Here is a 72089-nt window from a genome sequence, read left to right as displayed (position 1 = left end):
ACGAGCACTCATACAAAAAACACTCCAAGCTAATAATTTCAGCTGAGATTTATATGCTTACTGCATCTCCAAATATGATTTAAAACAACCCCCAGCTTTTACGATGCCTTTTTTGGTTTTCCAGTTGTAGGAGTCGGCATGCTAAAACTGAAATCCTGATCTAACTGCTGTTCTAACTTGCATGACTATAAATCAGAAGCAGCGCTCTGGTACACATGAACTCACAGCCAGAATACTTAATTTTTAGGAGGGTAGATTAACAAAAGCACAGGCAGAACCCAAGAAAACAGAAAAGGGACCATAAAGAAGAAAAGTGATGGAGCCAGACACACACAGGATACTCTGTCCCCAAATAGTTCAGCGTCAAATAACAAAAATAGCTATAACTTCATTGCTTTAAGAGCTCGATTAACCATAGAGTTACAAAGTAGCAAGGAAACACATCTAAGAATAAAAGATTATATCAAGTCAATATACCTATTAGTCCGACTAAGCCCCCTCTTTAGCTCATGCCCGAACCTGTCTGTTTCTCGGTAACCTGAAAGTTAATCTTTTGTGAATTCAACAGCCTAAACGTAATCCTCTGTGAAATTAATATATAATCAACCCTCCATTATCAGAAAAACAGGGGTTTGAAAAAACTGAAAGAAAGCCTAGATAATACAAGTGCTTCTGGGCCAGGGTTGGCTGGTTCACCAGCATTGTGCCCTCCTGTAAACGTCCTGCTTGGTTAAGCTGCAAAGTTCAGAACCGGTTTAGGTACCACTGCATGTGTCACATGGCTTATTCCCAAACTGGGTAAGGCACCCAGAAATAATGCAAAATAAACTCCTGTGTTTTTACTATTCCACAGCACACAGGAATTTTAATTCATATTTATAAAGCGTGATCTAGATAGTGTTGTGATGGTTCTGCAAGTAGCAATAAAACAGTCATTAAAATACAAAAATTATTTCACAAAGAGTAAGATGTCAGCTCTTAAATAGGATTGAAGTAACATAAGTATCCAGTTGCAGGAATAAAAGACTTCATCTAGGAAGAATGGCAACATCGTACTCCTTAACACTGTGGACAGTGGCAGGAAAGCACTCGCTTATTCGACTTCCAAAACTAATGAAGAAAAATACCTACAAATTCCAGAAAAAGGATGAAAAACACTCCAGGCCTGGCAGATTATGATTATTAACACATTAGCTTTTCCCAGGCCAGGCTGAACCCTGTTTCTGGAGCTGGCTGTGCTTGCTTGCTTGTTGTTCTCTCCCATCGTTGTTTGGATAGAGAAACTGAAGACTGAAGCAGAAATTTCCAGTGCCTGGCTATATGAAATCTGCCTTCTGGGTAAGTCTCTGTTCGCTTCTATGAGCTTTTGCTATCAGCTTCTCCTGAAAAGTATTTCAGTCAGCACCACTTTTCACCTTGTTCCTTTTTGGTGATTTTCTTTCCACTGGGTGTGAATGGAAGCAGCTGGCCACAACTGGCAGGTTCTTTTGCAGTTACTCTTGCTTTGCTTTTTCCTGCACCTGCGCGGGCTGCGCTGCCCATGACTGCGCGTCAGTGGAATGGTAATGTTAAGAATACTTGGGATACATTTAAAAAGGACCAGGTAAAATTTAGCTCAGGGCCACAGGTTGTTTTATAAGCAGTGAAAAAAAAAAACCAAACAAACCAACTGTCTGACATTTGAAAGCACCTAGAAGTTTCCTAATGGTGAGAAAGGAAAATACAGGGGAGATCTAGTGCTTTAAAAGTATTTGGCTACAGACCTGATGTGTTTATGGGGAAACAGCATCACATGAAGAATTTGACTAAATGCATTAGGTTAGAAGCAGAATAATCACCCCACAATCATAAAATGAAGCTTATGAATGACGCACTGAGAAAGACAGCCTGGTTCCAGATCTGAGAAAGGAGAAGGACAAAACTCAGGCGCTGGACTGACGGCTACAGTGATGACCGTGTGCCTGCAAGATTCAAGCAGATCAAGATGCAGAAGGATAACCTTTGGGTACAGACTAGCAGACATTCAACCATGGATAGCTGAGACTTTCAAACATTCTGGGCCATCCAGCTAATGGAAGGCAAAGGCTGCAGAATTTTAGTCCCGATGCAGAACAATGTGGAATAAATTAATGTCGTCCTTTTGCATTTACTGTGAAAAGCTGTACACCCCTCAGCACCTCAAGCCGGTGACAGTGTAATCCTCAATTCACATATTGTAAATTTAGAAAAGATTGGAATGTGCAACTGATCATACCTAGGATGTTTACACATACTGTTTGATCCCAAAATACTGGCTTATGTCATCAATGGCTTGTGTCATGCTCCTTTCTAGCTTCAGAAATGGCAAATGTTTACCATTTTAACTACATTAGCCAACTGGTTAAAGAAAAGCAAAAAGGAAGCAAAGAAAGCATAATGGGCACAGCCAAAAAAGAACGTTAAATTACTCAGAGGAGCAACTATGCTTTAAAAAAAAAAAAAAAAAAAAAAATCTTTGATTATACTTTCAGCTCTTGAGATAACCAAAACATGCATGGTAATAACCCAACTTATCTTTCCATGCCTTCACTATTACATACTTCAATCGGTATCATGGCATAACTGGTCTGTTTCCAGTCATCCTCACTTCTGGTTCTCAACCTTCATGACCCCAGGAGCACAAAAGAATTTACAATAATTGCTTGCTTATTTGTTTACTCCACCACTTTCTAACGCATGAGTACTTATATTGGGGACTTCTCCCTCTCATCCTCAAAGTTGTGGATAATAACTAGTACCCTTTTGCTACTAGTAAATATAGCCATAATTAATATATTTAGTACAGATTTTATTTCAGTCATTTATAATTTTTAAGCATATTAGATTTGAAATAATATCCAGCTCTTAAAAAGCTTAACATTCAAGCCTTTAAATACTAATTCTTCTTTATGTACATGCAAGTTCTATGGATATACACATAGTTGGAGGCAAAGTCTAAACCTTAATGGTTTATTTCCCCACGGAAAAACACTGATTTTTGCAAAACCGTGGAGTACCATTTGACAGGGATGAACACTACTGATGCTCAGGACAAACTGAACATAATTTAGAATGCAAAGAAGGGCCTTTTTACATTTTATGTGAAGACAATCGATTTATAAAAGTATGCTTAAGTAGTTTGGTACCAAGCACTGAACATCTTACATGCCTATAACTGATTTTTGGCCATGGCAATTCTATCTTGTGGAGTTGGGCCCTTATTAACCAAGCAAAATATTAATTTCAGCATAAAAATCCTGCATGAATTTTGCTACAAGTCATTTGAGTATTCAAACCAAACCCCTCTTCACTTTGAGACACACTTGATCGTTGATAGTTCTCGTACACTGCTACTGATGCTGAGCATGAGCAGGGACTGAGCTGAGCATTTAAAGCATCTGGGTTTTATAACAAAAAAGAAGGGTGGGCAGCTATTAAGAAAATCTTGTATTTCCTTATGAAGTATGCTCCATGTGGGTTTTGTGCTTGGCATGCTGTTTCCAACACAAAATCAGATTTATTTATTATTTGATGAAATTTTATTGATGAAATTTGATTAGAATTTTCTCAGATCTACATATTGGAAACATCTGGTGACCGATGGATTTATCATACCTAAGTTCTGCTTTGGTGTCCTTAGAGCCCAGCATGCAATGGGAAAAGATAAATATCACTGAAAGTAGCCAGGGGTGAGAGACCTACCCCTGCCAGGAAGGCTGGTCTGGACTAAAATGACTGACACACACTGACCTGGTCTATGAGCAAACAGATCTATTCCTGGGACCTCTCACTTGCAAAAGATGTTCTGCAGGACCGAGTTTTTGACAGGCCACTTGTCTGAGGCCCGTGTTCTGGCGTGTCCTGCCCTAGGTGCCGTGACTCCGGGAAGGTGCGGAGCTGGCGCGGCGGGAAGGCCAGGGCTGCACTGCCTCCCCACGGGCTCGGGGAGAGCTCCTTCCCCCTTGTCCGCTGACAAATGGCACAGCTGTGGTGTGACATGTCAGCACTTGCATTGCGGATCTCCAGAGACAAACCAGGAATGTTCTGCATGCCAGAGAGTGGCGCTGAGCCATTACATTGAGACAACCTTCTTGAGGGAGCCGTGGGCCCCGGGTGAACAAGAAGAGTGGGGAATCCATTGACATTCTGACCCGCAGGCGTTAACACAGAAGCAGCCCACTGCGGCAAGGCCAGCTCTACAGCTGAAAGAGAAGATGTCTTGCAAAAATGTGCTAAATCCATGCATCATTTGCTGCATAGACGCTACCCCGATTTGAAACAACTCGCATGGCATTTAGATAAGGTAGCTGAGACTATATGTCCCTGCAGTCTGAGGTATGCTTTCATCAACATTCGTGGTGAGCCTGAAATTATTTGATGATGTTTACCATCATCTGGAACGCTTCCAGTGGAAAACATGATCTTGCTGACCTGGAATCTAACTCAGATCCTGCGACCTATATATTTGGAGTGAGAGTCAACAAATTCACATTGATATTTAATGCAGAGAAGCAAAGGACTCTGGAGTCACCTGAAATGACCTGCTCACCTGTTGAGGTCATCTTCTAAAATTAGCCTTTCAGTTCAGAACCTACAGTTCCTGCTTATTTCACTGAGCTACCACAGCTGCAAATAAAAAAAGGAAAAGCTAAAAGGGCTTTTAAAGTCATATTCCTACTGGGAATCTGAAGAATCTCCACTGGATTGTAGAAACAGATTTTATAAATAATTATCACAGGGACTGACAAATGACAAGGCAGTCTTGAGAGACAGACAACTACGGAGGGGAAAAAAAACCCACTATTGTAACCATGGAGGAAAAAAGTAACCATTATTATCTGTGACAACACATTAGTTTATTGAAACATATGACATCTAGAATAGGGAAATAATGAGAATAATAAAGAAACCAACTTTGACTTGAACTCTGGAGGGCTTCTCCTTTGCTACTTCCCACTTTAGCAGTAAGTTAACCTCTTTCTTTACCAGCATCTTGTGAGAAAGGGCATAGAACAGGAACAGCAAGGACAAATATTGGGATAAACAGAAACATGAATTGAAGAGCAATAACTCATGGTCACAGTTAACACAGCAAAAGCTTCACTGTCTCAGAAAACATTCTTAAAAGAAAACTAGTGACACGGTGTAGATGACACTACAAGAAGATGGATGCCCAGCTTTTTGGAAGACTTCACTCACAGCTGGTATGAGTAGTTTGCTGTTAAACTGGAAAGATGTGTTATTTGGGAATCTGTAAGAGTTAAGTCTTTCCTGTATTGTTAATCGGCAGTCTGGGTAACAGCACAGATCACACATCTGAAATCTGCATGTGGGGTAAGGTGCTGTAGGCAAAATGGAGCAGAGAAAGAGTTTTCGGAATGATTTGGAGAGATCAGAGAAACTGTCTGAAAAACCACAGGATTCAGCTGAGCAGGGACAGGTGCTAAGTCCTGTACTTAGGAAGGGAAAATATCGCCTGGGAAAGTGAGAGATGGGGAATGACTAGACGGATAACAGTTGTTCTGAATAGGACTTGGGGAGTATTACAGAGGATCAGAGCTGAACATGAGTCAACAATGTCGTGCTGTTGCAAAGGCTGCATCCATCAACCTGAGCTGTACAAACAGGAGTTTTGTCTGACATTAATTCCCTTATTTTTCTTGGTGGTGATAAGGCCTCAGCAAGAACACTACATTCAGTCTTGCAGTTGCACTTTAAGTAGGAGGTAAATTGAGCAATTCAGAAGAAAGGATAGGACTAATCAAAAGCCTACAAAAGGAGAGCCACAAAGATAGGATGATGGAAAGGGCATTTTTCAGTCTAGAAAGGAATGGAATAAATTGGTTTTTGATACCCAGGGTGCTGAAGAAGGAAAAAAGGAGACTTAAATTACAGCAACAGAAGTTCAAATTAAACTTCCTCATGGCAAATGAGAGAGTATGCCAAATTTTGAAACCTCTGACACTAGCCGTTTTAAAAACAGTTTGCACAAAACATCTGTCAGGAATGATTTAAACACAATCCACCTTTGGGGCAGGAGGAGGGATTAGATCACTCCTAGGTGTCACATTTTGCATAATTACAGGAGCAAGCAGATTCTGGGGTGGCAATGAAATGCACAAAATCCCTTGGAAAGCAAAAAATACAAAAGTTAATATAACCTGTGTAGTTTGCAGGCTCCAGCAATTCTTCACAGCCCTTACTAGTCCACGGTTCAGGAAATTTAAGATGGCCAACAGTTTATGTTAATAAACAGCAAGACCACGCACCCGGAGAGGGTCTTGAAGGTGGTGAATAGATACAGTTAAATAGGGAAGAAGAAAAGGCCATTTTATTAGGGAGAGAGACAGACACAGAGATCACACAAACATTTGAAATACTTGTATTTCTACCTAGCAAGAAGGTAAGCCATGGACTATTTCTAATAAATGCATCCCTCTCCCAGACGCAGAAGCCATTGCAGACACAGGCCCTTAACAGACAGCAAGATTTCACACATGGAATATGTCTTAAATTCAGTTCTGTCCAGGAAGCTCTAAACCAGAACCTAAGGAAAGCTTAGTTTAACTGACATTTGTTTAAGTTCAAATTATTAAATATTTTTATAATCTTTAATAATCTTTAATAATAAATAAGAATAACTAAATTAAATATTATTTAAATAATAATATTTAATAGTCAGTATCTGTTTAAGCAATAGCCCTGAAGTAGCCATGTCTCCATGTACAAAATATAACATAAATACTGTCATATCATGCACTTAAAAAGAATCCTGAGTGAACAGAGTTAGATGCTTTAATCCACTCATAAACCCAGCTTCTTTTCCGTCTACTGTTAAAAAAAGATGTGTGATGAGAATGTAGCCAGTAATCCCGGGGTGAAAGAAGTGGCATAAAACCCACCCATCAGTCACAGTCCACAAAGCTTTTACTCGGACTGCCCTTGGCTGTGACAACACATCATTACTAATCTCCCAAACATTACGCACATACAATCTGGAATGCAAGAACTACCATACAGTCCATAAACAGAGCAAAGCAAAGCCATTGGATCAGTTCATCTCAAGATTCAAGGAAAAACAAACATACCCGTCAGTCAGGGAAAGTCCTTACCTGAAATCATTTATGAAATTCTGATTTCCAGAAATGTTCAGTTATAAAACTGAGAAAACTCACATTAGTCTCCTTGAACCAAACAATACACAATCCATTTTAGGCACTGAAAGCTCCCTTTAGTAGTTTACAAGGAAATTAACTAGGCTGTAGTTACAATATACAGACTTTTCCTTTTTTTTTTTTCTTTGCTCTTTAATTGAGCACCTGCAGGATGAAAAGCTATAAAAAAAGAAAAAGCAACTTTTTAAATTGTTCCTTTCCTCTTCTTTTTTTTCCCCTTTCCTCTTTTTTTTTTTTGTAGAGACATTTCATATTTTTTCTAGTAAGCAGATTAATTGCCAAAAAAATGCAGCCTCAGCCAAACTTATCAATCGGCTCATGTTGAACGCAGCCAATGAGAAAGGTAACACTCCTGAAGGATTGATATTTTTCATTTTTCTCACAGTCACAGTTGTGACCTTACCCCTCTCAGTTTCAAAAAAGACACTAAAACTTCAAGCAGCATCACAGACAGTACAAGTGAGGTCAAGAGAAGCAAGGAGATTTCCCAGGACCCCTGTGATATAAACAAAAGCCCAGTGATAAGGACAGACAGAGGGAAGGTAACACAGACCCTGAAGGAAAAATGTAAACCTGAACAGTTCAAGTTTGTTAAAACTTTAAGTAACCAAAAATAGGTTCTCAGTAAAGAGAAATGTCAGGGAAGTTCAAACTCCTCTGCCCTTTCAGAGCATTAGTTTGAACTGCAGGTTCCCATCCTTCCAAAGACACCTTAATTACCAGTCTGCTAGGTTTCTAGGATTGGTCTCTTTATTTTTGTAGTGAAGCTGCTTTAGCTAATATAAACATGCAAAAGGAAAAGCAGCAGGAATTCAATTCATATGCATGTCACCTCTCCCTAGGTCTGACTTCTGGTGATCAGAGGTTATTTTTCTTTCTCTGTTTTGGAATAAATATCTAAGGGCAAAACAACTTCCTTCAGTTCTCAAAATATTCTCATAAAAGTTGTTTTTTGGGTCAAGCTGAAACAAAATGAAGTTTTGCCAATGACTAGCAGCAATTCTTTGGCTGCAGTGTTTGCTTCCAGCTGATGGTCTTCAGCTAAAATGTCTGTCCTTTCCTAGGACACGATTACAGGACAATATATTGTTTGGTTCACACTATGAAAAACAGCTTTCTGAACTTTGCATCAAGAAATTTGTCAGCTCCACACTGTGGAGAAGAGACATGAAGAAGGAAGGAGATACATCTGCTCTTCTTATATTCACTTTTCCAGGGCACATTAGGAAGTAAGAGAAGCAATGGGGGAAAAAAATGTTTTTCAGTATGGAACCAAGCATGCAGCCCTCTCCATACAAATGGGTGGCAGGAGTTTGCTCAGCATGGCTTATATTATACACCCCATCTGCCTCGGCATCGTCAGCCACAGACCCTTCCTAGAAGGCTTTAAGTGCAAAAGGTATATGGGATTTGTAGACAGCAGGAACTAAGGCTGCTCATCTCATGCTGGCTGCAGCACACAAAGCTGCAGGCATCTTGTATCCCAGGGAGCTGGGGATGAGGTAAGGAGATACAATCACAGTCTTTTTCCTGGCCCAGATACCTGAGGTTCAGTGGAGTCATCACCGGAGGCATGTCAGAGTTCGGCAGTGAGCTCCCTCGAAATCCTGCTTCACTGGAACAGATCATGAGGCTCAAACTGTCTATTAAACATTGCAGTCTGATAGCACACATTTATCCCCTCCTCCCCAACTGTATTTTCCAAGAAATCTCTTCTGCTCTGTTCTTGGTGTAGGCAGGAAAAGCCAAAAGCCCTAATTAACTTTGGATTGAACTTTGATTAACTTAAATATGTAGGGCTTGCAGCCATTATCACAGCCTGGAAGACAACAGATGTTAGATATGTTAAAGTAAGCTGGCACCAGCCTCACTAGGTAGCCTCAGGCAACCCAGAAAAATGTCAGTAAACTTTTATCTAGCAACAAAATCCTCTCTAAAGAGGAGATACAGAAAATTTCAGAAATTGGTGATTCCCTCTCCCCGTCTTCTGTGACTAAAAGCTTGGAAAAAATTGCAATCTCTGTGTTGCATATCCTAAAATTCCATCTTTTTTTCCTAGTAATTCTTCTGCCTTATTAGTACTACGTAAAAAAGCTTTTTCTGAGTCATCTGAGCAATCTCCTGCTTTCTTCACATAGGACTTGGCTGAGCCATCAGCAATTTAGCTGATAGTGATCCATACTCGGCCTGTGCTGAGTGTGCTGAGCTGAGAGCTGCTAATGCTCGCCCTGGCTTCCCAAACCACAACTGCTGCTGCTGGTTAACATGCAAAGTTTCTTCACAGCACCAAAACCACTGCTAGAGCTTATGAGAGATTAGGACAGCCAGAAGGACCCAGCCCAGTGATTCTGAGGGTGCAGCGCTCACCAGGAGCCTCCATCACCTCATGGAAATGGCCCCAGTTACACAAGTTACAGACAGCTCTGCCATTCCCCAGGCAATGAGAACAGACACCCTTTTCCAGGGGAGCATCCACATAAAGGTATGGCCGGATGACAGCATGTAGTAAACAATACCATAAATTGCTTAACAGTAACATATTGCTCCACTGAGGTATCTGCTTCATTATTCCAGCTGGTGGTGAGTTTATGCTCTGAAGCACGAGGATTTGTGGCCATTGACATTTTACCCAAGCTAGTCTGACTACAGATGCTGTTCCTATAATCACAAGTGCCTAATCCTCATTTTCAAAATGTTTTTAAATTCTCTTGACAGCATCCTACAACTGTAAGCACCACAGGGTAAATAGAAATTATTAGTTGTTTTCTATTTGTAGCTCATAATCCACTTCTGAAGAGCCCTAAAGCGTGAGCCTTGCACAATCCCATTACAGTATCTGGTGCCCATTCTGGATATGGCCCTGAGTGACTTGCCCTGAGCCATTCAAGAAATTTGTGGTAAACCTGGGTATTGAAAGTAGCTCTCCCAAGGGCTCATCCAGAGCTTACTTAAGTCAACAGAAGTCTTTCCAATTGATTTCAATTAACTTTTGAGCAGGTTCCGAGTCTCGGGGCACTGCCCTTGCTGTGACAGCATGCTTTTTATACTGCTCATTTTATACACCTATCAGATTTCTTCCAACAATTCTCTCCAAATTAAATTGCCTTAGGGTGTAAGGGAACATTTCAGAGAGATGAGGGACTGCAAGCTATCCTATTCTCATGGAAAATCAGTGTGACTTGGATACCTACCTCCAATTCGTGCCATTTTAAATTTTCCCCTTAATCAAGCCAGACCTGCCTGCGATGCCTTTCCCCATTTTTATCTATTTCTCTGGATCACTTTTGCTGTTTTTTCTAATGCATGATGGGAAGATGACAGGAGATCCTAGCACAGCTGGACACTAGACATCACTGAGAGACTGACGCACAAGAAATCTATCTCAAAGAGTACAGTCCCAGAAAAAGGATTTATTAAAAATAGATTAAATTGAGTACTAGTTTAGTTGAGATGTGCTCTTCCAGTTTTATCCTGATTCCAGTAGTACACGCACACAAAAAAAGCTGGAGTGCTGCCATGACAAACTAGGCCTATCATTTTCCAGTGGCTTTAATCGGGGTCAAAACATTTAATCAGCAAATATTAATTTATTTTAGTATTCCCTGAGGAAACCCAGGGTGACTTTAACATACAGCTCCTTCTAGCTATTTAAACAAAGAAGAAATGGAAGGACATCCGCTGTGATTTATTTTCTCTGGATGATCAGTGGAGAAATTAGATACGCATGACACACATTCATTTAGTCCTCACTTCCCTTTGATGATTAGGGCTGAATTTTCGTTCTGGTGTATGGGGATTTGTGTGTGTCACTCCAAACAACAAGTGTCATACATCTAAGTCCAAATGTAACTTTTCAAGAGTGAAGTTCAGAGACACAAAACTCCAGCGTACGTGGCAAAAATAGAATATTATAATTGCATGCAAGCAATATTTATGTTCTAAGTTGAAGCCTGAGCCTCACAGAGGCTTGACTGAGTTTGTAGTTAAGATCCTTTCCTCAGCTTTAGTAAAAAAAGCACATTGGAAAGACGTGCAGGCATCAACTTAATTAAATCTATAACAATTGATTAGTCAAAACATCTGTTACTTGGTCCTTTGTACACTATTGCAAATAACCTCAATAATGAGGTGTGACCAATTGTGTTATTGCGTGAGCGCTGCAGCTTCAGCAGAGGAAGGCTGAAGAGACACAGCTATAGCTCAAACTGATCACAGTGAAACACTAGGTCTGTGTAGCCAAGTGATGAAATTTCATGTGTTTATAACAATAATTTGTTTATTAATATAACCTTTTTTAGAGACCATGAGAATCAGACAGAACCGCGAACAACTGTTTTTGGAAATGGTCCCTTTACCCTTCAGGACTACCTGACACTCATTAGAAGAAAGAAGTTCTCCAAACAAAAGCTAATGGAAGGATATAAAAAAAGCTTTATAATGGACTATAAAGCTTTGTAATCGCTGCTGGCAAACCCAGTGGTGATCTGAAAGGCTATTACTATGGCGTAATATTTTCCAGTTTTCATGCAGTCCCAATGTCAAGTGATACAAGCAATAAAGCACTCTCTTCCCTTCCCCTGTAAGACTATTCCATACATCACATTGTGAGCAAGTTTTATTTTTGGACTGTGATGAACACCTCACAGGATCAGGCCAGTAGCAGGGCACCGAGCACGTGGTAATGATACATCACATGCATTCAAAAACAACTGCCTTCTACCACTGCAGCACTGGGTGCACTCATTGAAATGACCACAGAATTAAAACTATAGCACAATCACACTCCTGTATAAAACCTGAAGAAATATAATCTTGGCTAAATAATCACACTGCACTCAGATACTAAACATCTTGTGGATCTATGTTAATAATAGATGTGTGCCAACCCCTGGACAGGTCTCAGCACTGGAGCGGGGATTCGGCCCCAGGGAATCAGACGAGAGCCTCACAACCACACACGGGCACTGCGAGAAGGAGGAAGACTGACCTTGAATGCGTCGAGCTGTATCCAGCAGGAGACAGGCGGCAACAGCAATTGAAGCTCTGCTTCCAGGGGGCAGCAGCCGAGAAGCTGCCTCTGCTTCATCTGCAGATAACCATCCTTGGCCCAGCTCAGGAGAGTGTGCTAATACACTCAGTTTCTGAAACACCTCAGTCTTCTGCGTACATATATTTCATACGTAAGTCTGGAGAAGGGGGAAAAAAAAAAAAAAAAAAGCAATGGAAATATAAGTGTTTGGTATCCAAGGTTTATGTCTGGCCTTTTAAGAAAACTGAGCAATTCTACTAAGCTGGAACAGCTCTGTTTCAGCTGGGAAGCTTAAAACAAACTGCTTGAGGGGAGAGAAGCAAAGGTTTTTTAAATAGGCATTGTCATGCAGGAGGAGTGAAACAGAGAAAACATTCTCTTCTGTGGTTCCTCAGCAGAGTTCAGATTTCCTAATTTCAGGCATTAGGGTTTCAAAAGCTTTGCAGTGGAAGGAGCAGAGGACTCCTGTGCCAGCAGAAGGCCTGGGCTGCAATGCACTGAGAAAACTTAAGTCCGATAATCCTCACACAAAATTTCCATGCTGGAGCATTTAATATTGTAATTTCCAGCACACATGGATAAACCCCTGCTGGAAGGATAACATAAAACAAACACATTCCCACTGGACAGGCTGGTTCAGCTCTGATTCCACACAACAGATTGCATAATACAATCGGGGAAGCTGTTTTTTCAGCATCTTCACTGAACATTCCAGAAGAATTTCAGTGGAAACTGTGGTACTAACAACATCCTATGCACAAAGGCAAGGGATGGGCAGGCCTACAACTTCATGACAAACACACTGTCCAGCTGGAAGTCTTCCCCCAGGCTGTTCTCAACCCATATTTGCCCTCCCAGACAGTTCTCCTGACAGCTAGGGAGCAGGTGAGTGAGCTTTTCCTCTCTCACCATCCCAGCTTAAGGACTTTCGCTGCTATAAACAGGACGCCTTTAAATGAACAATAAATGACTAGTCTTAACATTGCTTTGAATCATCCATGGTAAGATTTTTTCATTAGGGCACACTTCCTGGTGCTGTTATAAGGATGTCAATTTTGGTGGAAAGAAGGATAAAACAAACAGAACGCTCAAGTCCCCAAACCACCAGCCATGTCAGATATACTCCAACAGGGATCCCACCAATGAACATGATTTATGGACCATGGATACTGGTAAAGTCTTACTATAGAGAACTGTTAACCCTCATGAGTTTTTTTTGCTTTAAAAGTATTTTTTAAGGAGATGGTCTTTTAGGTCATAGAAGATATGTGAAGATTTGGAAACAATTTAGCCTTTCAGACTAGTTATTGATACACTCTACACAGTTTGGGTTTTCATTTCTTACTCTCTCAGTCTGCAAAGTCTACAATTAGATGGGTAAGACGGCACATTTTGTATGGATTATTACACTGATAGGGCTTGAAAGCACTTGGCCTACAGCCTCGTATCTCACCACATGCCCGAGGCTTCTGATAATCCTTCAGAAATACACTGTGCATCGAATCTTGTTGCTTCATTAGAGGCATACTTTCTCAGTCTGCTTTCCAAAATTCTTTCAAGGCATCCAGTAAGTGGTAAGTCACTCAAATTGCAGGTGGTGGAGTATCAATAAACCAGACTGAAGTAGACTTTATCAGCAAAACTCATGCATGTTTGCCTGTCATTTTTTTATTGCAACTACCTTTCTTCTTTGGTGTTCCTTCCCTAAAAACCTATCACCCAGAGCAATGTGTAGAAATTACAGAAGGTTTGAGCTTCTAATGGAGCATTTAGACACTTCCACGTTTACTGTGTGCTCCTTCACCTTGTGTCCATTCCTCATTCTGCGGAAAGCATTTCTTTTACCTTCTTAAATATTTTTAAGTAAGTGCTAAAATATTGCCATACCATCTTTCCAGAGATCAATACCAACAGTAGACCAAATCTGAAAAGGATACATAATTGATACGATGAATATAGTAAAAATTGTTATTCAGGTTCTCACACCAGCATGGACTTAATCTGGAAAACTACAGCTAAGTATCCTGGAGAATTTAACTCAAAATTGACTGCTATAAAACGTTCAAGTTTTACAAAAGCCACCTATCACCACTTTTACACATCAATCTGACTGAAAGGTGAGACAAGCTGAGGGATCAGCTCATGCAGCAGAGTGAACCCACCATTACAAAGGTCTTTGGAAACGGGTACGTTTCAGTGATCTCTCACCCAACTTGCAGTTAGGTCTCATTTCTGAATGAGCACCTGAAGAATTGTCTTTCCCACTTCCGCTCTCAAAAAGGTTTACAGAGTAAACTCAAATTGAATAGAGGTATTTTCAATGTCTTATTAAAAAAAAAAAAGCATGAACAACAGGCATTTTTCCAACTCTTTCTTAGAACAGGATTGGTTTTTGCATATCTTATCTGAATGGTTTCTAAGTAAAATTATTTATTTTAATTTGTTGTAAAAGTACTACTATAAAAAGTAAAAACCCCAAACTCCTGCACTTTTGAGCCCTTAACACATGCAGTACGGACAGAATTAATTGATTGTGTATCCCAGAAAGTTCAACTTACATCTCTATCACAGTCCACAGCTTCAGCTTTTATACTCCTTATCCAGGCATAATGCTGCTCTCTTTTGCAGTAAAGCGACAGGAAAGCAGCTGTTAGCTTTATCAACCACATGTGACAATTCCCAATAAATTTTAAAATTAAATAAGCCTCTTTCCAGTGATTCTTTGATGTCATCTAATTTTCTGCCAGTTGGTAAAGTCAGAGAGACAGAAGTCTCAAAGTAATCTGAATTTTATGGTTCCAAACGTTTCTTCCCTACAAGGAGCAAACCATTTTCTGCTTCAGTCTTTGAGGGATTATTAAGACAGAGGAACTATTATAACAACAATGAAGGGAATGTTTGATTTTCATATCAACTCATAAGCCCATCTCTGTTCTTGAAAATGAGATCACTTATGCTGTGGTATACACTGAGAACTGATCAAAAGTTGCCCAATCTCAAAGGCTCATTAACACTTCAAGACTAATAAAAGCATCAGGAAAACAGTTGCATGAAACTTTTTATTAGTCACCCCACCACCAACGTGCCCTTTTCCTCACACTGAGTTTACAGGCAGCCTATTAATTTTCTCTTCCTCTAGGTCACTCCATAATAAGAAGCCCCAGTAAAGTCACAAAGAGAGAGGCTAAAGGTTGTTTAAGCTAAATTTAAAAGATGTTTTGACATGGTGCTTAGGGTCATGGTTTAGTGGTGGACTTGGCAGTGTTAGGTTTACAGTTGGACTCAATGATCTTAAAGATCTTTTGCAACGTAAATGATTCTATGATTCTGAACCCCAACAGGAAAAACTGAGGCACTATCTGTGCTGCCTCCAATGGGAGGACCAAGGCCACGGCAGATCTATTCATTCTCTATGCTGTGGTCCTGAAAGTGCATGTGAACGTATGCTCCAGACTACATGTGAAGGGGGAGCACAGCACCCAAATTAGTGCAGCCACTTTGTGTGCCGAGGTGGGCAAGCATGGGGACTCCCTTACCTGTAACTGCTCCAACACCGAGCTTTTGGTGCAGCATAGGCAGGGCCTCATCTCAGAGCAGCAATCTCATCTGTCAATAGACAACCACAGCTGAGTCTCATCGGGCTCTGGTCTTTAAAAGAGGCTGGACACTTCTCAACGGGTGAGAGAAGCTATTTGTATCTGCAGTTACCATCCTTCAGCATCAGCCTCTTCAGCTGCTTCACCTCCAGACAGCACTGCTTGAACCCACAAGACAAACCTCTGAACACTGCAGCCAAAACAGGTGTGAAAACACATACTCGAAATTAGCCAAGTGAAAAAAAAAAGAGCTGAAAAATAACAACCCCTAGGAGTTGTTTGGCTAAATAATATTGTACATAGAATTTGCATAGCACCACTGATAATTTTTCCTTGTCAGAGGTAATCCTGATATGGGATCACAGGAGAATTACTCTTTTCCGGGCATCCTACATCTGCTCTGTTGTCAGATGTTTTGATTACTTTCCATGTGTAGGAATATCCCCTTCTTCCTCATTGCTGGTCAACTCCATTAAATCTCATTCCATCGTTCCCTCTGCTAGCTCAGTAGCACCTCTTCCAAAGACATTAATGCAAGTCTCATGATGCTCTGTGCCATCTCTTAGCCCTATGTAATGGAGTTATATCAGTGCATGGGGATTTCAGGTTTCAGTTAGAAAGAAACTCCTGGCCTTCCTGGGTACACACAACTGCTTTGAAGTCTGGTTTGCATACACCTTTAAAGGCAAAAAGGGAAGCATCAAACAAAAAGAACCTACTGCCTTCTATTTAAAAATAAACAAAGCCCCATGATTTCCATACAGTCTCACTTTTATTTTTTTATACTTGACTCATCATTTTATAACATCACTGGCAATACTGCAAAAGTCCCTTCCCTGCGGAGCAGCACAGGCGCTCATATATCCCTATGATGACTGCCAACAGCAGTAAATAAGCCTCCCAGTCTGACACTCATGCTAAAGTTCTCACTGTTTACAGAAAAGCTTCCCAAAGATTCCCCAAGGGCTTGCAGTTCTTTACCGCTGCAAGCTGTTACGTAAAGTCTTTTGTATGTATGCACTTAATCCAAAGCCTAATAAACTCAGTAGAAAAATTCCCACTAACCTCAGAAAGCTTTGGATCAAGTTCTACAGTTACTAATACTACCTTGGTTTATAGGGGTAAACCTTCCTATCTGTTTGGCTGCTGATACTTAGGTCACTATCATATATTTTTATTTCAGGCAAGGGGCAAAACAGAATGAGCCAAGACAAATTTACTTGGCTTTCTATTTCTGTTTTGTCAAAGCTGTCATCTGTCTCAGTGATGTCTAAGCACCTCTGCATTTTATGTTTTCAGACCTATGTTCAATCTGCTTCATTTCAAGTGTCCTCTGCCATTTTTGGTGCAAATCGGGAAGTGTCCCATTCATGTTTTGAAAAACTAGCTCGCTCGTTAACTTTAGGCCTAAATAAAGTACTTCAAGTGTTAGCTACATGCTTGAAGGAAGTTACTATTATCGCATTCTTAATGTTACTGTAAATGGATCCCTCCTCCTTGCATGGCATCTCAGACCTGTGGGTGCGTAACATACTGGAGAATTACCCTAGGAAACTGAGGACTGAGCCATCGTGGTCTCAGCAGTGAAAGTCACAGCCCCAAGCTCCAGACCTTGACCTTGGCTGACTGTGCGACACTGCCAACATACCAGGGAAGAGGAGAGTGGGGGGAAGGGTCAGCAGACATTGCAGACAGATGGCCTAATTCATCATCCACCAGAAATAAAAAAAAAAAAAAAAAAAAAAAAAGCTGTTCCAAGCATTACACACAGAGCGACGATTGTAAATTCCACAACTGTGGAGACCTGCCAAGCCATTATACACACACCCGCGCTGCAGTCACTGTGCACAGCTCCTGAAAGGTGAAGTGAGGAGAAACTACGAAGCATAAAGGATGCTCAGCTCCCAGGAAATTGGTTCATAAAGCGATTATCTGAGCCCTGGTGGAACAAAAAACATGTAGGAATTAGGGACTGACAGGATATTACAGCTTATTCATAAACAATGCATTTACGCAATGAATAACTAAGTCACCTATAGATGTGATTCTAGATATGTACCTAATTATCTTCTTTCAACATCATTTTTTTTATTTTATTTTTTATTTTGCTCTTAATAGTTTCCCAGTTGGAGCTGCTTGATTGTGTGTCCTGCTAAATAAAGCTCTCTAGTCACCAAGCAGAGTACCTCATAGAACTGGCAGTACTGGTGATGCTGCTGGGAGGGATGGCACGCAGAGCAAACGGAGGTTTCCCCAGACCACGTTCTTTGGTTTCTCTGGAAAGAAAATGAAGGAGCATCCTGGATCTTGCCTTGGATTTTTTGGCACCTAGAAATTCACAGAGAGCAAGGAAGCGGAGTGGCACCAGCAATGCTGTTTGCAGCACCGGCAGAGTGCTCCAAATGGTTTTGTGAGCACGACTTCCCTACAGACAAAGAAAACAGTAGCCATTGAGTCGCTGAATGCCACAAAGCAAGTGCCAGAGAGCTTGATCACAGCCTTTGTCCAGCCCTTTAGCTATCTTTCTATGTGCTTACACAACAAAGAGTTATTAATACAACCTCCACAATCAGCCAGTGTAAAAACCCACACAGAGACCCCAGGGCTCCGTTCAGGGGCTCCTTAGGAGCGCGTGGTACGAATAACTGCAAATTCTATGCAGTCTCCAAGTTCATGATGGTGAGTTGCTCTCCTAGAAGCTGGTGGTATGTCAGAAAACCAGCACAACATGCCCTGCTGCTACCTCAGAGTCCCCATGGGCTGCCACTTCTCTTGACCTCGTACATAGTCGATAAAAACAACACCCTGAAAGCCTGGCTGTCCTGGGAACCTCCTCTCCAGTTTTATCGCGCCAGCTGTATCCATCCATGCTTTCCCCTCGCCTCGCTGCACATTCCAGAAATCAGCCCAAGCCGCCTCACTCAGCAACTCAAAAACAAGGAGGAATTAGACAACAAAGCAGAAGTGTACTGTGCTGAATACAGCTAGCCAGTTCCCAGTCTGACAGGGAAAGTTTTACTCGCTGTTTGAAGAACTACTCTACATCCAGAGAGTGCCCCAGCCTCCTGAGGAAGGAGGGGAAGAGGAACTAAAGAGCAGAAAGCTAACAAGCATTCTCCAATTTCTCCTGCTTACTCCAGCTACCCACCAGACTATTGCTTCATGAAAACAAAGTCCCCCTCATCCATCCAGTTTGTGGTCTCCCTGCTTTACATTTACACTGGACACCTAAGGATTATTTATATGACCTACCTTGAGGTAGGTGTGATTCTCTTACAGTTTGGACCCTTGATGTCTTATGTAGCAGATGGAGATATCTCCACCAGGAGACATCTCCAAATGGTCATTAGGGATTCAGGTGACTCACACTAGATCCACCCCAGTTATTTTACTTCCCCACTTCCTTTGAAGGAGCACAACCGTGCCCTTCTCTTATTTACCCTAAAATTTGCTAGAGACCTTTTACAGACTTAATCTGGACACACAGATCATTGTATGTGAAAGCTTCTACATATAGTCTATAAGTACAGCTGTGAACAAACCTTTTAGTGTCCCTTATTAAAGAAGAGATTTGAATGTCACCATGCTTCTGAGTTATGCATCCATCTACTTACCTACGTACCTACCTGAATCTCATTCTGTAGTGTCAGAGCCATCTTACAAGCTTCAGTGTAATTATTTTTGTGGGGTAAGAGAGGATTCATGAAGGCAAAGAAGGGCTGAGTGATTTAGAACTTGGGCTGAGGAACACTGCCTGGTCCACCAGAGGGATATTCAGTTGGAAATTTGTTCTCTGAATGAACCAGAGAATAAACCAAATAATGCCCAGGATCTGGCACCAATCAAGGAAGATCAGCTTGAACCTTATCCTCAGTCTGTGTCACCTGTGGTAAGGCCCACGGAAAATCCTGGGGGAGAAAAATTCTGGGGCACTGACTGAGAAGTGGTCAGAATTCTTATGCACAAAACAAAGAGGCTTGGCAAAAGACTGGGTTTTTTTGAAAGGGGGTGTAACCATAGCAGTAACAGGTGACTTGGCATCTTTTCAAGATAAATAATCAACACCGTAACCTGTCAAATACCCTCAAACTGTTATCTAGCATCAAATCTACACAGTAGTACTGTAGGCAAGTGCAACTGAGAAAACAATGTTAGGACTCCAGAAATCTCCTGGCCCATGTTTTTTGAGCCTTTTAAAAAAAATTTAAAAATGTTAAAAAGGGTTTTTTAAAACAAGTATTAGATACCACCACCGTGCATTCTACGAACTGTGTAAATACCTTCTCTACACTACAGTGTTTCATGATCTGTGCAAGCAAAACCATCAGACAAAATACCAAATATAGCACTAGGCCAAAGTAGGAAAGAGTATTTCCTTAATATGTATTTATATATTCTAAATAAATATAAAATATTTATAAAATATTAAAATATATAAAGAAAATACAATTTTATATACAAAATTTCTGTATAAATCTTTTATATAAATATTATATTATGGTGTAATAAATTATACTATATGTAATATACATATATATTCTAAAATATATAAATCCCTCCTAGCTGTTATAGCAGCTACATAGAGGAACCCTAGTACAGGTTTGGGTTCTGCCCTATCTGTCACTCTGTAGGTAACACAAAGCAGTGGGAATGCTATTTATTCCCAAGCAGCCAGTGTTGGGAACTACAGCTGTACTTGAGAGATTCCAGCTACTCAATATTTACAAGTTTGAATTCTAAAACTGACCAGAAATTTACAAGCTCAGACTTTCCCCCAGTTTAAGCAAGGGGGTGAAGCGTTTTCCCCTGCACCAGCAGGGCCTGCATCCAGCTGGCTAGATGCTGTTCGGGTGATCTGAACACTAAAGGTCATGGATGCATTTTCATCCTTAAACTACGAAGAAAAACTGGAGCTCTTTTGAAGAGACAGGGACAGATTTTCATTGTGTTCAAAGCTACAGCAGCATCTGCCTGCAACTTTTAGCGATATCAACAGCAATTAGATGTTGTACTTCTGCCTCACACACGCACTCTGTCTGGAATGTCTCCTATTTAAAGTATAGTATATATAAGCAGATGATGTATCATGGAGGTCCTGCAACCCAACAGGCATCTCACTGACACATCCTCTCAGGCACCGCTGCAAAAATGGATTCTAAGTGCTGATCCCACCCAACGTAAATCTCATTTCTAGAATGGTGGGAACTGTCAGGCATCAGAACCTGAGAATGTGCATGTCATTGCTCATCTTTACATTTCCACAGAGGAATAAAACTATCCCAAATGCAAGCCATGCCGAGACTAAGAAATGACAAATTCTTCTTTGCCTCAGTAAAGAGGAGTTGGAGATGTTTCAGAAGAATATAGTTCTCCTAGGAGTGGAATGCAACACGAAGGGGCTGCTGATCCAGTAGCACTGAAAACTTCTGCTGGGCTCAGCATTGTTACAATAACGCATGGGCTGAATGTATCCTCTTTGAACACAGTTCACAGGTCAAACGGCGACAACGGAGGAATCCAAGGACTACTCAACAATGATGCATTATGTAAGAAATATTTGTCTGAGACAAAATACACAGGCAGAAAACTAAACTGCTGAACTTGAGGCAATCAAGGTTAACAAAACCAAGAGATGCCCCCTCGTGGTTACAGTCAAAGGTAGCAAACAAAAGATAAATTGAGAAAAAACTACATCCAAGAAAGAAAAGAGCAAGGCAGAGTAACTAGAAACAAGGATCTCGGCCTTCCCTCTGCACTTCAGCTGACTGGAAGAGGGAAAAGAGAGACATCATGCCAGCATCGAGGTGAAAAATGCCCCCAGTTAAAATAATCCCCAAATATGCTTATATGTAACATTTCCTGTTAATGTGATTATTTGCTTTTCTGTAAAACCAAATCCACTCTTTTATAACCCTCCTTGAGAAGTAAGACGGTATCACTGGTGAAATGAATTCAAGTGCACATGTGAAAAGATTTAGATTTTGTTACTGGGAATGCTTTTATTGACTATTAGGGAAGTAGTAAAAGCATCCATTGTGTCTAATGAGGAATGAAAGCAGATGCTGGAAAAAAAGACTTTCTAGGGTCTAAGGTTGCCTTTCCCTAGGAAAATATTTTGAAACAGTATCTAAAGACTCTCAGCTTGTAAAGTCAGCAGGGCTCCACTAGGAGTCAATAAAAAAGTGCCATTCCTCCCCAGGTGAAGAGCTGTTATCTATTAGAACCCGGTGCTCCGAAAGCAGAACAGCTGTTCTTCACAAGTGCTCTTGTGCCTATGGATAAATACACTGGGATGGGAGCAGCTGAGCAGATCCCAGCAGCTGCCAAACTTCCAACAGCCAGGGGAACTGGCTTCATACCTCCAATGCGAGGGAAGAAATTTAACAGAAGCAGCTCGTCCCCCTCTGTTCATCCCTGCTTTGGGAATCATCACCTCCCACACCCACAGGTTCAGCTTCAAGGAGAGAACGATGACTTTAGTCACTAGAAAGAATTTAGTCATTTCTCATAGAGGAACCAGATTCTTATACTTCTGTAGCAATTTTTCAGCATTTTTTTTTTTTTTTACTTTACCTGTACAATGTTTATTTTTACGTAAATGTATGCATACGTTTTTCTGGAAAGGCACAGTTCTACCCAATAAGAACGTTATAGCAAAGAGCTATAGCCTTTATAGCAAGCGTTATAGCAAAAAGGCTTTTGAGTTTTTAAGCAAAAAGCATAACTTATTCCCATTTACTTACGTTCTTGTATACGTAAAACTATTTATAATTTGTATTTCTCTATTTGTTCAGGATCCTCACAACCACTGTAACAATCTCTGGCATTCCAAAAACCTCATAGAAAAGCTTTGATTTTACCCTCAACTTCAACAATAAAACAAATTTCCTTTGTGTATTTAGTCCAGTTTAGCTCCATCTCCTGCCCAAAATTACAAATTACATCTTGTAACAGTTTGTAAGAGTAAAAATACAAAATTCAAAGGTATTAATCTTACAAAGTACTTGAAGGATGTTTGCTAGAGATGAAAACTATCCTAAAATATCAGAAACTATCAGTGATTCAGCCGAGTTTCACATATTGGTAATTAAGAAAATGAACAGTTGAACAGCTACTTTGGGGACATTCAGTGGTTACATAGGTATTTCCCAGGTGACTTTCAAGCTCACAGTAGGAAACGCAGCCTCAGGTGGACATCCAGTAAACAAGCAGTGTTTTACTGGAAGGACAAGTATAACCAGAAAAAATGAAAATAAAATGGTAACATTCTCAAGTTTTGTGTTTCTGGATCATGCCACTAGTGATTATTTCCCCAGTACGCTAGGGCAATAGAAGCCACACTCCTGACACTGACCGAGAACACATCCACCAGCCCTGCGTTGCCGTGTCTCTGAGAAGCATTTACCAGAGCCACTATGCAGATCCTGCAGTCAATACATCTAAGACAATGCTCCCTGGGCACAAGGAGTAGGTGCACTGTGGGGCACTCAGGATTTCTACTATTTCTGGGATGTCCTACACTTCAGAGCAAGTGTATCGTTTCACTGAATTCTGCCTTGAAATTCCAGACGGGGAAAAAACAAGGACATCTATGAGAAAGTCAAGGTCAAAGTAGCTCTCGATAAAGCTTATTTTTAAGACTAGAAAAAATTTAAAGCAGACAGAAAAGGCAACTTGTGAACTACAACGTTGAGTTGACCAGGCGAGAACCACCACAAACAGAACACAACAAACACATACACCTTGGAAATCTTTCGCTTCCATCACTGCATTTTGCAACGGCTGTGTCACATCTTCAGATTTATGAAGCAATCCGCAGCAAATCGTTAGGGAGCAGACAAAACTTCTCCGCCACCCGTGACCAAAACCAGGCTGGGAAAACTGAAATCCTCCTTTAGGTTGTATGTACTAGCATTTTTTCAAGACAATTCTTCCTCCTTTGTACAAGGACTTTCCTTAGAACATAGAGCAATGGATGAGGTTCTGGTTTTCCTATTTTCATGCAATTCTCTCTCATGTAATTTATTTTCCAGTACAGTGAGCTGGTTTGGATTGCTAAATAACCTACTTTACTTCATCCCTGTTTGAGGCCCTCTTCAATTCTAACTATAGCTTCTAATTAGCAACCCAAGCTCGCTCTAGGGCATCCACAGCACCACACAAAGGCTGTGTGCTTGGACAACTGGAGGAGGTGCTGTGTAAGTTATTTCAGCCTTTCCCATTCCAGTCCCATGCCCTGCTGGCATTACTGGTAACACACTCACTCAGTGAATCAAAGGAACTGATGCCATTAAGCTTTTCCACTCTTGCAGTATGTGGCTGCACAGCACAGGCATCACAGCATTGAGAATGAGCATGTAGGAAGGGGCACACTCACAGGAAAACAAGTTGTCAACTTAAGACAGTAGCCTCTCTAGAAATGCCACTCCAAAGGACAAAACGAAGTTTAGTAGTCGTTTACGCTAAAAGAAAAAAATAACCACCACCCCCGAACTTACCTTGAAAAAGGGTTCTGAAAATCTTGATAAATCTCTCGGGTTTTGTGCAAGTTGTTCCTTGGTATTTAGCAGACAAGAAATTGCAGTAACGGCTAAAGGCTTCTCTATTCTTACCCTGCATAGTATCAACCCAGTATTCAGTTGTGTTTCCACCAGCCTGCTAGTTACACATTTTCCTGATAACAAACTCAATGCTAGACTCAACCCTGAGGAAAATTCCTAACACAGCTGAAATTACTCCATTTATTCAGCTGTACTTGGGCTCTATTTTGCTGAGCACTGTATCGAAAAAAAAACCCAACCCCTCTACTCTACTAATCTACTCCCACTTTAATGAGATTATTTGATAAAACTCATGATCAGTTTTAGATGGATTAAGTATGACACTTCTTAATAAGCACAGTAATTAGCTTCATGGCCTATGAACTCTTTATCTCTTCCAAAATTCAAACTAACAGCTATCAAGCTGATACCCTAGCACTGGCAAGCCTAATGAGTTAGCTCAGAGGGCAGCCTGCTATTACCATGGGCAAGTTATCCATCTGATGGTCGTCGATTACAGACACTTCAAGTGTGTTCTTATGTGCACTGGATCCAGTGGCATAGAATGAGTAACCTTAGGTGTGAATCTGTGACTAGGGTCTCTAGGTCCTTCTCCAGACTTTGACTCGTTTCACAGGAACGCTTTGCTCTCTAGCCACCCTAAATGCATATTCAGAGCTCTGTATGTAGAGGACAAGTTCCAAATTCTTCAGGGTTCTCAAATATAATGTCTATTCACACAGGGTAAACATTTCTGGGGGTGCTGGGATAACTTTCGCTTCAAGAGTTTAACATTTTGTACCCCACCTTCTCTTCACTGAGAAGTCTACTGTGTAGCGACCCCCCAGAACTGCAGAAAGCTTATTTATGTCAGGTACAACATCCTCCTCCTTCTGGCTCAAGACTTACTGGAGATAGTTATTTCCTACATGATTACGATTCCCTGGAGAAGTTACTCCACAGCAGCTTTAGCATTCTTCTCTTACCCTGCCTTGTACAGCAAGTACCTGTGCTCCTCAGCTCAGGAGACATCAGTTCACGCTCTCTTTTCCTGCACTTCCTGAAGTTCTCAGTGGGGAGCAAGGGTGCTTGCAGATGAAAACTTATCAGACAGCTTTATTCTTCTGCTTCCTTCAAAGTGCCCTACAGAGTAAATGCAGTATACAAGTTCACCGCTTCTCACTGTACTATTTAAAGTTACATTAGGTATTGTTTAAGGTTATTTTACGTTTTTACATGTACACACTATGGCATCCCCAACTGATTTTGTTTTTACAGCTGCTTTGCTATCTAAGGAATATATGGTTAATGGTTTTCAAGAACAACACATCAAATTATTCAATACCCCTTTGCCAAATGCCCGGACAGTAGGAAGAGATTCACATTTTGACAGGTGACTGTCACTTGGCTCAAGTTATGCCAGTCTCTTTGGCTGAATGGATATGAGGGAGGCACTGTTACACTGGCCAGGGTGCCAGGAAAACAGAGGGGGCTGTGATTTGTCTTGATACAGTTCTAGGGTGTTTTCAGACTTCTCAGTATCTTCTGATACTTACATTTTTTTTCAGTTCAATAACCAGAACGCTGTGAATTTGGACAAGCACAGATTTGGGATGGTTTTCTGCTGGCATTGGCAACATGCAAAAAAGGGGGAGAAGTAAAAATAGCTTCAAAGAACTGTTTTGTCTCACACTTCTGAAACACGCAGCTCCAATATGACCAAACAGTATTTACTCCATCTCAGTGGAATCCTCCAAAGAAAGACCATATAAACCAAAAACTTAATATATACAAGTTACAGCGATAAAACCAATCATTTTAATTGAAGCCATTAAAAAAACCATGTGAGGCAATATAAATGATAAAATTATACTTAAGAAGGAATAACTAGCACTTTCTGAAAAGCTTTAAAACAGCAACAGACACTTTACAAAAGATTTGAGGGAAGAGAATAAAATTTCCAAACTACAGGTACTGTATAAAGGTAACATTAACAATTATCTTATAAAATACAGCAACAGAGACAAAATGGATACTCAAGCTCCTTTGAAACTAAGCCTTCTGGGGTCTTGGTTAAAATGTATGTTCAAAAACTATTTTAAACAAGGACTAAATACTTCATATCTTAAATTTACAGGTCCCTGGCATAAACAGAGCATTATACACATCTTCCAAACAAGCAACAAGTACAGTTTCATTTAACCATGCGTGGTGTCGTCTTCTACAAAGTCTTTGGCCATTTCCGCTGTGATCACATCAATATGACTAACCTGGCGGAACAGAAAGAAGTATAAGGTTATTACAGTATCTCCTGCAGAATAAAAGACACAGTTATTTTTGAAGGCTCCAGGATTCCGCAACAGGAGCATAATCAATTTCTAATCTCCTTTAAAGAACATGACAAGGGACATCTGTATGTATTTAAATTCTTTTTCAAGAACTTTTACACAGGACTGCAATATAACTAGAAAATCATCACTGAAATAAGATTGATTCACTTTGAACTCTTGTTAAGTCTCAAATGCACAACTTGGTAAGGTTCACAAGTAAATGCCGTAACTAAAACATTATTTACCTTGTTTCTGAATTTTACACCATAGAATTTGTCAGCGGACTCAAGCAGTTCAGGCCTGAAAGTAGTTGTAATAAACTGAGCATGTTCCGCTAGTTCCATAATCATATCTAAAAAGAAGAACACACAAATTCTCTATTGTAATCTTTTCAATAAAGCAGGACAGGTCTTAACATGAGACAGGCAAAGAGTTTGCTATTCCTTATTCAAAATGAGGTTTTGGTTAATAAAATAAAACCCCTCACAGATCAAGAAAGGATCCATACCAGATTTTTAAGTATTATTAATTCCAGTATCAACTCTGACAAATCCAGCCACTCAAAGTCAGTGGGGTATTAAACGTCTGTGATGAACAACAGAGTAAGCACTTTTCTAGCAATGCATTGAGCTAGAAGTTAATTTTTAAAGTCAAACTACACTTTGAAACGCCTATTTCCACCACCCTGAGTGTAGTAAGGAGACCCGTTAGACACAGTAGTCAACACAGAGCTTCCGTCTCCAACCAAGTTCATGAAAGCTTCAGAAGGCACAAAGTTAAATTCTAACACACGTGTTGGAATATTAAAAAATGTGCTTTTATGATTAAAAGCTTTTATCTTAAACATAAGAGACGAGAAGACAGACTGTCACCTTCAACCACAATGAAGGTGAATAAAGGTAGACAGTTACCTGACACAGCTTTTCTGTGCTGAGCATCCAAGGCTTGGTCGATTTCATCAAACAAGTAAAAAGGAGCTGGATCACATTTCTGGATAGCAAAGATCAGGGCTAGGGCCACTAAGGATTTCTGTCCACCTGAAAGTTGCTGCATTTCTCTCATTTCACCCTGCTTCCCTGTGAATGATACCTAAGAAAACAACACAAGATGATTTCAAAACATTAAACCACAATATTGCTTGTTATTATAATAAATAAACAGGACCAATTAAACTTTGCCTTTTAAAATTATAGTTAAAAGGCAATCTAAGCGACTTTTCAGAGTACTGAAACACAAATATTTTTCTTTACCCTTATGCCAACTCCAGTGAACTGGTCTACAGATGGAACACTGCTCTGAGATCCAGATCCCCTTTCACTCTCAGTGCTACCTTCACCTTCATCCTGGGACTGACTGCCTTCCACATCTCCTTTCTTCATCACTAACGTGGCCTTGCCACCAGGGACTAACTTCTGGAATACTTCGCTGAAATTTTTTGACACCTGAAAAAGAAACAGTCAATGCAGCAGTTAATTTTTACATATTGAAACCAATTGCAGACAACAGCTATTTTAACATGATCACACATGATCATGCTTAAAGCAGAGTAAAGAAGAGATCCGTATTCATTCTTAAGCACAAGTAGAAGTGAGAAACATACACTATACAGAGATTGGTTTAAAAACATCAAAGGCAACTGTTCTTGTAGTATGAGAATTTTCAAATTTTTCAAGAAAGTGGTAGAATTAGAACATAAACCAGCAGCAAAAGCAAGTATTAAATATTTCTGTAAACTTTAGATGAGATCTCAGTTAAGAAAATTGAAGACTTAACATACTTCATAGTTGATATTTTGTTAACATTAGGAATTACTTTCACTAAATCTGGAGAATGGTTTTGGTGCAGTTTATGACCAGACATTCCCCAGATTCACCAGAAAGGAAGTATTTAAAGGGTTTAAAGCAAAGCTAGAGTTGTAATACAACCAAGATGAGCACCTGTTTAAAATGCTAGCCTTTCTTCTTCAGTATCTAACACACAGCCCTCAAACCTCTAGTTACATGAGACTGCCCTCTATTGAATACATGTACTTAGTATCTGCTTCTTCCCATATAGAGGCCACACACCCAATTTGATTTCAGCACCAATGTTTTTACAATAGTTACCATTTTGTTACCTGTTTGAAAGTCAGCTGAATAGCCTCGTATTTCCTGAGCTCAAGGACATTCATCAGTTCCATGATGGATTTGTAGCCCCTGTCCAGTTCCTCTTGTCTTTTTATCAATTTTTCCTTCTGCTCCGAGAAATTCACAAACTGATCTAAGGCTTTTTTGTTAACATGACTGTATTTCTTCAGTTCTGTATTGCACTGCTCTAGTTTGCGGAATAACTGTAAAAGGAAAATATTAACGTATCAAAGCGCCTTGCAAATCCAGCCACATTTGACACTCAAGATGTACATGACACTAATATTTCAGGTCACAAAACATGAAACCAAGCACAGTTATTACCTGCTTTAAACTTAAAGTCTGATACTTTTCAAAAGCCTCCTGTGGAAGTGAACCCAACTCTCGGATTTTCTTCATGCATTCCTCTTTCTTCTTGAGGAGCATGCCTTGCCTGTTAGTCATTTTTTCAAGTTCTTTTGTATCGTGGTTAATGGCATCCATATGCTCCTTCTCCATGTTCTTCCAGCGTTCCATGCTCTTTTGAAGCTCTTTAATTCCTGCTTCAGTTTTGTCAATAGAGTTATCCAGATCTGTGGTATCGGGTGAGAGCACAAAAACCAAAGCGGTAAGACTTACATGCCTGTATAAAATCAACAATTATCCAGTCAAGTATTTATGAAACAAAAAGATAATCTAAAGAAAAAGACTTATTAAAGAGTAGAAACTTAATCTTAAAACAAAAAGCTGGAAATCCCTCTCTGTTCTTCCCCATAAGCATACAGCTCAGAAAAAACCCTAACAAACATACCATGGTCATATTGTTAAAGTCTAGAAAGAGAAGCAAAAAAAGTTTGAGCCACACAGAAGCTATTTCCTATTTGACTGCAGCTTAGTTTTTGATAGGTTAGACCAAATTCAAGAACTACACAAACATGATCTTGTACAAAGCTTGCTTCAAAAGTACTATGCCCTGAAGCCAGAAGTCTGTTATCACCAACACATACTTACTGGTATTACTGTGCACAACTGTGGACACTTTTGTTTATGTACAACATGCACAAAATCCTGTTTCACTTATCTTTTGGAGTGAGTTCCAAAAGTCTGTTACACTGTGTAACTCCTACAGCACATTTTAAATTAATGATTACTTCTTGTATCACAGTCTACTTCTAAACCAAAATATGGTACATGTGAACTTTCAAAACCCTGGAGAATTTTCTTTCAAAAAAAAGTGGTGCTACCAACCATCTGACCGTGCCAGTGTATCTTTCACTCGTTTGTTGATAGCCTCAAGTTCTGATGTTGTGGCAGTAAGAACTGTGCCACCTTCTGTTTCTCGAAGCTCATTGAGTTCCTACGGGACAAAGTAAATGCCACCAAGCTTCAGCATGGAAGGGAACAAAAGTGTAAGCCAGACAAACAAGTTATCTTCTGCTACTCCACATATTACTGTATTTTAGTTAAGTTTTAGAGAATAGTTAGACCTCTAAACAAATCTGTAACTATGCTGGTCCTATTTATACACAGGGTGTGTATTTAGAGGAGGATTTCTGTCAAAAATTCATATGCCTAATATACTGTGCTGAAATTTAAGCAAAACACTTAGCGTGTATATGGGAAGAGCAAAACCCATCACAGATAATGCAGGGTAACGAAGGAGCATTTATCAAATAATTAAAGTCCTGGAAATAAACCAACAAACAGATTGCAAAAAGTACATTTAAGGGAAAATTCTTACTTGTTCCACTTGGTCTAAGCGTTTCCTCAGATTCTCATTGAGATACGTTTCAACTCTTGTGATAATGCCTTCCAGTTTAATCCTCTCATTCAAAAGCTGTCTGTTTTCCTGAAAAAATAACAGGAATATATTAATTGCATTAAATGACTCCTAAACAACCATTTTTTCCTTGTTAAAAAACATACAAACAGAAAACCTCCACTCGTCACACAATTCTGTATATTAAAATATTGCACAACTCTTTGGACCAAATGGTATTTCTGCAGCTGTCTAGTATGAAAGCCAACCATACAAATCACTAAGTTTTCTTAAACTGTGTAGGATTTTCTCAACACGGGTTAGTTTTGTCTCATCTACCACATGCTTAAAGCCATTGTTTTATTTTCCCCACACTGTGTATCACCCCTTTCAGATGATATCTATTTGTATTTATTGTTGTTGTCAAGTCCAAGAGCAGAAGCAAGGAAGCTGTGATGATTCCAACACAAATAGCTGCAATTCTCTCACAGTATCTCTAGTAAAGTTCACCCAGCGTTTGAGAAAAATGTGCAAATGAGAAAACTCCAAACATACTACTGATGGAATACTACTTTAATTACCCTACATTTATAAGTGACTTTTCATACAAAAGGACAAAAATAAGTTTAGAGAAGAAAGGTACCACATTTAATGGCAAGACATTTTCATTTCCTTACTTGCTGTAGTTGTCGAATTTCATCATTAAGAGCATCCACACGTTTCTGATCTTCAAGACTGAGCTGAGACAATAAATCAGTCCCCAGTTCTGCTTTTAATGATTCTCTCGTTGACTCCATAGCATGTAAACTTGCCTCCAGGCTCTGCAAACTACGTTGCTACGGAACAGATATCGCACAGAATCATTCCTCAAAGCAATTTGTAGATTCAAATGAATTTCACTTTTCTATGTAAACATATTTTTGTGACATATTTGTTATTTCATATTATGATGTTAACCAGAATGTATACAAGTTTACCAGTAATATTAATGAACCGATTAATATAAAACCAGTAACAGCTTTCAATATCTCCATACTATACCTTAGGCATAAATGTCTTTTCAGACTGCTGCCTTTTCTCCTTCAGCATTTTCATCTCTGACAAAATACTGTCTCGGGAGGCTTTGAACTTTCTCTGTTGTGTCTCAATTTGCTGCATTTGGTTCATTAGCTGGTCGATCTCATTATTAATCCATACCGTGGGCTAAGGAAAACTCTGTCCTTGTTTTACAAGGTACCTACTCATACCTTCAATTTTTACTCTGGCGTATTCAGCTGCCGTCAAAATAAAAACCAACCAAACAAAACATCCCACAAAAACGAAATATTCAGTTGTACAGAGAAATCAAAAACCATCAAAAGACTAACCAAAAGTAACTTGAGCACTCTTATCAACACCAAAAACAAATGAGGAAAGTTTCATTTAGCTGTTAATTTTACAACATGGACCTTAAAACACCACAGGGATACATCTGAACTTGTAAGGAAAACTCAGATCTTACAAAATATAGAAGAGAATATAATAGCATAGAAAGCCTCATCATTTAGGGCTTACCCTCATCTCTAAGCTTTAAAGATCAAGATCAAATTTTAATGGGGACAAATTCCTAAAGCTCCTTTTTCCTGAAGCCTACGCTGCCAGCAACTCACTGAAGCACTATCAGACAAGGTGTGCTTCAATTAGTATTTTTCAGTCAAGTTTCCTCAGCATGGAAGTTTTACCAAAAAAATAACAGCAGTGGTATAGAAACTATTTCTTAACTAGCTACATTAACCTAAAAATTATTTTTAAAAAAGAATGCAATTCAGGCCCATGAACAACGAATGTGTTTTAAAATCTATTATCACTGGTTGTACACCAATTTTCACATGCAGAGGTTTTGTTTCTGTTTTACCATTGATTTCTTTGTTACTAAAAAAAACTCTAACAGCCAAAACAAATGCCACAGCTAATACGTAACCTTAACAAAAATTAGTCTCCTGGTTTTTATCTATTACTCTAACTACAAAACAAAAGCTTTATCACGCAACCTTTCCCCAAGAACAACAAAAGGATATTTTCGATGTTTCTGCGTAAATTTTCATTGAGTTTTGCTTCGAGTTCACCAAGTTCTTCTTCTGCCTTTCTAACATCTTTTTGCAATTCAAGACGAGACTTCCTTGTATCGTAATAACCTCCAGTCAAAGCACCGCGATGGCTGACTTGATCCCCTAAAAGCAAAACAGAGTGAGAATATAAACCGCACCCTATATGCTCTCCATAATGTTCAGAGCAGTTTCTACAGTACAACTTACATTAACTAGAACATTTCAACGAACGTACAGAAGCACTGCATCAGTATCAGGAATCACTTACATATGTTTACAGTAATCAGGGAAATGCTTATTTCTGTATGCAACTTAAAATGCATTTCCTTTCTCAAGACCAACCTAGACTGCTATGACCTCCTTTAAGTATTAACTATTTTTTATTGTTGTTTTTAATTAACTTCTGAAGCCACGCAGCTTGAAGGAAAAAAATACTTCTATTAAGGGGAAAATGCAAATGCCTAGCACTAACAGTTGAAAAGAAAATAAATCTCAGATCTTCTGTTAGGGAGAAAACAAAAGAGAGGCTGAGTAATTAGCAGCATCTGTAGTTTGCAGAATATACTGTTACTGAAAAATTAATCATTTCCTACTCAGACATCCTTTGGAATTTTTTCAGATTGATTTTAAGAGACAAAAAGAGACAACAATAAGCCTGCAGGGAATCTGTCCTCCAAGAACAGGCAATTAAAGGAGATATAGATTATTTCAGAGAACATAAAATGTAAACATGTCTGGTACAGAGAAGAATTCACCTTGAACTTATCAGTAATTGAGGCATTCACACTCTAAACACTGGTTTAAGTTTGTGGAAAACACTGTAAGTACTCCAGGAAAACAAATGCCTGTTACATTGGATAAAACAAATTGGATGAATACAAACCTCATCTGCTTTACAATTCTCAGCATGGAAATACACTGCTACTAGCTTTTAGATCACAAAATTCAATGGCTTGTGAAGAAATTCTGTATTTTTAAGCACTGTACTTAACCAAGTGCAGCCTTGTACATCTCAGTAAAGTATACTATTATTTTAAAAAAATATTATTTTGACAACACTAACAGACTTAATAAGCCTCACATTCCAGGGATCCCATTTTTACAATCAATAATTTATGAAATTGCAACATTTACCTTCCAGAGTAATACAATCCATAGTGAAAGCTCTGGCCAGCTGAGTAGACACCTCCATGCTACGACAAATTAGAGTCTTTCCAAACACATGTTTGAAAGCTTTGTCAAATCTTGGATTGTATCTCAGTTTACTGATCATAGGAATAGCGTCCTGAAGTGACAGTGGTTTTAATGAAAAGAACATATTGATACAAATACGGCAAGTATATTGCAACTAACTCATACTCAGAATTTAAGACAGCCCTAGAAAAAAGAAACTACCACCAAGAATAAAAACAGAATACAGTCTAGCCTTACAACAAGAATTTCTAAAAGTTTAACGTATCTCAAATTCAGCAAATATTAACATCGGCTTCACAGTTAATAAACTTCTAGAACAATGATTTCTGGAGCTGTATGTATCTTTATTTACATACAGAATGTCAAACCCTGAACTCAAAGAAAAGTCTTGTGAATGACACTTTGGAAATAAACAGCTGTCAGTAGAAGGATGACATACAGACTGAACGTTCCCAAGACAAACAGATAAACAATCCATGGAAGTCAAGTGCAAGATTTAGCAATTTTAGCTTTTAACAGCTACACTTGAGCCTAAAGTCAACTAAGAGTCTGCCAGGAATCTACTGAAACAAGTTGAATAAGTATCGTAAATTGGCAGGCAGTATTTTTTCCCCTCAAAAAAAAAGTTACTCCCTTTTTGTAGAAAGCAGGATACAAACATTAATAGTTTTACTAGTAAAGCCCTACCAAAATAAGCATACTAGAAGTCTGATTGTTTCCTATTTATTTTTTCCTATATTTACCTGAGGGGGAAAAAAAAAAAAAAAATCACATTTATTTTTAAAGAACTTATTCTACCATAATTATTGTAGGAAGCAGTTAACATTTGCACAATTAATTTACTACTAAAATTTCAAAGAGCAGATACTTTATTGAAATTTATTTCAGAACTACTTTTTAAATGGTTGTCACTGAGCATTTATTTGTCCATTTTTAAATATAAAAACATGACTCATTTCCAATAACTGACAAATTGTCCATGGCTGTAATACGTCATAGCTTTGCAGCTTTTGTCCATGGCAGCATTTCAGTTTAAAGAATTACAATTCAGTAACTCAGGCAATTATTGATTGTCAAGATACAATAAAATTCTGCATCTTTTATTATCACCTATTTACTTTTCAGGTGAAGTTAAAGAGAAAATACCTGGTAGGAATTCTCTCTTCTCTTTGTGTTAAGAAGCCCACATTAGAAGTAGTGTTTAATCGCAGGCATTCAACAGCTAAGTGGTAGGCAATAAGCAATATACACTAACAATTATAATTATAAACTCTTATATTTTGAAAGTAAAAGAAGGTTCAAAAGGAACTCCAACTCACGTTAGTCTCAGGATAAGCAGTATCTCTAACATCCAGCTTGTTCAGAGGGAGGAACGTAACTTCTCCAGGAAGGTTCATTTTGTTAAATTCCATTAGGATCTTTGTACTGACCTCATCAGAATCCACAATGTGATAAAACAACCTAATTAACAAGACCAACAAATAAGTAAAACTTTACGTGCTAAAAGCACAAATACTTTTGTATGGGAACAATAAGCATGCAGGTACCATTAAGTAATATATCAATATAAAGCTACATTGCATTTTCTCTTCTAGTCTGCGCCTTAGAATAAGCAAGTGGATACACTCTATTCACTTTCATTAAAATGGTATCAGCCAAGAATTTTACATTTCACCCTCCAGTCACAAGAGCAGCTCAACATGCACATGGTGTCACTGAGTACACAGCCTTTTCTGGTTCAACTGCAAACCTCTTTCCTCTGTACCATTTCAATATACAATATTCATCCTTCTTTGCAGGGATTTACAGAGTTTGCATCTTACACCTCTGTACACAATCAATAGAGATCACATCTATCTCCTTGTGCAGGACTGGGGCTACCATCAGAGGGACTGAAGTGATTTTTCTTTTGCAAGTTTAACTACAGAATGCTTGTTCCCGCTTTTTCCAAACTATCGGGCACAACAGGATGCAGATAGAACTGTGAAGTACTTTGAACAGACACCCTTGGTCACACAGACACAGATGTTTCAAATAAGGGACTGCATTTTAAACTGTGGTAGCATTGACATTTCTATGTGATAGTCTGCAAGACCATGTCACCTCTGTCCTCCTTCCTGCCTTTATGCTACTATCTACATTTCTTTAGAACAAGAATTTGTAGGACCAATCATGAATTGGAACAGGGGACTGATCATACAAAAAGACAATTTAAATTAATTTGAAGCATCAGATTGAAGTGTCAGATGCTGCAGGAAGCGGTTGATCACCCAAAGGGCACTTACGTCTTCTAGAACACACGTTACACACAGACACTCAATAATGTCTCTTCAGATAGCTTTTAAAGAGCAGTTTTTGACAGTTTAGAGACCACACTAGAAAATCTCATGGGTGAGGGTAAGTGAAATAATTCTTATTTATTGTTGTCATTGATACATCAACATCGCTTACTGCGGAATTCTCCACAGCAGAGGATGCTGTCCACTTTATTCAATATAGTTCAGCATCACCACCAATCCTTCTGGTAAGTGTCAGGAGTGTGGGTCTGGGGCCTTTTTGGGGGGGTCTTTGTGTGGTTTTGTTTTAGGTTTTTTAGGCCAGATCAAGAGCAGCTAAGATTAATTTTTAAATAGGCAGAATTCTTCTTATTTCCTTCTTGAAGGAGTAGCAGTTTGATCATACCATATAGAAGGCACTGTGACAAAAAAAGGACATGAGCTGAAGTTCAAAAGAATTAAACTTTCAGTAGCAACCGGCACCAACAATTAAACTGTAACGCTGCAGCTGCTTTAACTTCAGTAACACTAAAGAGCATGGAATTACCTGTTTCCTGCAGTAACTTCAACGCAGGTGTAGAAAGCGGGTTCGCATTCAAAGTTATTCATCACGATGCCATGATAGCCATTTAGAACATGCTGGTTTATGCCTTTTCGACGGAAGTGTTCCAGAACCTTGTTTATGCTGTCTATACCATTCAGAATGGCCTGTTAAAATAGAACTCGTTATTGTAGTGCAATCAGAAGATGTAGAAGTAATATCCATTTTACCTTTAACTTTGTAAAAGTTGTAGTAACCTTCCTTCTCGCCAAGTTCCTGCTAACTAACCTACAGCTCCAATGGAAGACACCTAAGTATTATAAATATTAAGAATCTGTCACTTTTCAGGGCCTTTTTTTTTAACAAAAAAAAAAAGCAGAAGAAATTTTAGAAGTATTCTATTTCTACCTGGTCTCATTACCTTGCCTCAATTACCTTGAGCTTAAAATCTAATTTCCAAGTAGTTCTAGAGCTAGAAATATTTGAAAAATTCAGCTTACAAATATTATTTGTCCATCCTAATTATGACCGTAAGACCATAATCAACAGAAATAACAGTCATATCTTTCAGATATGGCTATGACTTGTCCTTTAAGAGTAAGAAAAGCTTTCATGAGGAATTCTCAAATTCAAGGTATCTTACCTTTCCTGTCGCTGCTCTGAGAAGCTGCTGTTTCTTTTCCAAATCCTCCCGCTTCGCAGCAAGAGCTTGCTGTTCTGCATTCTCTTCTCTCCATAGATAACTACAGAGCAAAAATAGTTAAAATATTTTAAGTGTGAATGAAGTCTGAACATTTTTAATTATTATTATTCTCAAAGACTGCTAATCTAACCGGAAGACAAAATGCAGGAGTTCATACATGGCTATATTTAAAAAACATACCTACATGCCATGTTAACAACTACACAGTTGGGGTCCTTCACATTAAGTGAGATTCAGACATATTTCAATTAATTACTAACTTTCTTTCGCTCTGTAGTTCATCCTTTTTATTTTTCACTTCATAGTATTTTCTGTCCAGTTCTTCAACACGAGCCTTCACTTCATTAAGATCTTGGTCCAGTTTCTAACACAAAGAAAAGAACAGTATGAAACGACAGTTCTCTATGTTCAAGAATCTTTCTTTTATTCATTACTACTTAAAATACAGAAACAATTTCTACAAACGTTTTAACCATTTTACAACACACTGCAAAATCACTAAGAATACATCTTTGCAAGGGAGCAGTAACAAGGTGAAGTTATCAAGCAGACTGCAAGGCAAGCACTGAGTTGAACTATGCATCTGGGTATTACAGTGAAATGGCTCACTGTAAGTCATGGTAAGAAACCGAATCAAAACAGTAGCTATCATACACATAACTGTGTAATCACACTCTGATGTAACACCTGTGATACGAACATACATACTAGCCTTGCGTATGATGCCATACTGCTTCTTAATCAAAAATCTCAGCCTGCTTTCCAGCAGTACTAACACTTTACCACAGCTGCTGCCAACAGTGTGCCATTTTAGATTGCTCAATAAGCACGCTTAAGTAAGCCTGCTCATTTAACACTTGCCATTTTCAAAGCAGCTCAGGGCTAGCACTCAGATAATGTTTTCATAGTTATCTGTGTACAGGAGGACTAGCTGTGTTCTCAAAACACAGCCAAGTTTTTCCAAACTAACTTTGCAAACTCTCTATCTCCATGTTTACCCAAGACACCTCCCCTTTGGACAATAAAAGCTATACAACTCTTAGCCTAAGCATAAATCAACTTTCCTTAAGGAGCAAAAGAAAACCAAGATATGATTATAAAAGGAATCAAAGGCTGCCCCAAATTGAACCTCTTCAATTCTACAGAATTCCCATTGAGCAGTAAAATAGTCACAAACAGTGGCTAATGCCATTTCTTTCATTCACCAACTCAGAGAATCCGTACTTTGCTAATGTGGGCCCCATCCAAACGGTATTTTGGCAGAACACTATCATCTTTGTATGACTACATTCCTAGATTTTGTCACTGACCCTCGATTTTGGTCTTTGTGTAAGATGTCTACGAAGAACACTGTCTATCAGCACATGCAGGGTAGCAGAACTGGCACTACCTACTCTCCCACCATAAGTGCAGGGGTTTTCACTCCTGTAGCTGCTAGCAGGAGTGATATTTTTGGATTGTACTACTGTATTTGCAGTGTAGGAGCTGTTTCTGAATGGAAAATAAAATCTAAAAATTATGCAGATAGTAATGAAATAGATTAATCTTCTAACATGGACAGGGACACAACTTCTAACCAGATGCAATCGTGGTGCAAAGGTGCAGTGCTCGCAGCACAGTTTAAAAGATCGTTTAGGGAAACTAAGAGGAGAGTGAGAACAACCAAAGCAGACGTGTATAAAAACATAACAAATTGCTATCTATCTGAAACGGCCGTGTTCAACACAGACCAAAGCAAGGCAGATTTAAGTCTCTTCCTGAAAACTCAGGCCAAACATTTTGGGGAAAGTACCAGAAAGGAAGTCAACATATAGGGTAAAGTTAGATGCAGTGCTAAAGGGAGTTCAAAACATCTGCAGATGTTTTCAACAACGTATTTTTAAAAGATTGCACCCAACCAGAAAGGCTCATCTTCCTTATAAATAGGCACCAAAGTATATTGTCCAAGATTAGATTGAGCATTTAACCCTTCTCTCTAAAATACTGAGAAGTAATAAGCTGAAAACTTACACTGTACTGTTCCAAATTTTTCTCCTTGTTGGCCTCTGTATCCTCTAAATCCTTGTGTATAGCTGCAATCTGCCGCTTCTTGTCATTGATGGCTTGATCTAAAGATTTCAGTTCTTTCTTTATCCACTTATCCCTTTCTTCTTTGGAAGTAAACTGGCTTCCTCGACCTTGTTTTGCATAAAGATCTGTTCTTTCCTGCGTAGCCTGTGCAAGTCTATTTTAAGAAGAAAAAGACATGCTGTATTATAAAGAAATCTTCAATTCAGTAAGAGCAAGCATTAAAACTACCATAAGAATTTCCAAGCATCAAACCAGGCTCTAAGATTTAAGCACCAAATCAGTAACAAAAAGGAAACGACCATAAAATCACCCAGAAGACATCATAAAACAAAAATTCAACAATAGCCCACAAAAGTGGTTAAGCTTAAAAATTAGTTTCACCAACTAATTTCAACCCCAACAATAAAGGAGGCTTTTTACAGGCCTAAGTACACGAAGCTACCCCATTCTCAAGCGACAAGTACAACTGAGTTAATGGATGATATTGTTAGTATCTTGGGGTCTTTTGCAAATGCTTTGACTCCCCGTTATAGAATGCCACAGACCTAGCAATTCCCCTCTCTTCTTTTTCTTTAACACTGTTGAATTTCGGCTCCGTTTCTGCTAATTCTTTCTGCTTCTCCTCAATTTTCTCAAGAAGCTTTTGCCTCTCTTTTAACAGTCTTTTCTGAAAGTCAAACAAAGCAGTATTTAAAAGTTAGGTAATACCAGGAACTGTGTTATTAGACAAATACTCGCTGCTAAAGAGTAATTGTAAGATTGCAAGATGCCATTGCTTATCTGATACTACACTGTTCAATACTTTACAGAAGTGAATTCAGTTTCAATCAGCAAAGAGGGACGAAATGAAGTATTCTCAAGAAGCTAAACCATGCAAACAAGAAAGATTTGAACTTGGCTGTTTGGCCGATTCAGATTAGTGCTACAAACACCACCTTCCTTACCAATACTTGCAGCAATTAATAGAAATATAGATGTTTGATTTTGCAACATGCAGGATGATAAAGGACCATGACACAGGAGTGTATGTTTACATCCCCTAGAAGACATCACAAGAACTAAGATACCTGTCCAGCAAACCTTAGAAAATAATGAAAGACCACAGCCTAAAACCAAAAGTTCAATGTACAAGCATATTACCTTATGCCAATGACGTTTTAAGATTTCACTGCTGTTACATACCCTTTGTTCACTGTTGCCAGCTAATTCATCCTGCAGGTCTTTAGCCTTCAGCTCTAATTTAGTCCTCTGTTTAATCTGCTCCTGTCTTTCAGCACTAAGTTGTTCTTTCTCTTCTTTCATTGCTGAAATCTTTGTCTTCAGTTCTCGAACTTGCCGTTCTATTTCCTGTGCAAATTTAAGTATGTAGTATGTTTAATATTGCATGCACTTTTCTGTATTTATCAAAACTCACAAGATCGGTATTATGTAGAGATCAAGAGACACTAGAAGTGTGAAAAATTTCTCCCTTTTCCAAACAGGATGAAAGCATAAAATAGAATTTAACATGGTGTTAGAACACCCTTCCCCCCAAGAAGAGACCCACAAACCAAAACACACCTCTGGAGAGCCCTTGTTAAAAGTCTTTTTACCTCCATTTTATCTCTAGCATCTTGCTGTGCATCTCTCAGCTGCCTGGATTTCTCTCCACTTGTCTCTCGTTTGGCAGAAAGCTGTAGGAAAATATCACCATAGCTTAAGTGGCAAGATTCTGTTTCAACAGTAGAAATAAAATAATTTGTTAAATTAGTGTAGAACACGGACAAGATTCTACCAAGGAATGCAAGGAGACATTGGCAAAAGGCAAATCAACAGCTCCTGTTAAATTTTGTGTTAGCCAAGATATTTTACCTCATCAAGCTTAGCTCGGGTTTCATTAAGCTCCTGATTATAAATGGTGTATTCCAATGCTCTCCTCATTTTATCCCATTTCTGGTACTGAGCCAGCTCCTCTTTCTCCTCTTCTAGGGTATGCAGTCGCTCTTCAATGTATTTCAACAACTCATTGATCTTCTCTCGCTTGCCCTCTTTAGAAAGATGACAAGATAGAAGTTCAGTTAAATACTGTCATACATTTCCACATCTTTAAAGCTACTGAATCTCCTCCAGTGATTAATTATTTGTCAACAGATATGGAATGTGAAACGGAAAACCCATGTCCAGAAGTTCCCCCAAAAACCATCCAAACAGCAGAACTGCTGATGCTAGTTATGTGAGGCAACACAAGCATGTACTCTCTGGGGTCACATACTTAAAATAATTATACACCGTACTACATAAACTTTAGAGTTCGCATAGCAGTAGCTATCCTGATTTTTGCCAGCTGACATTACTCGAGGTTTTGAACAGTACAAATATCCCTATTAGCCTAGCTAAAATGTTTTATTACTAAAAGCACATGTGAAATCACTTCTTAAACCTTTTGAAATATCTAAAATTCAAGGATGAAATATGTTTAACCTACCACAAATAAAATCTATCTAGTAATTAGCTTTACTGAAAAAGCCATGAACCTTTAGAGTTAATGGAATTACTGTGGCATAAAACATTTGTTTCTTAAACTGTTTTTACCTGTTTCTTTCATCAGTGAAATACTCTCTTCTTTACGTTCATCATACACTCTGGTACCAGCCACTTCTCTTAGTAACTTCAGTCTTTGAGAGTCAGGAGCTGTGGCCATCTGGTTGATCTGAAAATTCAAGATCTATGATTTCAATAGCCTGCTCTGGATGTATGGCTAACCACAACACATCAAAGATTGCACCTTTTTTTTTGCTGTGCCTGTTTGCCCGAGGTTTTGGCAGGAAGATTCAGATACCTAGAATATACCACACTCCTTTCCTTTTGAGACAACTACTTTAGGATGGCAAGTGTTCTGCTTGCAATGAATTTTGGTGGTTTTCAAATGCTACCAGTTATTGCTAAAACTTAGGGTACTAGCATTATGTAAACTGAAGAAATCATTACCTGCTCAAAATTATGTTTAGAGAAATTCAAGCTTGGGCTTTTACATCCTGGTGCTAAGCAAACAGTTTAAATGCCTCCAAAAACCACAAAATGTCGGCGTTATAATTCTTAGAATAATTCAGGTCATCAAACACTCATTAATCCAACATTAACTCAGTCATACAATTAAACCCAACATAAAACTCACTTTCCTTCAGTAGAATTCCAGTGGTTGCATCCTTTTATAAGGTTACTGTTTCTAATTTGTATTATATTAAAACCAGTATGTATATTTTGGCTGTGAAAGTCACATGCACCAATCCCCAAGACAAAACACAAGTGACTTTCCAACTGAAGATGTTTTTTTCCAATACACACATTCAGCTGTGTAGGAAAATTTATCCTGATAAACATCTGAGAGACTGTACTTCTGGGTCAGCATTGCTACCATCAAGTGCTCCTCAAGTTTCCTGCATTCCCCTTTTAAGAATGCCTTTCAGTAATCTTTTGGAGCAGTTATCAGCTCCAACAGTTATCAGCGTCTCCATGGTGTCCCACCCTGTGGGCCATTACACGAAATCTGTTCCTTTGTCTCCAGATCTGGGTGTCCTTTGAAAGCTCGGGTAAAGGTGCTTGAGTCTTGAAGACCAGTTAACACAGGCCATGCTGTTGAGCCCTCTCCCTGATGTGTGTTCCCTTTTGGTGCTTCCAAGTTTCTATTCATCCTCTACTGACAGTACTTTTAGCCTCCTAAAATTCTCTACAATTACTTTACTGCATCATCTTAAGGTCCAGAAGTCTAAGAATTTGCACTGAAATAGTCATAGGAATTAAGTCTGCTTTGCATTTAAGTATACAGAAAAGCATATGGCTGCAAAGATTACCATGGAAAAAAATTACCAACATTACAGATATGACAACTTTTTTTCTTACAATCGACATAAACTACTAAAACAGTAATATTTGCAAGAGCAGCATCTAGAAGAACTGTTTCAAACTAAAAAGATTTTGGTTTACTTTTGCAATAATTGAAACTAAGTTTGGCATCCAGGAAACATGCTACTGTTGATAGTGATTTCTTCCACTTTGTGAAAAGAATCTTACCTTTCCTTGTTTGACAATATAGTAGGGATTACTGCGAGAAAATCCAGCACTTTCGAGAAGATTCATGACATCATTTTTCCTGAAATGTTATTATGAATGTATTAAAAACACTTAGAGTAAAAGTGACAGCTGTAAAAATTCAGTAAAGCATCACAACTATACAACACATACTATAATAACTGTGTGCAATGCATGCACTGCTTGAAGAACCTTCTTTATTTGCTAATAACTAACTCTAAAATGAAATGAAAGAATAAAAACGGAAAATAGCTAAAATACTATAGCGTTGGAAAGAGATTAAGAAGGAAGCCTCTTAAAGCAAAAAGGAGGCAAATACAGTTAAAGAAATCACAAGGAAGGACATGAAACAACCTAAAGTCTGGTAACTCTCCTATTTAAAAAAAAAAAGCCCTGAAAGAAATATTATATAAGCAGTTACAGATCATGGTAATGAATGGATTAAACTGTAAATTCAAAGCCTTTTGAACACAGACTGATGTCCTTGCTATCAAACCACCGGTACTCAGTACTACACAATTAAATTAGTATTGCTCATGGAACTCGTGAGAATTAATTTATTTCAGGCTAGAGATGCACGTTTTCTGTGTGACTAGAGAATTTTACAGCAATACTACTAGTCTCATTCAGCTAAGGAAAAGAAGTACCTACGTCACCATTTTCTTGTCTAAGAAATATTGGTCCTTCTTGGCTCCAATGACTCTGCGAAGTGAGACTTCCTCTTTATCAATCTTAAGAAAACAAAACCCAGTAAATTAAACTGTTTGCAGTATGTATGTATAACTAATCCAGAACGTTTACGGCACTTTTAACCAGAATGACTCAAAAGCAGCCTTCTGTTCTTCAGAAGTACTGAAGCCTTCTATGATACTGAGATACTAGAGTCTGAAGTGACCATCTAATTCTGAAGTAGTGTATCCAACTTACCGGTAACCTGTTGTCCGAATTGTCAAAAATAATTTCCACAAATGCTGAAATAACGCGAGGACCTGTACCTTCCTAAGAAAGAAAATATTTTATTTAGATAATTCCCACCTTAGGAGGATTTTGAGCTCATTCATCTCCCATTTTCCCTGACAATCCCATTTCCCCTTTCCTTCCAAGGATTTGAAAGCCAAAAGCATCTATGTAAGATCCACTACGTGCACTTTTATTTCTGAAAATCTTGGATACTCATTCACCAATGCGCATTGTCAGCATAATGTATTACTTGGTAAAAAATTCCCTTTTGCCAAAGGGAAACAAAAAAATTTTAAGGATGCTTCCAAAATAATTGGCTTAAAGTATCAACAGCCCAGCAATTTACCATTTTTTGTAGTAACATTCAAATGCATTAGCTTATTCTTTAGTATTGTTGTTATATATCTTCACTTACATGTAACAAAGCCAGTCTCTGCTCTGGGCGAAGATGACTAAACTCATCACTGAGGACAAACTGAATTGCTGTAATAAAATTGTAAAGAGACAGAAGATTTATTCTTTCCTTTAGGGAGATCTGCAGCAGTTTCTTCAACTCAAAATATACTGTTTTACTGTTGTATATATAGTACAGTTACGAGCTGATAATATTTTACAATGTTTCTTCATTAAAAACCTTAATCTGCTGGATCATTATCACTCAGCCTGCTGTACACTAGAATTTCTCTGAAGAATTCTTATTATCACCACCTTCCTAGTTCACCGCATAAGCATTAACAATGCTGCACAAGTAGAGATTCATGAGCTTTCCTCTACAAGTACATACCCCGGTTAATCGCTAAAATACTTAACACGTGGCAATTTATAAAGACTACCAACATAAAGGCCACTAACACCTTTGACCAGCATCTTCATTCCTCCACTGATGCTCCCACTCCACAAAATCTCCCTCAAAACCACGTTAAAATGTTGTATAAGCTGCACCATACTGCTATGGAATCAGCTTAGAATTTAGCCACTAGGAATGTCTAAAGCAACTGCAAATACCACCATCAGCTTTCAAGGTGGGTGACTTTTAGAATCAGTTTCCTCCTGTAAATACTTTCTTGCCATTTAAAAATCTCAGAAGGCATTAGTAAGAGAAGCCAAATACCAGCAAAAACCTGAAGGTAAGTATTCAACAAGTGCATTGAGATCTGCCTTTCATCATTGCCAAGTAAGGACCGATCTGCCATGCCTTGTTGAGGAACATTTGGTAAACCAACTTCTGGCAAACCCAAAGAAAGCTGGTATCATCAGCATCCCCACGCTACTGTATTAAGAAATCCATGCTTACCATAGAAAAAGTTGCTTTTTCCAGATCCATTTCTTCCCACTGAAATTCAAACATACAGTTTTACACACCTCAAGTTCACATGAGTTAACATTGCAACGTACATTAAATTTTACATATAAATATTCAAGAACAGAACCCAAATATAACACAACCAACCAAAATCTCAAGGTAATAAGGCAAACTTAGTAGGTGGATCACTTAGTCATTGTCTGAGAACAAGAGAGCAGTCTTTTCCCCACTCAAACACATTACAATAACTTGTAAACTTCAATACTATTCCACAACGACAATAATGATTAAACCAATCCTATTTATTTCCATCCTCTTCTTTTTAATACTGATCTCCTGGTGGGATAAAACCAGTAAGCCTAAATCCAATTCTTCTGGCCCTAGCATCAAAGTTTTATATTTAACCAAAGGACATCACTTGCCTGCACATGCAGGCTGACTGTATGAACTTCTTAATAATCCACTTGCTAATTCAGCAATGTTTTGTTTTAAAAACACTGCAAGTATTACTATTTCTATTTAAAAATAAAGGTGTAAGAACACTGGGCTATGCTAACATATAGTAATCTCAGTGATCATTCTGTTGTGTTTCAGCAAGGGTCAGTGTGGTATCAGCACCTACTGTATTAATTTCAAACTGCTTGCCTTCCAGCAGCAGTAAGCACCCCAGGCTTTTCATCCTTTCCTGCCTACTTGCACTCCAGATTCATCTCATCCCCAAAACTACTGGGGATTGCTATAAGGTCTTTAAAAAGGCAAAAAACGGTAAAGGTGGATTATTTTCATTTTCCTGTTAACAACACTAACACCTAGATAAAGTTTTAGCATCCATTGAAGAAACATTACATAATAGGACACACTATTCAAGTCATATGCGCGTTTTTTCCAGTCTCAGAGTAAATCTTGGCTACTACGTTTTCACATCCAAAACTGACTGTTTTCTGTTAGGCCAGCAGTCTCAAAGTTGCTGCACAATAACTAAAATCAATGCAAATAAAAAGGCAGGACCAGGCATCCATGGGCAAAACCAGGAAGAGATGTGAGAACAGTGCACAACAACATACTATTAGATTAGGTGTTATTTATGCAACTACACCTTGAAACTTATACTTTTTGACAGTTCACATTCTAGAAATTCAGTTCTCCAAAGCTGGAAGAAAGAGGACCATCTTCTCTGCAACAGTTTGTTGTAGCTAGTGTGCCTACTCACCAAAAATGATCCCACTTGCATACCCCCAAGAAAAAAAAAATCCCATACAAATTCTCTGCTGTTGTTCCTGCAAGGACCGCCTTTAACGGGGGTCTGGCTGATACAGAGACCTGCACATATGAAGGAGTTTAGAAACTGAGCAAGGTCTGTAAAGACTTGGACTTACTGTTGTCACAGTAAAATTGAATGCTAGCATTATTTACCATAAGTGGAATACGCCTTGTGCTATGTTATAGACAACAGTAAAAAAGTTTCTGAAATAGAAAATATAGTCAAATGTAGGCAGAATGTTAAAAACTGTCAAGGACTTTAATGTGAACATCATCCAAAATAACACTGCAACTCTAGTTAATGTTAAAAGGCAAGTATCAGAACTTACCAATGACATTGTGTTTTGAGCTGAATGGGTCCACAATGGTTTGGTCCCTGTAGCTTCGAAAGCCCTGAATGATTACCTAATGAAAAGAGTGAGATATTTTAACAAAGTTCTCTCTGTTCTTGGGCAGTTTTTGAACTGTAAGATTTTACAGAACATTTACATCAATTACAATATACTTGATTACCCCCGCCTTTCTTGCACACACTTCAGCCTTCCAGCTCAATATCAGCAAGTTGCATCATAAAACTTACCCCTCGCCTAAGCATCACTTTAGAGACACATTTTTCTCCCCACATCACAGGAGATGCTGGTGCTTATCGAGGCCAAAGCACAGTGAACAAGAGAATTCTGAGAGTCTTTTTGTAACAAACTACACAAAAAGATGTATTTGCATCAAATACTACATACAGGAAAGAAAACTCCAATGTAACAAGCAGCTATCCTAGTAGGGCCAGACTTAACATTAAATTTTTATAATGCAATTCACATACAGTGTAAGAATTCTATTTGCAAATTCTCCAAGTAGAGCAATTGCAGACTGCAAAAACTGTACACTCTTATTTTGTTTTACTGTGCAACTTAAAGGGCGAAGTAAAAAAGCAAGCTATCTCAGCTCTGGTGAATTCACTTCCTAAATAGACAAATACAAACCTACACAATTATCTTCAGAAGCCACACAACAAAGAGTCATCTAAGCAGCAGCATGTCAAATTTCAACTATTCAGTTTCAGCAGTGATTTGTGGTTTGCCAGGCCAAGGAACATACAAGTTACAGTGACAATATCCCAGTACTTCAGAAGTTCTGCACAGCAGCAAAATTGATCCAACTTCCAGCATGCACATTCCAGCATTAAGCAACCTTTTCCAAACATTAAAGCTGTGCTGAAAGACTATACAGCAGCTTTGCTCTTAGTAAGACATCAGAAAGACAGCAGCCACCTAATAAGTTTTGATGTTTGCAGATCTTTCAGCAAGAACATTTATAAAAGAACTAGAGTTGACATTTAATCGTTATGTCCTTCACCCAGCTCTGCCTCCACAGAAGCAAGATACTGTTAAAATAATGCCAATATTCCTACAGGAAAGCCGGAGAGGGACTCTTTGTCAGGAAGTGTAGCGACAGGACAAGGGGTAATGGTTTTAAATTGGAAGAGGGGAGATTTAGATTAGATACTAGAAAGAAATTCTTTATTGTGAGGGTAGTGAGGCACTGGAACAGGTTGCCCAGGGAAGTTGTGGATGCCCCATCCCTGGAAGTGTTTAAGGCCAGGCTGGATGGGGCTCTGAGCAACCTGGTCTAGTGGGAGGTGTCCCTGCCCATGGCAGGGGGGTTGGAACTCAATGATCTTTAAGGTCCCTTCCAACTCTAACCATTCTATGATTCACTAAGGTAACTATCATAAACTAAAAACTACTCGTATAGGAAGACAGTAAAACATCTTACAAGATATTTCTCAATATTATTACCGCTGGAGTCTAGAACGTGAAATTATTTAGACTTTGTTTTGTTTGTAAGGTCCCTAAACCATCTTCTGGTGTTCTGAACACGTCATCCCTTCTCTCACATCTTCAAGTATTAAAATAGCCCATGTTCCAGAAGATGAGCCTAACACTTGGTATCCGAGAAGCACATATAAAACTGCAGCAAAAAGCCTAGAAGCAGTACTATAAACATTAAAACAAGCCTCTTCCCTCTACAACAAAAGCCTACATGAACTGTACACCTAAGCAACTCAAGAAACAATTACTTTCAGAATCACATTCATATACTGTAATATTCTGGTAACACGCTATACAAACAGCAGGGAAGAAATCCTGCCCATAAAATTTACTAGCCAAAAGACCGGGAAAAGAAAGTGCCCCGATTTATTCATGTCAAGTTTGGTTTTAAAAGTCTTTCTCCCACTATGTGACAGCCCATTATCAAGGATTATCACATGAACCTCCTCTTGGATTAAAACCATCTCACTAATGCTGAATGAAAATTCCATGCCCGACAACAAATCAAACACTCGAGTTTATAAAAATTTAAATGAAATAAAACTGAAAAGGCTTTAACTAACTCGCAGTCAGAAATCAGAGTCATTCTCTTCCCAGGCAGCACATCTTTATTGTCAAATCCCTTTTGTATTATTTCATTTCTGGAATCTAAAGCTAAGAGTACACGTACACAGAAAGTTACTCATCCTTGACCATCAAACATCAGATCTAAGCAACAGCAGCTATTTTGGAAAACTAAGAGTCTGCCACTTCCTCCAACACTTTGCCTATCTAAACCTTTTTTGAACAGCAAATCTTACTCGAGTCTTGGTAGACAAGGGCAGAGCGACTGACGTCATTTACCTGGACTTATGCAAAGCATTTGACACTGTCCCGCACGACATCCTGGTCTCAAAATTGGAAACTCATGGATTCGATGGATGGACCACTCGGTGGATAGGGAACTGGCTGGATGGCCGCATCCAAAGGGTTACAATCAATGGCTCAATGTCCAGGTGGCGGCCAGTAACGAGTGGTGTTCCGCAGGGGTCGGTACTGGGACCAGTACTGTTTAACATCTTTGTCGGTGACATGGACAGTGGGATAGAGTGCACCCTCAGCAAGTTTGCTGATGACACCAAGCTCGGTGGCGCAGTTGACACGCTGGAGGGAAGGGATGCCATCCAGAGGGACCTAGACAGGCTGGAGAGGTGGGCTCGTGCAAATTGCATGAAGTTCAACCAAGCCAAGTGCAGGGTCCTGCACCTGGGACGTGGCAACCCCAGGCACAAATACAAGTTGGGTGGAGAATGGCTGGAGAGCAGCCCCGAGGAGAAGGACTTGGGAGTGCTTATGGATGAGAAGCTCAACATGAGCAGGCAGTGTGCACTGGCAGCCCAGAGAGCCAACCGTGTCCTGGGCTGCATCAGGAGAAGTGTGGCCAGCAGGTCTCGCGAGGTGATTCTGCCCCTCTACTCTGCGCTCGTGAGACCCCTCCTGGAGTACTGTGTCCAGCTTTGGAGTCCTCAACACAGAAAGGACATGGACCTGTTGGAACGGGTCCAGCGGAGGGCCACGAGGATGATCAGAGGGATGGAGCACCTCTCCTATGAAGACAGACTGAGAGAGCTGGGGTTGTTCAGCCTGGAGAAGAGAAGGCTCCGGGGAGACCTTATAACAGCCTATCAATACCTGAAGGGAGCCTACAGAAGAGCTGAAGAGGGACTCTTTGTCAGGAAGAGTGGTGACAGGACAAGGGGCAATGGTTTTAAATTGGAAGAGAAGAGATTTAGATTAGATATAAGGAAGAAATTCTTTACAGTAAGGGTAGTGAGGCACTGGAACAGGTTGCCCAGGGAAGTTGTGGATGCCCCATCCCTGGAAGTGTTCAAGGCCAGGCTGGATGGGGCTTTGAGCAACCTGGTCTAGTGGGAGGTGTCCCTGCCCATGGCAGGGGGGTTGGAACTAGATGATCTTTAAGGTCCTTTCCAACTCTAGCCATTCTATGATTCTATGATTCTATGATTCTTGCCACCAGCTCTAGGCCAGAGCAGGTAAGTTCACTCATTCTGATTTTGAAAAACAAATAAAAATCTAAAAACCAACAAACATAATTTGGCAAACAATGCTGCTTTCCAACTCACTAGATTTCGAGGAAAAAGGGAAAAAATGGGAAAAAAAATTGGTCTCTAGTACTTTTACAGTTTACCTACAATAGTCTAAAAAAAATACAGATTGGAATAATTCATCTACTTTATTCTCATAAGAACCTGAAAGTCCCTACAAAATGGCAAAAACAATCAACCATTACTTCTTTGACATTACTACAGAAGCACAAACTTTTACTGACCACATGATCAGGCACCACAAGAGTACGATACAAGGAGACTCTGAACGCCATTTCCCCCACTCTCAAAGTTTTTTCCCTAGATGACTTCTCACTTCATCCATCCTGCATATTCTGAAACATCATAACTTCTTTATTGCCTTGTACAGCCTTGGATTAAGATTTTAATAGTTTTAATCTTCAAACTCCAGGAATGATTTCTGAGAAGCAACAAAATAAAGGATGTTTGCCCTCATCCGTTTCATTCTCATGTTCACACCTTGTTATGCTCTCTTCTCTAGCTCCTAGAACAGTATTGGTTCTTGACCATCTAAATTTCTTTTTTTTTCCAGACGAAATTCATTTCCCCTGTTCTGACTTAATCTGGACTTCTTACTCTGATTCTGCGTATCTTCACTACTGTTTACTTTTGTGCAATTCAAATCTGGAGAACAATAATTCTTATTGAAAGACTTCAAAGCAATGTGCGCACCTGCAATGATAATGATTTACCAAAACACGATCAAAAGACACTTGAAACACTCCCCTGTCGGCCGAACAGTTGATGAAAACCTGATTTCTATGCAGAACATGCACTTCTAAACACGATAAAGTAGCATTCTTAATCAAGACAGCCATAGGGTGTCAGAAAGCCAGGTAAATTTTCAGCCCACTGAGAAATGAGAATCCTAACAGGCTTTCTATGAACATACATTGTATGAAAGCAGCCATAAAAATTCAACCGCACTGTGCAATATACTATGCAATACGATTGCTGGGATACACTACAAAACTAAAATTAATGATCGCCTCAATCTTAAAAACTGTTTGCAAAAGGTCCATCCAAGGTCTTTCTTTTTAACTAAACGTTAGCGGCAGATTGCTTGTCAAGGATGAAGCATAATAGGTTAAATGGTTCACGCCCGGAGGCATAAGGCATCACCCCGAAACAAACATGTATCTGTTGTTTCTCCCGAGAGAAGGGGCAGAGAGAGCTAGTCTGAATTGAAACCTCAAACACAAGTCACGTTTCCCCACTGAAACCACAGGCAGATTGAAAAAAAATATAAGAATACAAGTAAAAAAGAAGAGAACCCACGACTTTAACAGCTGAAAGATGCCGCCTGAGAGCTGAGAAGAGCCCCTTGTTTGGGTAGGGACCCCGCATGGCTACGAGCCCCCCGGTCCTGGGTCGGCCGTCGCCTAAAGGGGCAAGACACCAAAGCTGCCCCATCCAAACGGTGCCCACAGAGCTCGCCAACAAGTCCCGCGTCCAAGAGGGCCTCCCCCCGGCACCACTTCACACCTGCAATGAATGAAACCGGCCGCGGAAACCGCGGGAGAAAAAGCACCCACCAGCCTCCGCGGCGGACTCGCTCCGTAGTTGGGCCGGGGACGCTCCCCCCTCAGCAAAGGCCGCTCTGTACCCCCGGGACAGCGGCAAAACAAGCAAAGGCCTTCAAACCCGCCCGCAGCCAGCGGGCCTCTCGCTGCGGGCCGGGACCTGGCTCTGCCTCTCTCCTGGAGGTTGAAGACCCCGCTAGCGCCGGGAGAGAGCAGGCCGAGCCAAACCGACCCAGCCAGGCCCAGGCCGCACCGCACAAGGCGGACGGCTTAGACCCCGCCGGCTTACCTGCTTGATATACATGTCTGCGAAGGATGGGGGAGGCGGCCGCCCCGGTGCCTCCTGCCGTCGCTCAGCCCGCCCTCACCGTCTTTTCCCGGCACGAGTGCTCGGTGCGACCGCGCGTCTCCGCCGCCGCCTCCTCCCGCCCCTTCAGCCTCCTCAGACCTCTCAGCACAGCGCCCCGCTCACCCCTCACGCAAACAAAATGGCGGCAGAGCCTCCCCCAGCCCGACCCGGCGCCAACCATTCAGCACCCGGTGGAGGGGGAGGTGCGGGACAGGGAACGCTCCCCCACTCCGCCGAAGAAGGGACACCACAAAGGAGAGCAGGGAGTCCCATTTTTTTCACCTTCTAAGGTGCCTCAGTGTCCTTTTTGAAGGTGCTCCGTGGCGGAGAAGGAGGGGGACACCTCCCCTCGCTGTAGGGATCCCCCCAGAGAATTGGGAAAAGTGGTTTCTCCCCCTGAGGGGCGGATTGGGCGCCAAAGGCAAGTGTGAGGCGAGCGGGGGACAGCGGCAGGGAGGGAAGGAGAGGGCGCGGTGCCGCAGGGGGCGCTGTCGGGCCGGGGGCCATGGCGGTGGTTTGACCCCGGGGAGAGACGTGCCCTGCCCCTCTCCCGAGGTGGAGGGGCTGTAAAAGTGCTCACCCAGAACGTAAAATAAAACTTTGGATCTTAAGTTTTGTCTTTTATTCGAGGATCTGGAAAAAAAAAAAAAAAAAGAAAAAAACGACTGAAAATAAAAAAGCGGAATTAGGAGCGTTAGGGCCTGCGGCTGGGCCCCTGCGTGCCCCCTCGCCCCCAGTGCGCCATCCCTGCAGGCCGGCCTGCCCCAGCCCCAGTGCAGGGCCGTGAGATGGGGATTTCAGTCCCTTCTCCAATTTTTAGCATATTTTCTCCCCTTTTTTGCCCTTTGTTCCCAGTCTGCCCACTCCGGTCCCTCCAGCGAGGTGACACAAAGTGGCGTCGGACAGGCATGGCCACGGGGCCCAGGTGCCATGGCGGGCCCCTGTGGCAGCCACCAAAAGCCTGGGTGAAGCTCAGGTGCAGCGAGTTGCAGGAATGGTCTGAAAATTCCCAGGAAAACGGGAACATTGGCCTGAGTCTGTACCTGCTCCTTTATCCCCCAGAGAGCCACTGCTTGGCTCCCCAGAGAAGCTGTCAATCACGCAAAATAAGCAAAATGAAGGAAGAGAAACATTAATTTTCTTCTAATCGCTTTCAGTTACAGTAATTTCAGGTGTTATTGTGACAACAGTAGGGGCACGACTTCTGAGAGAAAACGCAATTTTCAATTTGACAGTATTCCTTCAAAAATGCAGCTGTAGCCAACATTTATATACATGGGATAGAATTCTTTTACCAATCCTCTTAACACTAATAAAAAATAGATTTAAACAGAACGGTCTAGTTCCTGGCTTTCCTAGAATTATAGGTAGATGAATTACTTTCTTGCTTAACGGGGAAAATCTCCCCAGGCCCAACCATTCTTAACGGCCAGGTAATTAAATGGTTTTACTAAAGGCCCATCAGGAGGCTATTGTAACGGATTTCACCTGCACCTTTAAAGAAATGGCTCACTGTTTTTTTCAGAAAACGCAGTGCTTAAAAAACGAAGGCATTTAATGAGTGCTCCACAAACAAATTCAGAATGAAAAATTCCTGCCAAAATGTTCTGCCTTTACTTTTCAATAGCTCAGTTTAACAGCACTTGGGGGAAAAATATTTGCTCCATTTGTGTTTTCAAAAACACTTTCCTTTCAGGGAATTTTAAATCCTTAAATGAGTTTCACAACATCTTTCTGGGGTTGGTTTATGTAATGGAATTTACTCTTCTTTTTTTCCCGGGGTGAAGTGACTTACAGATGCCAGTACTTCGGGTTGGCCCATCCAAGGGACTCACTGGCAGGGGGCAGAAGAGATTTTAGGAAAGAAAGGGGAGTCAAATCCCCCACTTTTGCTCACAATAGATTCATAGATTCATAGATTGGTCCAGGCCGGAAGGGACCTCCAAAGGTCATCTAGTCCGACCTCCCCGCAGTCAGCAGGGACACCCCCAACTAGACCAGGTTGCCCAGGACCTCGTCGAGCTTCACCTTGAATATCTCAAGGGAAGGGGCCTCAACCACCTCCCTGGGCAACCTGTTCCAGTGTTCCACCACCCTCATGGTAAAGAATTTTTTCCTAATATCCAATCTAAATCTCCCCTTCTCCAACTTAAAACCATTGCCCCTCGTCCTGTCACTGCAGGCCTTTGTAAACAGACCCTCCCCAGCCTTCCTGTAGCCCCCCCTCAGGTACTGGAAGACCGCTATGAGGTCTCCCCGGAGCCTCCTTTTCTCCAAGCTGAACAACCCCAGCTCCCTCAGTCTGTCCTCATAGGAGAGGTGCTCCAGCCCCCTGATCATTTTGGTGGCCCTCCTCTGGACCCGCTCCATCAGGTCCATGTCCTTTCTATATTGAGGGCTCCAGACCTGCACACAGTACTCCAGGTGAGGTCTCACCAGAGCAAAGTGGCAGAATCACCTCTCTAAATACACTGAACCAAACCTATACCTGTTTAAAAGTATTATTTACATCAATTTTTTTGGTGTTAATATTTGCATGTAAATAAACTGCACAGATTTACACATTGTGGATAAACTTGTAATTTTCAAAATCACCCCATGAAGCACTCAGACAGGAGAAAACAGCAATATGTCTTATGCATTTGAGACTCCATCGGCACCACACGGCCGGCAGTGCAGTCTGACCTCCGCTGAGACACAGTAGCCAAGGTTTTGTGGCAACAAGCAGCTGGGATATCTCCTTACTAAGAGCCTTCTCCTCCTGCTAAAGACCAAAGGTAGATGGACCACTCTGTGTTACTCATCCCTGTTCCAAAATTTTTAAATTCACAGGTTTTAAAGTTCATTCCTCTTTGTCCTCTGGTTTTAGAGGTACAGGATGCTTTGAGTCATGTTTTTGTAGCTCAAAAACTTATTTTCACTTAATTATAGACTCCCAGAGCAAGGATTTAATCTTCCTCCCCTAAAGAGGGGGGTTCAGAGTCACCAGGGTGACCGTGACCTGAGGAAAAAAATTTGCCTTTTCTCTTGACTGCACTGACATTATTGTGCCAAGATGCACCAAGTTGTCTTGAAAACCCTGCCTTGAGTCAAAGCTCTAAGAGCCGAGATCCCACAACCTGCTGGTCCATGTCTGGTGCCCCAGGCAGCTTGCTGTCGTTGTGGTGTACCAAGAAGTGCATCACTCTCTGATTTATGAACAAATAAGGACCTGAGATCCTTTTTATCCCCAGGTGTTCATCCCCCCTTGAGGACTTTGAGGATATACAGCATACTCCTGCAGTTTGGAGATGACTTACGTGTGTGTACAGGTGTGCATAGACACCAGGTTATATTTATTCATGGGAATAAAATCATATCTCACTGATATTTCATCAACAAACACTCCCACCAGTGTGACGTGCTTGCAAAAATAGCAACTGTATTCATTAAGGATTAAGTGGCAAGTGATTGTCTGGTTCAAAGAGCGTTTCAAATACATTGGTAGGCCCCTGCATACAGGTTTTGTCACATAACTTTTAGAGATTTGTGTTGGAGGGAGTGGAGGGTTGAGGTGGGGTAGGTGTTATATTTTTTTTTATTATTATTCTTTTGGTTTTTGTAGTCCATGCCGAAAATATGCACCCAGCCCAGGGCGATGCGTGTCATTTTTATTCTGTCAAGCTGCCGTGGCTGTAGGAGTGCAGAGAGCTGGCAGCTAGTAAAACAGCACGCTTTATTCAGAACCTGCAAACATATAATCAGCGTTTGCTGTGCGTGGAGTTCACCTCGCTTCAGTAGGTGCTGCAGAGCTTTTTTCTATGGCCCTGCTTTATAAGCAGTGTTTTTCTATAAATACGCTAGAATTAACCAGTAGCATTAGAAAAGAGAAAGTGGGAACGCTGCTTTAATTCATCTAAGCTTCATTGGCATAAAAATACGTCAGGCATTTCTTTCATCAAGCTTAATGGGAATATACAGATGGGACTTCAAGTCTGTAGTACTTTTTTTTTTCTTCTCTTCCTTCTCAGTAAAATTTCTCTTAGAAAAAACAAGTTAAACACATTGGGGGGGGGGGAAGCGGTTTAAGTGTATTATTAACCTCTTCTATTATCGCTTTCAGTTGTGAACCAACATGTGTATAGACTGCTTTCATTAATGAATGGCTGTACTCACCAAGGTATTTACTGCCATTTTTAGATGACTGAAGGAATCAGCAGGCTCATCAACATCAATCACTTGTGCTTCATCACTTGAAGCGGGTAGTAAGTGGCCGGGGAGGCAGAGCGCTGCTGGGGACATTTCTTTAAGTTGGTGTCACAGCACAAATGTGAGCAAACCGGGGACCTGGGCTTTGGTTAGAAGAAACAGGTGTTTAATGGCACTCAACACATGACCTGATAGTCTGATATTCTAATTTCAGCTTGCGAAACAAAGGCAGTGAGAAAGTATCTTGCCCGAGGTCAAGCAAGGTAACTGTGGGCCAGCCGAGAAGACCTCTCCTCCTAAACTACCCAGCTCAAGCACAGATCCTGCGGCAGCGAGGCCATAGGGCATCTTTCTCTCGCCTTGGAATTCAGGGAGATTCTAGCAGGTGAAGTGAGAGAAACCAGCCCTTTCTCCACAGCCCTGGGCACACATATTGGTCTCGGTGCACTCAACCAGGCTTTCGAGGAACAAAAAGCACTTATTCTGAAAAATAGACAGGCCAGCCACATGTAGGTCTCCTTTCCAAGATTTTTTTTTTCTCTTGAGCAAAGTTACCGAGCTCTTTTGCTCTCAAGCCCCGTAGTCGCCCCTGTGCCTGGCAATGCAGGAGTCTGACCCCTCACCAAAATCTGCAGAAATGCCTCGATCTTTGCCAGTGAGCAACTGCCTGTCAAAAAAACTGAGAAGAGGAAGCCCTAAAACTCTTAAGAAGCTCTGTTTGATAAGGGGTGGGTGTAATTACAGGTTCAGAAACTGGCTGCGTGGCGTTAAGGATATCTGTGTTGTAGTGGTGGGCACCCGTTCCCGTCACCTGCAAACCCTTTTCTCACTCTTTTTGATCTCTGGTGCTGATGTTGCAGCAGGCAGGGGACACCCCGTGCTCCCCGCAGTGACAGGCCATAAGGCATCTACCTACCTATATACAAAGTGCAAAAGTACAATTAGTGGTGGTAACAGCACTTGTTCCTGTGACTTGGGAGCAATCCGGTGCTGCTGGCCCTAGATCCTTCCAGAAGAGGAGAGCAGAGCTGGAGCTGCTCAGCCCCGGAAGGCAGCCGGGCAGTGGGTAGTGGCATCAGATCATTAGTGGGTACCGCGTGCAGATCATTAGCTCTTCTCCACAAGGCGGCTGCCTTGCATTTTGTAAGCTGCTGGGGGTTGGAAGGGCAGTCACCCTGCCAGGTCCCAGGGGACCTGCCAACCTCTCCCGTTATTTTCCTCATGGTGGGTGCTCCGCCAACCATGAAAAGCACCAGAGTCTTTTTTTTTTTTGCATTTTATTTTCCGACTCTGCTTCTATTCACTTTAAACAACTCAAAACTGTCAGGCAGTTTCTTTTTTAAAAACAACAAAAAAAGGTGTGCTTCATCTTTATGATCCTTTGAATATGTAAAAGTAAATAATTATTACTGACTGTTAAGTATTCATCCATAAACCCATTAATCCAACAACATTTTAAGAAAGCTAACATTCTTGTCAGGAAGAGAGTGGCAGGGTATAACAGCGGTGTAAAGCGAACAATAGAAAAAGGTCCCTTTTAAAAAAGATGTATTTTATTATGAATGAACTTGCCACAAGTTTATTAAGGGAAAGCAGTTGTTCTGCTCATCGTCTTTCAGACGAGCCTCTCTGTGAATAAAACGTGGTTGTGGTTGAATTAATTTCACTTGGTTCAATAATTTTGTAAAGCCAGCCACCACACACACACGGAACGAATTGCACGGGCGGGTGCTGTGCTGGGAGTGCTGCCGGCAGGCGGCGTGGGGCAGGCTGGCTCCCGCCGTGGGGCGAGAGGGGCCGCATCCTGCCAAAGGGTGGAAACCATCTCTGTTTTCCTTTGCTCTGATGCAACAAAACTCTTTGGAAATTTTGTGAAAGAAACTATTGCTCCACTTTTTTTTTTTTTTTTAATCCCCAGATGAGGGAAGAGCCCCACAGTGGGCTGTTTGTGGGGTCAGCTGTGCTGGAGGGCATCCCCAGATGCACCCCCAGACCTGTTTTCAGGTGGGTCAGGTGTGAAGAAGAAGTGAATCAGGGATGCTGGACCCTGCAGAGCCATTGCATCCGGTGGTTGCCCCAGCAGCAAGGGTGGTAGCCCGCAGCATCCCTTGACTTCAGTGTGGGTTGCCCTGAGTCAGCACCAGCTCACCGGCATCGAGGGCAGGGGAGTGGTGCTTTTGGGGGGCTGCATGACATTCCCAGGGTGAGGGGCACCTGCCCATCCAACAGCAGGGCTCAGGGACAGCCCTGGGAGGACAGGATCAACTGGTTCTCATCAAAATTATTCATAAGCAAGGGTGATGCCTGAAGACCTGGCTGATCCCAGACACCAGCTGAAAGATCGCCAGCTCAGACGGCTGCCCGAGCCTGGGAGATCAGGAGGTGAATTAACAACAGCCAATTTTACTTCCAAAGAATCTCCTCATGTTCAAGCGAGCAGTAAACGCAGTCTTGGCAGTAAGAGAGCCACGCAGACATAAATATATGCATCCCATCTGCAGGACTGGCTGCTTGCTCTGAAGCTGCGTCCATAGAAAGGCTGATTATTTGCTGTTATGAAAGAGTGGGTGAGGGACCGAGGGGAAGCGGTGGTGCCTGTCCCAGCCCCGGAGGTGCTGCTGGTTGGATGATATCATTGACCAAAGGGATATTTTGCAACCCGTTCCCAGCAGTGCCAGGACCCAGAGTAACCGAGGACCAGAGACTCCCTGGGGGAACTGGCGGGTGGACGCGGAGAAGCGGCTGAATGTCTGTGCTCAGCATGTGTGGTGAGACAGGCTGCGGGGCAAGGGGCAGAGGGAGATTGCGCGGGTCTGCCACCTCCTTTTGGGGCAGCTTTTTCAGTTTTAGGGCCAGTACAAACAAAATTACATTGACAGAGATACCAAACTGGACATCTAACTTCCACAGAGCATCCTGCAATACCGAAAAATCCCCTTCCTTCTGCCTCTGCTCCTCATTAGCAACCTGGAAGGAGGTGACTGTGGTAAAATTGTAATTAGATTAGGACAAAAATGATGATTTTGGCTGACCACATCCATCCAACAATGTAATACTCATACAAACTGTCAAATCACATCAGAATCGCATTGGCTGGATTTTACTCCCTCTTTGAGCCATCCATCCATCTGCAGCCTCCGGATCCACAAACAAATGTGATTTTTTAACCGGGGCTCAAAAACCAGCCCCAGGAAAAGGCAGAGTCCTTTCTGCAAGGCATTTTCACACTAAGGCAGGTGAGTTGCTGGCCTTATGGCATCTGACCGACTTTCACAAGCTGCAGCAACTTCACCTGACACCGGGTGGCCTCTCCTATGTGTGAAATTTCCTCCCGTCCTTTGAAGATCAAAGGACAGAAAAGATAACTTCCAGCTTTATCATGGAAACTAAAACCACCACCCCAGGGATTATCTTGGGCCTCCCTCCCGCTCAGCATTAGTGCTCAGCATTTCTCAGGCCCTTCCCAGGCTGAGCCCAGGGGCAACAGGACATCCTTCTATCACACCCAAACTGGCAGGCTTCACCGGTAAAGCTTTTCACAGTTGGGTCCAGATAATGGGCATCTTTTTTATCTTTTTCAGCCCGCCAGCAAAGCATCTTGCTGTTTATTCTACATGATCTCCCCTTGCCCTGGCCCGCTGTTCCTTTTTTCTCCCCTGGCATCCTCGGCTCCCTCCTGGAGGGGGGCTGAAGAGAAGGAAATTGGAAGAGAAACTGAGATGGGAACACTGTCTGAATCCTCTTGGCAGCCTCTCCTGCTGTCTGCAGACATCCTCCACTTGTCCCGATGACCTCTCCCCAGGATCCCACAAGCCAGAGCATTGAGCAGAGCAGTAGCCAGTTATGCAGAAGCCTTGTGCTTCCCCTTTCCTCCTCCCCACACACGGCTGAGGTGTATCCCCATCAGATGTCACATTCAAGTCCAGAAAATCTCCTCGCAGCTGGGTTTGGTAACCAGAACTGTGAGGAGCCACTTTAGCACTTAGTAGCACGGGGAACAACACACCCTCCCTCTTCTCCCTACCAGTGGCCCCTGATCAATTCTCTCGAGCATATCCGCCTGCGTATGTCACGCTGACTGCCAGAAAACCAGCTGCTCTTCACAGCTGGATTTAGTAAACTGAACCATGTCAATGCTTTAGCTCTCGGTAGCATGCAGATTTCTTGCCACCCACCCAGGGCTCCCAACGCCTGCTCCCTGGCAGAGCGGCTGCTTTACCCCACGGTGGTTGTCTGAAAGCACTGCCTGATTTGGTTTGTTTTTAACCAAGTAAAATGTTATATCCGGGGGGGGAAGGGGGGGAGACGGACACACAGACAAAAAAAAAGAACAACCTCTCTATTGTAATATGGAACATATGGCCTCACAAGCACGGTACAATAAATACATCATGGTAACGAGATTTTGTGCTTAGGATAGCCTTTGTCCACGGGTCTAATTAATGTGCATTGCAAACATATGAAAAAAGCTTTATGCCTTTCTCAGAATGAGATCGATGTCATTATCCTTGATACAAGGCAGGATGCAGAGACATATGTGTAGTCTGCAAGAAACATTTAGAGAGAAATTCAGGTCCACTCTACCAGCAAAATGCTTCTTGCGTGCGCAAAGCCTCATCAGCAAAGCTCTGCTTTGTACCAACAGAGCAGAAACATCCTCTGCAGGAGAAATGAGCTGTGCTGCGGAAAACACAGTTTTGCTACTACAATCCTTTTCTATATACTCAAGGGGTCTGTCTGGTCAGCTCGGTCAGTCCAGGTCTTGCTCACTTCCTTTATGCTTTTGAGAAATGTGGCTGTGCCAGCAGGAGCGTACGGAGCAGCTGCATCAGTTCCCCTGGAAAGCCAAAAGCAGAGCCCACAATCGATCCCAGACTGCCTGACCCCGTGGGCTCTCGTTTAGCCACAGTAATTACTCGGGGCAACGTGGGCATTGCTAGGGAGACCGCAGGTCGAAAGCATCTCTAGGAGAGGAACACTCACAGTTCTGCTCCGCCCCTGTTAGCAATCTGCTTCATGTTGGCCAGCCTCTCGGGGCCCAGCCGGATGGCAGTTAATGGTCATGCTGGAATTCGTGTCAATCGATTTTCCAGTTAACTTGACTTAACATGATTGGAGGCATTAGAGCAGAGAGGATATACCCGTTGTTCCAGTTTCAGTCCTGTAGACCTCTTGTTCCATTTCGATGCAGCATCAAGTTTAGTTCCCATTAGAACAATCCGTTCCTTAAAATAAAAATTTAACGTAAAGATTCACCCAGGGCCTGATCCAAAGCCCATTGTGTTCAGGAGCACTCTCCCCGCTGAAGGCAATAGGCTTTGGATCAGGGCCTGGAGGCAGCTTCCAATGTATGGGCAGTTTAATAACAAGGGATGACTCACTATCAAATGCCGTCCGCTTTACAAAGGAATCTCAGAAATGGAGTATCTGTGTGACAGAAATAAACCACTATTAATGCACACACAAAAAAGAGTCTGTGAAAAACTACCCTATTGCTTCACTTGAGAGACTTAAGCCTTGTCCGATGAACACTTCCTTCTGTGAGTAACTTTACTAACATGAGTAGCTCAGTAAAACCAAGTCTGGAAAAATTGTTATGCCAAAGGGGTTTGAGGCCTTTATCAGTTTACCTGTCATTTCTGAGCATCTAACAGTCCCAGCAGATCAGACACCATTATGTGTTGCCTTTTCTGAAATCCCGGGTATGACTGTAGGGAGGCTGGGCTGGGGCAGGGACCCCTGTGCTGTGTAGCCGTAGGATTTACCCTACGGGTATTTCCCACCTCTACTCATGCCCAGTTGGTCCCATGGATCCCATACATCCTTGTCTCCTAGAGATGCTTTCCACCCATGGTCTCCCCTGCATGGGTCCTAATCTGGGATAGGCAAAAAAACCCTGATGGAAATATGAGTCCTAGGACAATGCTGTCCCTTTGGGACTTCTTGCTTCTTTCTGCCTTTCTATCTACCACGGTCACTCCTGGTCTTGAGCCACTGGCTTTCTGGGTTTGCCTGGGGTTTGTACAGTTCCTAGCACAACAAATCCTGGTGGGGTTCCCAGGAGCTACAAATAACAGCCATGGGGTAGGCTACTACTTGAAAGGGATATCTAGGGGCCATAAATCCACTTTAATAACTAGAAAAAGCTGGAAGAAGCGCCGAGCATTTCAGCTATAACCACAGAAGCCATTTCTCTTGGTAACCTTTACATTCCCTGCAAGTGTTCATAGGCGGGATGCATAGGGATGCAACGCTAATAGAAAAATGAACCCATTTGGCAAGCCTTACTTCGGTGTCAGAGTACTTTGAATTTTGAAGCTGAAATAAACAGATTGAAATGACCCCATAGTTTATAATGCAGTGGTAAAACAAAGTAGGACTTTACAACTGAGGACCTGGTGTCAGAACTTCTTTTGATTTTCTCCGATGACTCAACCTATTTCACAAGCTATTTTCATATTCCTTATTTAGAGAACTTACTCATGTCTCGGTAAAAGCCTACGATGTGATAAAGCCAAGGAACCGTAATGTGTGGTACTGGTAACACCTCCCACGCCAAAAAAAATCCTACTTCCATATTTATGTGGCTCTGCAAATTGGTTCCTGCCTTTTTCTCCCCAGAGAGTGAGCTGGCAGCGTGTCTCCTCTCCAATTAGCATGAAGCCGTGAAAAGTGGAGATGGAGGGTCAAATTCACCATGCCTGGAGCCTCACTTATTTTTGCCATGTTACAGGCACATTCGGATCTTTGACTTCCCAGCAAGGCATGTGTTGTTTTTAGCAGACAAATAACAACGCCTGCAGAATACCTTGTTCATTCAGGCTTTGTCTCCTGAGAAGAGCAGCTCACCACCAGAAGGCAAGAAGCTAAGACCGACCTACCTTGTGTGCTCAGGGATGGGCACCTCAGTATAAGCTCCGCATGGAGCAGGTGAATTTTACCTGGGTTTTACTGGTCAGGGTGTAATTTCTGCTTTTTAGAAAGTTCTTTAACCAGAGAAGCAGGAGAACCCTTTGTAACCAGCATAGGCTGCAAATCACACCAACAAATGTATGGACTAGAAGAACACATAGGGACACTTAATGACAAAACCCACCCATCCACTCCCACCCCAGATCTCTTCACAATCTCATTTGCAACCATGTAAAGACGTGTACTTTCTGTGGCAGTTTTTTGAAGAGTTTGTTTGCCTTGGAGGCAGAAAAGAAAGGCAGCCTGTGCAAAGCAGAGACAGGGGCTGAGCAGCAGCACTCACGCTTGCAACATGACTGCTCTTTGCAAGCCTAAAAGCAAGGGACCAAAAGCTACATGGCACAGGCCCTCTTCAGTCCCACACCAGGATCTGAAACAGCTCCCAAGTGACACCAAGGACTCCAGGACATAAGAGTACACACCAGGAGTGTCAATGGAGAGAGGTGCTCACGTCCTAGGGCAGCCATAAATCAGTACTTCCATGCACAGCAGAACTTGCAAAATCCCCTTTTCTGTGACATTTCCTCTCATCTCCTTTGGATTCAGGTATCATAAGGGATAAGCTCTAATCAAAGCTTTGCCCAAGGGTACAGCATTCCTAGCTTCTTTCCTGCACTTGCATTTTCCGATGGCTCAAAGAAACCTGCTATAGCTTTCCTCTTGCTGTTAGAGCTGCATAGGTCTCTACTTTCCATCAGAACTTTGGGGTTGAGATCCCTGTTCCTTTGCCAGGCTTAGCTGGCAGATGGAGACAGGCACATTGAACCAGCCGGTTCAGCCCCCCATCACTGTCAGACCCCATCCTTCAGCTCTGACATTCCTCACACACCTGCCTGATCTGAACTTCCATCTCTAGGAGCGAACTACCCAAACTTAAGCCCATCTGGGCTATAAAAGCCCCCTAGATCTTCCATCCTACCCAGTCTGGTGAATTTGCTCAGCACACAAACTACAAAACAGTCAGAGCTGTTCCTTTCCCTAAGGATGGAGGTAGCTGTTGTGTGCTTGTGTCTGGAAGCAGAGAACCAGGGTTCCTGCCCTGCCCACGCGGGTTCAAACTCACACATCCCATCTCCCAGGTAGGTGCCATCCTGATTTATCACACTCACCTTCACGCGCTGGTGCTTGTGGCCTCAGCTCGTCCCTGCCATGGGAGCAGCATGGGCAGGGGGGGGAGGAGAGCGTGTACTCTCACCCCAGAGCCTTGCCGTCTGTGATGTCCCCTCAGAGAGGTGGGATCTGCCAAACAGGACAAGGGAAGAGCTGAGCTGGGGGGCTGAGATCTTGCATTAAGGCTGAAACAGCAACACAAACACAGGAGCGCTGGAAGTACGTCCCTCTGGGAGGAAGCATTTACATCCCACTGAGCCCTGGATTGCTGGGGCCTGCAGGGAGGAGACATGGGATGGGACTAGCCAAGCAGAAAGGAACCATGCCATGGGCAGGAGTGCAAACCTCAGGCTCCTGTGCCCAGGCACAACAGCAGCCCCTCTTCAGGCTCCAGCAGGGCTCTGGCCCTCCATCCTTGCTGAATCCCAGCCCAGCATCTCCCCCTGCCAATGCTATCCACCAACACACTGTGCTCAGCCCAGGATCAGAGCCTCTCTCCAGAACCAGAGCAGCTGCCTTCCCTCTCTGCTAAATACCCAGCTCCTCCGCCTGGGCTGTGATCTTTTCCAGCTGCTGTGGTCAAATCTGTCAGGGCCAGCAGTTCCTCCATTAACCCCTTCAGCCTGCTGCCTCCTGCTCTGCAGGTCCCCATGGCAAACATCATTGCCTCTGCAGAGGGTTTCAGCTTCCTCATCCTTGAGCAACAAAGCTGGTTGTTCCCCCAGAAGGGGTTTTATGCTGTTTTAATGAGAGCTGTTGGCTGATCTGTTTCTGTCAAGGCTGTAGGTCTCTATGTGGCCCCTCTCACTAAGCCTGCCAGTCTTCCCGCTCTGGAGGGGCTTGTGGGGAGAATGCTGAGAAGCATTTTCACTGCAATCGGCCATGGGGTTCCAGAGCACACTTTCCAAACCAATCAGATTTCTTAGCAAATTAATTTATTTGCTCTTCTTAGACTACCTGCCTCACCTCCCTGGCTGCTGGTTCCCATGTTCAGGTTTCCCAGAGCCTAGAGAGGGCTGCTGCCATATCCCCCTGACACAGAGTAGAAATCCAAGGCTTATTACCAATGACAGCTTCTCACCTGTGAGATTTGCCTCCCTGGGGGTAAGCAGTTACAAACAGATGAACCCCACAGGCATAGGTGCTTTGTAACCCAGACATCTACCACAAGGTTTTCAACTCGATAACTTGGAAATGCAGATTATAAATGTGGTGCAGTGATGAGCCAGAAAGAGCCTAAGAACTTCCAGCTAAAAAGGGGTATGAAATGCCTCAGAGATGCTGACACTTCAAAGTAATTTTTTTTCATTAAAAGAAGTGAGAAGATGAGCATTACCCACATGCCCTGGTCCCTATGTTTGTGGGTGGCCCGTGGCACCCCATGGGCCACCCACAAGTGTCACGCTAGGGACCAAAGCATGCAGCATCCTGTGGCATGTGCTCAGGAAGGAAGTGGGGGCCTTCCCTACTTCAGATTTTCATCTTCAGCAAGACGGCAAATCTTATATAAAACACGCATGAATCAAAACAGAAGCGCCTGCCTGGCTGCTGGGAAGTGACGCCACCATGACTCATGTCATTCTGTTTAAAACAATCCTCCCACTCACCTTCTCCCCTCCGTAGAGATGCACCTTGGAGGCTTTCAGCAAAGAACGCACTGATTCTTACCTCCCTCTCCTACATCCTTACACCGCTTTTGGGCCATGGAGTTTCTTAGGTGACCTCTCCTGCCTCCGAGTTCTGCCAAAGCACTTTTGCAGCTCACTCAAAGTACAACAAACAGCTTGCTTTTCCTGGCACTTTTTTTGTCCTTTATTATTTTTTACACTCCATAAAAACCACTGCAGGTTTTCTTTCACATTCACGAGATCTCCTGGAAATTATTGCCATTTCCCATACATATTACATATTAAAAAAAAAAAAAAATAAAAAAGGTCAACAGACAGAGAGAGCTGCTAGTTTTGAACTCCCTGCAAACACAGAAACCAATGTGACCAGTTTTCATGGAGGAAGCCTGGCTAGAAGGTGACCACACACGCTAAGCAAGCCACGTAACACTGAACAAGACCACTTGACCACACACAATACATGTTGAGAACACTTGGGAGGGATGGAGGAAGAGGTGGCTTGGAGTCGAGCTTGTCAGGGTAGTTTTTTTTGGTGTAAAATCCAGCAGTTAACAGTGTCATCTAATGGGAAGTAACTCGGATAAGAGTTGTGGAGACATTCAAGTATTCTAGGGCTGTTCTTAAATAACAGATGGGAGGATAATAGCTCAGCAGGGTAGCCTGATAGCCTTAAGTCCCCTGCCTTAGTTAAAAGCACATCCAGTACAAAGGCAAATGCAGAAGTACAGGAAATGCCACACCTGAACGGATCCACGGTCTGGTTTGGTATCCAGTTACTCTGTGGTCAATACCTGACACTTCAGAGGCTGGAGCAGGAGAGCGGATTTTCACCTGGTTGTGCAACAGTGCCCTGGGAAAGGAGCTCCCTCCAGCACCCCAGCCCTTTGCTCCCTGAAACATGACACAAGAGAGGGGAGGAAGAAAGCCGGGGAAAAAGCAGAATGAATATTCGCTCCCACCACCTCTGCGCTTGCAAAGGTGGTGCTTTTCGTTTTGCTTTCTTCCCCACTGCTGCTGTTTATTGCTTGAAACTTTAAATAAGGGTCTTTTCAAAAATAAGAAGGGAAGAAGATGGGAACTGAGAACATACTAAATGGATTTCTCATTGCTCCCCAGGAATCTGAAAATACAGTAGTGGGTGCACACTCTGTGGATAAAAACCTAAAAAAGCACTTTTTCTTTTTTTTAAAAAAGGACAATAAAAGTTCATAAAACCTGCCACACCTAGAGCACTTGCATCTTACAGTCATGGCATTCGGGAAGTATGACCCACGACAACCGCTGCGGCTCAGACTAAGTCGATGAGGTTTCTCTATTGCACGTTCATGAAATGTTCTTGTTGGGGTTACAGTCCAGATGGGAGGACCACGCCAGCTCCGGTCTCCCCGCGGTGTTCAGCAGGACGAAGATGCTGTCATCGGGCTGAGTTTCAGCTGGTGGACAGGAGAGTGGATGGGCACAGAACTCAACACTGAGGTAGGAAACGCAAAACACGAGCCTTCAAAGTTTTTGCCTAATGTCAGTTCTTCTGCAAAGAAAGACGCAGCTTCTCTTTTGCATGAGGCGACGGGGGGGCTGGGAGTGGAAGACAAGATCTCCGACTCGTATTGCAGCAACTGGCCCATGAAACCAAAGTTTGGCGAGATCAGGCTCCGGCGCTGCTTGATGTAATCGAAGGCTTCCTCCAAGCGGAGCTTCTTTGTCTTCATGAGATATGCCATGCAGATGGTGGGAGAGCGTGAAATCCCTGCTTCACAGTGCACCAGGATCTTGCCCCCGGCTCGTTTGACGTAATCTAGGGCAAAAAAAAGTCATTGCAGATGTCAGTTGTCATTGGGGATGAAGAGGACACTGCGACATGCATCCAGCGCTGGAGGTGGAGCATGGCACACAGCCAGTCCACCAGCAAAGAGAGGCTTGGTCTTCTCTTGGGTACTAAGACTAACATGGAGATTAAAAGAGAAAGGGGGCAAAACCCAGCCTGAGCTGGACCTGAGCTGCAGATGACACTTGGTTTCAGGATCTATGGATCCTGATTTGGATCATTCTGCATTTTTCTTTTTTTTTATAAGAAAAGTCCTTCCCTGTCTCCTTCCCATGTGCCTATTTCTCTTTTGGAACAACTCTCACTTTGCAGAGCGTTGTGAGACAGAGATCAGGTATCTGGGCAATACTTGTGTTTGCTGTATCCACATTTCTCTGCCTGCGGCTCAAAGGGCCAACCCAAGCCCAGCCTGGCCAGCCCTCCCACCATCAGGTCTTTCAAGGGTGAGAACTGCATGGCTTCCTTCCTCTCATCAGCTTTGCTAGAAAAACAGGACTTTTTAAAGTCCAAAGATAACCCCTTGCTTGACTGGTTAGCTGGTTAGCTCCTGGTGGTACCAGGAGCTGAGCCCTTGGTGGGTACCCTTGGGTGGAGAGGCTGAGCTCACTCCCTGGGGCCTCACCACAGAGCACACAAGGACTGGTAGGCAGTTGCTAATTACAGCCTGGTTAAAGGATGCTTGGACTTAAGTCAGGATATAAAAGGCTTATGCAAAGCATCCATTTTACACAACAGGAGCCACTGTGGTTACTCACACAACACAATGATTGTTATTAGATTAAAGAGAATGTTCTTAAAATAAGCCCTTTCCACACAAAAATACAGTTCAAAAATAGACGTTCTCTTCTCTATTGCCTTGAGCAATATGTTCAAGCTCCAATTTATGGAGGACTGTGCTGAGTGTAGTGCTCAGTGCATGGCACTGAAACAACACAGGGCTGAGCAAGTTATCATTTGCCTGTCTTCGATTGTCTGCCACCACGGCCAGTTATATTTAACTACCGCACAAAATAAGGAAGACATGGATTTGAGTCATCCCCAGCATCTACACCACACGCCCAATTTTAAAAGAAAGTGAAAACTGAAGTCATCCTCAAAATCTGGGAAGTTTCCAAGTGACTCAACAACTATCAGAAGGAGTTGGGGATGGGACAGAAGAATGCCACAAATTAGTATTTCCCTGAAAGGTGTGAGAAGTCCCTTTCCAGGAAGGGGAAGGGCTCAGAGGGCACCCTCAGATCAGGTTTTTGTCATTCTGCCTGCACTGTTTGTCAAAGGACCCAAACTCAGCTGAGCAATGAGTCCAGCAAATCTGTAACTGAGGTTTTATTCTGTTTCTCTCTCAAATGTTCCTGGAGAGCAACAGCATGGATTTCAACACCATCTCCACCCAGGCTGAGGCTGCTCCACCCCACTAAACCACCGTGTGCCTCTCAGGAAGGAGCCTCTCCTTTGTGCTACCTGGTGCAGCCGGTGTGCTGCTCACCTACCCAGCCTAACCAACGCAGGAAGGTTTGGGAAGGGATGGCCCAAAGTTTTCTAAAGGCCTCCTCATTTTTATTTATTTTTTTTTTTTTTTTTTTTTTTTACTTTTTTTTGCATTGGGGTATTTTATTAAAGGGTGAAACACAAACATAATCAAAAGAAGAAATAGGAACAGCTCTGTGATTAAGGGGAGATGCTGGATTTCTAAGACCTGGCTTTGGGATGCCCCAGCACAGCAAGGCATTAAGCCGACCCTGCTTCACCTGGCTTTTGCAGGGTCCAGTGTGCAAGTCCAAGGAGCCAATATGAATTTTTCCTTTACAAAAATCAATACACTTTGGTGTTGTCCGACCATACTTCTTTGCTTCCTGTCATGCTGAACTTACATCTACGCTTGCTTTGGAAAGAGAATAAAGCCAACTAGCTCACTTGCCTCGCCTGCCTGATGGCAGTCAAGAGGAGGCATTTTCCTTCCTCAGTATCCCAGCCTGGAGAGCTGGAGAGAAGGACAGAGGCCTTGCTCCAAATGTCCCTGTTCCTTCATTTCTCACTGAAATCCCTCTGCCAGGACAGATGCTGGGGAAGGGAAGGAGCTTAAACTTTTGCTGTGACATCTGGAAGCGTACAGAAAATAATGTGTCCTTCCCACCAATAAGTATTTTCAGATAAATGAATTTATATGAAGATCTGCAAATTTGTTAATTTGGACCTACCGATGAAGTCGATGGCTTCCTGGAAGTGAGAGCTGATGTCCGCCGTGTGACTGTCCTCCACTGGGATCCACTTGTAGCAATACTGGTCTTTGAAGGACTCCGAGCTTTTCCTGGAGACGTTGAGCAGGGCTGTGATGTGCAGGTTGGCGAGAAACTCGCACTTGGAAGCGTGGTAGGCACTACCAAGGTAGAGAAAAGGCAGGATTTCGACTGGACCGCCCTGGAAGAAGAAAAGGAGTAGGAACATGTAACTCTTTTTCAAGGGTATTTAAGTCTTGATGCCAGAGAGAGAAAGGCAAGGCAGCCTGCGTGGGTGCCCGCTCCCTCCCTCTCAGGTGGTTTTGGACCCCGGGGCTGCCGGCCAGTGAATCACTGCGATGGCAAAGCCCACGCAGGAAAAAGGTTTTCATTTTCTTGTCCACATCTGCGAGGTACAAAGTCAGATCCAGCCCACTCGCGTGCAGGATGTTTCCTGCTTTCTTTAAAGCGCTGCCCCTTGGGACGCACCCAAAGAGCTTTCATATGTGAGGGCTGTTCCCTCTGAGGCTTTACAGAAACATGGGTGAGGTGGGGAGTTGCGCCTGAACAGGGAGGAAGAGGAAGACAGAGGAGGAGGCTGCTGTAGCTCAGCCCAGGGCTCAGCCCCTCTGCTCACATTTCCAAAGATGAAGCAAAGCAAAAAAAAAAAAAAAAAAAGAAAAATCAGAGCAAGGCTCCCCATCTGCAAGTGGGGGAGTCCCCAGGAAGGGGCAGCCCTGTCCCCCTGCACCTCCCTGGGGCACAGCACCACCTGCGTCACCCACTCCGAGATGTCATCTCGGTTCCTCCTTCCTCAGCGCAAGCAAAGGCTGGGTGACGAGACCGCAAAAAGAAGAAAAAAAAAAAAAAAAGCCACCGCCTGACACGAGGGTTTCGGAGCGCGCAGGTAACTTTCCATGATGCACAAGAGCTGCTGCCGGCCTCCAGCTGCGAGACACTGGCTTTTCACCCTCCCCAAGCTGCCCACCCGGCAGGTCCCACGCACTGGGGACACCCCGGAGCCACCTGGGGTGGTGGGACGGAACCCGGGGCTCCTAGGGGAGTGGAGGGGCATCGCCTGGGGGCTCCCCCAGCTCCAGGAAACGTGTGCCCCGGCGGAAGCAGTCCGACCACAGAGTGACATCTTGGAGCACATGTATTCCCCGGGCTGGGCGAGTGTGGGGGCGTGACAACTTCCCCCCATGGAAATCCCACTCTCCCCAGCTGAGGAAGTCTCTCGAAAGCTGCTGCTGCTGCTTCTCAGAAGTGGCCCCAGGGCCCCTTCTGGGGTCTCAGAGGAGGCACAGGC

At 42.0% G+C, this 72089-nt stretch overlaps 2 protein-coding genes across 2 annotated transcripts in view; both read right to left on the bottom strand.

Moving 5' to 3' along the window:
* Positions 1 to 26141: 26141 nt before the first annotated feature.
* SMC3 (structural maintenance of chromosomes 3) lies at positions 26142 to 52977 on the bottom strand. Its single transcript, XM_074159025.1, has 29 exons — positions 52782 to 52977; positions 47344 to 47419; positions 45746 to 45784; positions 44867 to 44934; positions 44419 to 44490; positions 44143 to 44222; positions 43474 to 43552; positions 41995 to 42112; positions 41275 to 41450; positions 41016 to 41096; positions 40606 to 40770; positions 39969 to 40090; positions 39364 to 39577; positions 37614 to 37717; positions 37294 to 37393; positions 36657 to 36817; positions 35153 to 35294; positions 33774 to 33924; positions 32610 to 32762; positions 31594 to 31745; positions 31230 to 31388; positions 30535 to 30642; positions 30042 to 30150; positions 29139 to 29386; positions 28805 to 29017; positions 27939 to 28130; positions 27600 to 27777; positions 26934 to 27040; positions 26142 to 26628 (listed from the first exon to the last, which is right to left on the bottom strand). The coding sequence occupies exons 1-29, from the start codon at positions 52794 to 52796 to the stop codon at positions 26557 to 26559; spliced, it is 3654 nt and encodes a 1217-aa protein (XP_074015126.1). The 5' UTR covers positions 52797 to 52977; the 3' UTR covers positions 26142 to 26556.
* A 13926-nt stretch (positions 52978 to 66903) lies between these two features.
* The window catches only part of DUSP5 (dual specificity phosphatase 5), a 10519-nt gene continuing 5333 nt past the window's right edge, over positions 66904 to 72089 (bottom strand). Inside the window, exons 3-4 of the mRNA XM_074158959.1 lie at positions 70763 to 70982; positions 66904 to 68534 (exon numbers count right to left, since the gene is read on the bottom strand). Coding sequence (XP_074015060.1) covers positions 68134 to 68534; positions 70763 to 70982 — 621 coding nt within the window. The 3' untranslated portion in view covers positions 66904 to 68133. The remainder of the gene's footprint in view (positions 68535 to 70762; positions 70983 to 72089) is intronic.

This window comes from Numenius arquata, chromosome 15 (assembly GCF_964106895.1).
Source record: "Numenius arquata chromosome 15, bNumArq3.hap1.1, whole genome shotgun sequence".
NCBI lineage: Eukaryota > Metazoa > Chordata > Aves > Charadriiformes > Scolopacidae > Numenius > Numenius arquata.
This window is presented reverse-complemented; position numbering and strand designations above follow the sequence as displayed.

What these genes read in the sequence shown, in the direction of transcription:
- SMC3 (XM_074159025.1), bottom strand. An exon ending in CTCAAAACACAATGTCATTG is followed by an intron (nt 45,785 to 47,343) that starts GTAAGTTCTGAT and finishes TTTGAATTTCAG; the next exon opens with TGGGAAGAAATGGATCTGGA. An exon ending in CTGGCAACAGTGAACAAAGG is followed by an intron (nt 40,091 to 40,605) that starts GTATGTAACAGC and finishes TTTGACTTTCAG; the next exon opens with AAAAGACTGTTAAAAGAGAG.